Source organism: Theropithecus gelada, chromosome 14 (genome assembly GCF_003255815.1).
Source record: "Theropithecus gelada isolate Dixy chromosome 14, Tgel_1.0, whole genome shotgun sequence".
Lineage (NCBI taxonomy): Eukaryota > Metazoa > Chordata > Mammalia > Primates > Cercopithecidae > Theropithecus > Theropithecus gelada.
In genome coordinates, this window is record NC_037682.1 from 86,946,393 (window position 1) to 87,018,333 (window position 71,941).

Genomic DNA, 71,941 nt, shown 5'->3' on the forward strand with positions numbered 1-71,941 from the left:
TTGAATGGATAACATATTCTTCAATATATTTTCAAATAGTCTTGAAGTTTTCCTTTGTACAGCAGGTGTTTAATCTATCAGTAATTTACTTATCTAAGTAGTGTGAGGTAGAGCTCTATTATTCCCCCCAAAAAGGCCACTATCATTTCACCTATTGAATAATTAATTCCTCTTCACAGGATTGGTATGCCACTTTCATTATATACAGATTCCCACCTGCACAGTTGAGCCTTGAACAACATAGGTTTGAACTGCATGTGTCTACTCATACATGGATTTTTTTCAATAACTATATTGGTAAATATCTTGGACATTCAGAACAATTTGAAAAATCTGTGAGACAAATCTTGTGGTTTAGAAATATTGAAAAATGAAAGTAATTATGTATGTTATGAATGCATTAAATACATGTATATAACGTGTATGTTATCATTTATTACTGTAAAACATGCACAAATCTGTTTTTAAAAGTTAAAATTTATCAGAACTTACACACAGATCATACATGGTGCCAATTTCAGGTGAGACAAATGTAAACAAATGTAAAGATGTAGTATTAAATCGTAACTTCATAGAATTAACTGTAGCACCCCTTGTACTACTGTAAGAATTTTGTAGCCACATCCTGTCACTATCGAGGAGAGCTCCGGTGTTGCGCATATCCTCTTAAAACGCTGTGGAACGCTAATAATCTACACATGAGCAAATATACTCAGTCAATTGCAGGTTCCTGAGCATTTTTCATGTTTAGTACAATATCATAAAGTTTGAATAACACCGTGAAACCCATACGAAGTACCACTAGTGATCCTGGAAGTATTCCCAAGAGGCAGAGAAAAGTCATGACATTACAAAAAGTTGCATTGCTTGATGCATAGTGTAGACTGAGGTCTGCAGTGAGGTTACCAGCCATTTCAGACAGACTGTTCATCTTCTAAACAGATGAAGTAAATTGAAGGTATCCAGAAATACAGTACAGTACTTTAAATGCATTTTCTCTTCCTTATGATTTTCTTAAAAACACTTTCTTTTCTCTAGCTTACTTTATTGTAAAAATACAGTATATAATACATGTACCATACAAAATATGTGTTAATCAACTATTTATATTATCAGTAAGGCTTACAGTCAACAATAGGCTATTAGTAGTTAAGTTTTTAGGGAAGTCAAAAGTTACTCAAGGAGTTTCAACTACACAGAAATTCAATGTCCCTAACCCTCTCCTTGTACAAGGGTCAACTGCACGTGCCCATATGTCTGGCCTCTGTGTTCTGTACTTAGATGTATTGTTAATTTCAGCTCAACTATCACAGTTTGATAAGGGAGAAGTCATTTGTCCTTTTTTTAGGTATCATTTTGGAGATTCTTGTTTAAATCTCTGACTCTAACACTTGCTAGCTTTATCACCTTGAACAAACTGCTTAATGTCTCCATGACTGGGTTTTGTCATCTGAAAAACAGAGATAACATTTTTCTTATAGGTTATTATGAAGATTAAATGAGTTATTCTGTGCAGAGTAAATTGAACAGTGTTTGGCATTTTATAGTCACCGTGTATGTTAGCTATTTTAAATAACAGTTTTGTTATTAGAGATTAAGAGGGATTTCTGTTCATCAAAACATATGGAGAAGAAGAGAAAAGACCAACCAAGGAGTGTGAACAGATATTGTATTACTCATCTCTAATAAAGAGCTAATATCCAGTATACATAAAGCGCTAGAACAGAGACAGCAAACCTAGTAGAGAAATGGACAAATACATAATAGTCACTTCATGAGTGAGAATATCCCATTGGCCAATAAACATATGAAAAAAATGCTCACTCTCATTTGTAATCAGGAAAATGAAATCCTTCCTTCCTTCCTTCCTTATTTCCTTCCTTCCTTCCTTCTCTCCTTCTCTCTTTTTTCTTTCTTTCTTTCTTTCTCTCTTTCTCTCTTTTTCTCTCTCTGTCTCTCTCTCTCTCTTTTTCTTTCCCTTCCTTCCTTCCTTCTCTCCTTCTCTCTTTCTTTTTTCTTTCTCTCTCTCTCTCTCTTTCTTTCTTTCTCTTTCTCTTTCTTTTCCTTCCTTCCTTCTCTCCTTTTTTCTCTCTCTTTCTTTCCCTTTCCCTTTCCCTTTCCTTTCCTTTCTCTCTTTCTTTCTTTCTGGGTCTCAGCCCAGGCTGGGCTGCAGTATCAGGATCACAGCTCACTGTACCTCAACCTTCTGGATTCAGGTGATCCTCTCACCTCAGCCTCCCAAGTAGCTGGGACTACAGACGTGCACTACCACACCCAGCTGACTTTTCTATTTTATATAGAGATGAGGTTTTCCATGTTGCCTAGGTTGGTCTCCAACTACTGGGCTCAAGTAATCTGGCCATCATGACCTCCTGAAATGTTGGGATTACAGGTGTGAGCCACCATTTAAAAAAAAAAAGTTACAGGGTCTCACTCTGTCGTCCAGGCTGGAATTCAGGGGTATAATGATAGTAAATACAAATTTAATGAGACATCACCACAATCTCACCTGACTGGCTATAACTAAAAAGTCTGATATTTGCCAAAGATTTGCAAAAGTGAAGAGCAATGAGTACCCTCATACACGGCTAGCAAGTGTGTAAATTGGTAACAACTGTTGAAAAACAATTTGCCATTGTAAAGTTTGAATTCACATACAGTTGTCCCTTGATATTCTGGGGGGTGAAGGGGGTGAATTTTAGGTCCTCCTAAGTGTTCTCAGGATGTACAAGTCCCTTATATAAAATAACTTAGTATGTGCATGTAACCTATGCATGTCCTCCCATATACTTTAAATCATCTCTAGATTACTTATAATTCTTATTACAATGCAAATATTATGTAGTTGTTCACTGAAATGTTTTTTATTTGTTATTTTTATTGTTTTTTTCCTCATTTTCTGAATATTTTCAACCCACAGTTGGTTGAATTCACTGATGCTGAACATAGAGGTTACAGAGGGCTGACTGTATTGTACAACAAGGTATCCATTTATAGATAAGAGGACACATGAGCTCCAGTATACATGTCTAAGCATGTTCTGAGTAACACTGTTTTTAAAAGGCCCAAGTGAAAACAATCCAAATGCCCATCAACAGCAGAAACATTTATACCCTTGAACACATTACGGCAACGCAACAAGACCAAGTACAGTACACGGAACAATATAGATGAGGGAAATAACACATGAAAATACATTAAAATACAAAAAAGCATTATTCTATTTATATAAGTTTATATAACACTTTCAAAATGAGAAACATTTTAATTAATTTATTTAGAATTTTGCAGAGGAGTTTTGTCTCTTCTCCTCAATTTGTTAATTTATTTAATCATTTAGCTATAACATCATGAACTTATATTTATTTTATACTTTGGATTATAATTCAATTCTACTTCGGTTATTTTGTTGCTCAATGTCTTTGATATTTGGCCACCGGGAACTGTTTGCATTGGTTTCTGTGCCCCTCTAACATAATCCCATCAATGCTATTATTTGTTTTGTATTTACCACATCCTTATTTTCCAGATGGTTGGATCACAGGGGTGTTTCTTATGAATAGTTAAGCACTATTCCCCCAGTGCTGTTGTTGTGGTAGAGTTCCCAGAAGATGTGGTTGTTTAAAACTGTGCAGCACCTGCACCCTCTCTGTAATTCTCCTGCTCCAACCAGGTAAGATATGCCTGCTTTCCCTTTACCTTTTGCCATGATTGTAAGTTTCCTGAGGCCTGCCCTGAAGCAGAAGCTCCTGTGCTTCCTGTACAGCCTGCAGAACTGGGAGCCAATTAAACCTATTTTGTTTTTAAGTTATCCAGTCTCAGGTATTTCTTTATGTGAGCAATGTGAGAATGGACTATTACAGTCACCTTTCTCATCCAAAGAGAAAAACATGGAGAAATCTAAGGATATGGAAAACTTAAACTACATTAACAATAAGGAAGAATTGTTATGCCCGATGGTAGAAAATGCTCCCTCTCTTCAGGTGCCAAAGAATGAATCACAAAATATGACCATATATTAGGGTGAATAGAAAATATCAATATTTTCTTTAAAAAATAATTTTAAAATGAAGCATTCTGAATTATCATGCATTCAGACTAGAAATATTTTTAGAGTCAGAAAATGTACAGGTCCTTTTCCTAGTAGGTTAAACATTTTTTATTGAATGAACCTCAGATTTGAGGGAAATACAAACCAAAAAAGCCAAACTTCCATGAAACAGTAAATATCTATTACATGCATAATAAACTCTGGAGGAAGACAGCCTGATTTTGATTTCCAGCTTCTCTTACCAGCTTGTGTGACCCTGAAAATTACTTAACTTTATGACCGGTTTCCTCAATGTAAAATGGAGATATTATGTACCTCGTGTGTTTAGTTGACAGTTCTATGAGTTAATAAATGCAATTTGTGAATACCAATGCTTGGGACACAATAGCATTAGTGGAGTGTGTTTAGATCTAAAATTTAATAAAATACATAAAGGAATAGATGAGATTCATTTACAATAGTGCTGAGAAAAATTTGCAGCCTTAATTATTTTCTGCATCACATTCAAAGAATGAAATTAACTGGATTAAGCTTCTGATGTACAAGTTAGGAAGGGATAGTCTGAAAGTAGCAGGAAGGAATTGATATACGTATACACAGAAATTAATGAATTAGATTAACTGTAAAATAATATACTAAGTCAACAAAAAGCTCCAATGATATGAATTTTTTTGAAAAATTAACTTACTAAATAGAACATTTAAGACATACATTTCTATATATTACTAAATAGAACATTTAAGATATTTATGTTTCTGTGTATGAAATATGGAAAGATGGCAGAAGATCTACCTATTCAAAAATGACAAGGATTAGACAATTTCAAAGAGGAATTGTGTGACATCTCCAGTTTAAGCATACGTAGGCCTTTAAAATGAGAAAAATTTCATGTTTTAAAATAAGCACATTATTGATAGAAAATCCTGATGAACTGCATGCAGAATGAGAGGAAATGAGAGGAAATGATGGACAAAATGATGTTCATTTATGAACATCAATGTAAAAATTTTAACTTAAATATTAGCTAAGATAATCTAAGTACATTAGAAGAATAACATATGATGAGTACATGGGGTTTATTGCAGGAAGGTAAGGATTGCTTAAAATAAGAAAATCTAGGAATATAAATTATCCAGTAAATATATCCAGAAGAAAAGTTATATGATCACATTTATAAATGGTGATAGCCATTTGATAAAATTCAAATCAGTCTTGTTTTACACACACCCACAAGGAAGCAATGGATTCTTTCTTTTTTTTTTTTTTTTTGAGACGGAGTCTCTGTCAGTCGCCCAGGCTGGAGTGCAGTGGCCGGATCTCAGCTCACTGCAAGCTCCGCCTCCCGGGTTGACGCCATTCTCCTGCCTCAGCCTCCCGAGTAGCTGGAACTACAGGCACCCGCCACCTCGCCCGGCTATTTTTTTTTTTTTTTTTGTATTTTTTAGTAGAGACGGGGTTTCACCGTGTTAGCCAGGATGGTTAACACGGCCTCCCAAAGTGCTGGGATTACAGGCTTGAGCCACCACACCCGGCCGCAATGGATTCTTTCTTAAAATAAAATACAAGGCTGGGCATGGTGGCTCATGCCTGTAATCCTAGCACTTTGGGAGGCTCAGGCAAGTGGATCACCTGAGGTCAGGAGTTCAAGACGAGCCTGACCAACATGGCAAAACCCTATCTCTACTAAAAATACAAAAATTACCCAGGCATGGTGGCACATGCCTGTAATCCCAGGTACTCGAAAGGCTGAGGCAGAAGAATCGCTTGAACCTGGGAAGAGGAGGTTGCAGTGAACCCAGATCATGCCACTGCACTCCAACCTGGGTGACAGAGCAAGACACCAGCTCAAAATAAATAAATAAATAAATAAAATAAAATAAAAATAAATAAAAAAAAGACAAATATAATCTATCTAATAGTGAGATACTTTAACTCCAAGCCACCATTTTCATTCATGTGAGGTATCTGAGGCACTTCAGCCAATAATTTATGGAATTAGCCCAATTAACCACTGAAAATATTTTTAGAAGTATAATTAATGGAAGGGAAGGGACAAAATTTATTTTGTTGTGGTTACAGTTGATAAGGCTGAATGTGGGGAAAATTCAAGGAGGAGGCTAAACTTCTAAAATGGTTTCTTTATGGCCACCATGCTGGCTTCAACCACGGCTTCAACTTCTAGGAGGTCATGAATTTTGCTACCATTGATAGATCAGTTCAGACAAAGTGATGTCTCAGTGCAGTGGCAGGCAAGCCATTGTGGGCATCCTATAACCCAAGTGCTATGAGATGTAGAAATACAGGCAAGCTGGGGCATTTGCAGACCCCATGGAGTCCAGGGCACATGCCAGCCTGGAGAGGCCCACCTGGTGGAAGATCCAAGTGCCCAAGAGGACTACCCTAGCCTGAGACACCACCCAGATCACCAGGGCCGTGACCCATTTAGCCTATGGCCTCCTGCTGTGATACCCATTGCCTCGCCCTTGTGCCGGGTGTTCCCGTGGTCCATATAGCATGCAGTGATACTTCCCAGCCCAGGACTTTAGCCTGGACCCACTGCTCACCCTAGCTCCATCAACCCTGGTCTGAACCCCTCAACTGACAGATATGGTTGTCATTGCTGTCTGTAACTAGGGTCTAAAAAGTCAATACTCCAGGCTCTGTCCAGGGGGTGCCTCTTGATGGTCACAGTGCACATAGCTTCAGGCCCTACATATCAGGCCCTGAGCCTCAGCCCCTGCCCACAGATGGAGCATTGATGGACAGGCCTGCACTACTGAGCCCAGGATCCAGCATCCTGCCAAGGATTCCAGGAGCTGCTGAACCCTGCCCCTGAGCCCATGGTCAGCTTTTATATGTCGCTGTTTTGCTCGGTGATGGCTTCTTGATATTGCTCAAATTTACGTCTCACAACTTTGGGCAAATTTGCAGATTGTTACAGTTAAAGAGCCTCCTGGTGCTGAGCTAGCCCCTCTGGTGAGGATTCTGGGTGCTGCTGAGTCCAAGGTCGTTACCAAATTCACCATATATTTTTTATCCTCCCAGACCTTTCAATACCTTGACACTTCTACTTCTGCGTCACCAGCTGAGATTTCATCCATTGGACATGAGTGTCTCTGAGAACGAGGTCTTCCTGGGTTTGCTGGGAACTCATCTATCCCAGCGTCCCAATTGCTGGAACAACTATGGAGGCTGCTGCACTTCTAAAGAGTTCACAATGGGGTTCCCCTTCAATCTTCTTCCCTTATCTACCCCTGCTCTAACTCTCCCTTTCTAGCAAAACTAGCCTCTTTTTTTTTTTTTTTTGAGACGGAGTCTCGCTCTGTCACCCAGGCTGGACTGCAGTGGCCGGATCTCAGCTCACTGCAAGCTCCGCCTCCCGGGTTCACGCCATTCTCCTGCCTCAGCCTCCAGAGTAGCTGGGACTACAGGCGCCCGCCACCTCGCCCGGCTAGTTTTTTGTATTTTTTAGTAGAGACGGGGTTTCACCGGGTTAGCCAGGATGGTCTCGATCTCCTGACCTTGTGATCCGCCCGTCTCGGCCTCCCAAAGTGCTGGGATTACAGGCTTGAGCCACCGCGCCCGGCCAAAACTAGCCTCTTATGACCAATTAGGTCAATAGAGTTAGAGAAAAAGTATTATCTTTCTGAGTCATTGAGGTATTCAAAATGTGATGTCACCAGTATTTGTTCAAAAATAAATTAAAAGTTACCAAAATGTAAGATCTGACTTTCTTCCTAATATTGTAGTTTCAAACAACTTGGAAAGGAAGTTATTCTCCATGCATTTTTCTTCATAATTAGTTGAAAACTTTTAAGGCAAAATGTATTTTATGGGCTGGTTACATTGGGTGGTGATGCTGAGCTCAGCACATGGTTTTGGGGTTCTGGCTGTCTGGCCAAGTGGGAGTACTGGGTTGCAGTCATGCTTTGAGGCTGGCCTTAGGCTCAGCCTGGTTCTCAGCTAAATAGCAGGACCCAAATTGCTGGGAAAGATGAGCAGCCCTAGGCTGAAGGGGCCATCTGACTATCTTCTCTCCCAGGCTCCACTGCCTTTTCAAAGTTATTTGTATATTTCACACTGATAACTCATTCACTCAACCCAATATTGTCCCTAAATAAGTGAACAAGGTTTCAATCAGGAATGTGTGCTGTATAGAAACTAAGGAAGGATTGGACAACAAAGCAGAATGAGCTGGGACTGGCTGAGTGGCCAGTCTCAGAAGGATTCACTAAGCAGGAGACTTTGGGGACCCAATTATAAAACGGGGAGGTCTGGAGAAGAATTTCCTGCTTGCAGGGACCAGCAAGTACAATAGACCTAACATAGAACTTGGTGAGTTTGTGTTTCCAGGAATACAAAAGAAGCTTATTTGTGTTTGGGACATAGAGAGGAAGGGAGAGAGGCAGGGGGCAGAGCATGGAGGGCCTTGTGTCTCATGTCAGGTGCATTATGTGGTGTTCCTTCAACTTGAAATGAGAAGGCATTAAAACAGCAGTGGAAAAGATGTGAACGACACATTTAAGTAATCAGCTTAGTTGTTCTGTGGAGAATGTGTGAGTAGGAGAAGCAATTAGACTATTTATAATACAAGTGAGAGTGACAGTTGCTTACACTTAATTGTTAGTATTGCAAATGCACAGAAATGGAAAAATTCAGAATATATTTTTAACATTGAAAATGACAGTTTGGATGAAGAAGGAAACATTCAGAGAAGCAAACCACTGCCCACCTTAGTACCACCCTTCCTTAACTTCCCCACTCCCATCCAGAATTTCAGGAAGGCTGTACATTTTGAAGCATGAGTAATCAAAACTTGGTGCTTGTCTAAAGTTCTCAATAAAGAGCAGAAAATCTCTTATCATCCTGTCTCTCCTATTCATTCAGGCAACTTTGTCTTTCTTAACATAACAAGAAGTTTATTCTTTGGAAAATTCAAGCGGAGGGACAACATAGGGTCTCCAGGCATACAGGAGGATGGACTGAGATTCCTGGCTGAAAAGGTTTAAGCTAATAGTGACACGGTGGAACCAGAGATGAAAGCACACTGCATTAACTGGAATGGAGTAGCCCAGAGAACTGCTGATCTCTCAGTACATCCTGCATGACCAAGGAATGAAATTTTATGTGATAGATAAAAGCCTCATTGACCCTGGGGTGCAGTAAGCAGAGAGCCTTCAGCTGCAGAGAGCTGCCTCACCCAAAGCATGCCTCTTCCCAGTTTGGCCCACATTTCATGACTGCTCAGTGCTGGAGCATAAAGCTTGGCCATCTTTGCTCAACTTAGCACATCGCTGAAGGGCCATTTGTGCTCCAGATTTGCCAAGACTATCTTTGGCCCTAATCCTCAGCTCCAATTTTCCCTGTGCTCAAACATGCTTCCTTCCTCTCCTTTTCTCAGATATGAATCCCAAGCACACTTGTTAAAAAAGATCTTGGTGCCAAAGTCTGTTCCATAACGGACCTGACCTACAACTTTACTTCAGGTTTCATTGTGTTTCAAAAGCCTAATTTTCTTGAGAGAATAAAGAGTGATCACCCCTACTAAAATCATAGTTCTTTGCATGGTTATTTAGTGATGTGAGGAGATAGAAATGGCTACATAAGAATTTCAGCTTTTAATTTATGGAATTATTGTTGTGACCCCTGGTGAAAAACATGTCCCTTTGAACACCAGAAGTCACAAGGGCAAGAAGAAACATCTTGCCATTGGCATGATGGATCAATACCAGTTTTACTCCTGGATTAACTGTAACCATCTACTCTGCTCTGAGCAAAACAGTATCATGTTCGGAGCAACTGACTCTCACATACATTGCTTGTGGGAATGTAACAATGTACAGCCCCATTGAAAAACTGTTTGTCAATGTTCTGTAAACTTGACCACTCATCTATCCATAGCCATTCTCTTCCTAGGTATTTACCCAATCATTAAAAATCAGGAACTGTGAATAATCCACGTGTCTGAACAGAGGAGTGGAAAAGCTATAGCATATTAAATAGTATTCAGTTACAAAAAGCAATGATTTATTTTATATTCATTCAAAAAAATGGCCAAAATAAGTTGTGCTCATAGAACTTAGATCGTGGTTGTCTCTGGTGAGAGTGGGAATTAACTGGGAAGTTCTAGGCATGTGAAAATGTTGTGGGGCTATGGGAATGTTCTGCGTCTCATTTAGAGTGATGATTACATGGGTGTATATAATTGTTTAAACTGGAGGAATTGGCAGAGCAAGATAGTATAATAGAAAGCTCTAAATCAGATTTAGTCTGCCTTACATCAAATGGATCTAATAGATATTGACAGGACACTTCATCCACCAGTTGTAAAAAGTCGTAAAATACACATTCTTTTCCTCAGCACATGGATCATTCTCAAGAATAGACCATATGTTAGGTAACAAAATACATCTTTAAAAGTTCAAAAATTCAAATAATTCCAAGCATCTTCTCTGGACACAGTGGAACAAAACTAGAAATCAAAACAAAAGGAATTTTGGAAATTATGCAAACACATAGAAATTAACCAATATGTACCTGAATCTCCAGTAGGTCAATGAAGAAATTAAGAAGGAAATTGAAGAATTTCCTGAAACAAATCATAATGGAAACGCAATATATTAAAATCTATAGGATACGGTAAAAGCAGTACTAACATGGAAGTTTATAGCTATACGTCCCTACATCAAAAAAGAGGAAAAACTTCAAATAAACCACCTAATGGTGCCTCTTAAAGGAGTAGAAAGGTAAGAACAAAAATAATCCAAAATTAGTAGAAGAAAAGAAATAATAAAAACCACAGCAGAAATTAATGAAATCAAAATGCGGAAAACAATGCAAAAGATCACTGAAACAAAGAGTTGTTGTTTTGAAAAGTTAAACCAAATTGACAAACCTTTAGCCAATTAAGAAAAAGAGACAGAAGATCTAAATCAATAAAATCAGAAATGAAAAAGGAGGCATTGCAACAGATACTGCAGAAATTCAAAGTATCATTAGTGGCTACTGTGAGCAACTATATAGCAATAAGTTGAAAAACCTAGAAGAAATGCACAAGTTTCTAGACACATACAACCTATCAAGATAGAAGGAGGAAGAAATCCAAAACCTGAATAGACCAATAACAAATAATGAGATCCAAGCTGTAATAAAAAGTCTCCCAGTAAATTAAAGCTGAGGATCCAATGGCTTCACTGCTGAATTCCACCAAACATTTAAATAACTCATACCAGTCCTAGTCAAGCTATTCTGAAAAGCAGAGGAAGAGAAATTACTTACAAACTCATTTTTTTTTTTTTAGTATTTTTGACCTGCAGTTGGTTGAATTCACTGATGCTGAACCCAGAGGTTACAGAAGGCTGCCTGTATTCTATGATGAGGGATCCATTCACACATAAGAGGACACATGAGCTCCAGTATACATGGCCAAGTGTGTTCTGAGCAACACTGTAAGAGGCCAAAGTGGAAACAATCCAAATGCCCATCAACAGCAGAAACATTTATACTATTGGACACCTTACAGCAGGCAACAGGACCAAGTACAGCTACAAGGAACAACATAGATGAGGGAAATAAAACAAACAAAAAAACCCATTAAACTGCATAAAGCACAATTCTGTTTACATAAGGTTATATAACATTTTCAAAATGAGCAACATTTTAGTACATTTATTTAGAATTCTTCTGCAGAAGGGTTTTGTCTCTTCTCTCCAATTTGTTAAATTTACTCATTTATTCATAACAGCATGAACTTGCAGGTATTTATTTTATTCTGTGGATTATAATTCAATAATACTTTAGTTACTCTGTGGCTCAACTTGTTTAAAATTTGGCCGTTGGGAGCTGTTTTCATTGGTTCTTGTGCTCTTCTAATATAACCCCATAAACGTTCTAACATGACCTCATCAATACTTTTGTTTGTTTTGTGTTTACCACATTCTTATTTTCCAACACTCCAAGATGCTATAGGCTCTTTCTGTATTTCCTGCATAGGTCTAGAAACTTTATTTCTTCATAAGTATTGCCACATCTTTATTTTTTCTTTAACATTATCAGGTTGCAGTTTTATTAATCATCTTTAGTCTAGATTGCCTTCTGTTTATTTATAATTCTATCATTGTTTTAATGTTTCATGTTCTGTTCGTTTTTATTTACTAATTGCTGAATTTCAACATAAATATTTATAGATTTTTAGAAAATATAGATATTAATTCTCAAATAAATATAGTCAGATTCAGTTTTTAAATTGTTGACCTTTAATTTTATTTCAACGAGGTCAAGCTTATGCTCAATTTATTAACTTATGGAATTGTAATTGATATTTATTTGTAGCTGCACTGGGAAATTTTTGTAAATGTGTTCTACCTATTGAAAAGCATTTTCCATTTGATTTTTGGTAGTTGCAGGTTATAATGATAACGGTTAAGTTTGTTTTGCAAATTCTATAGCTTTTTTTTTTTTTCCTTTTTTTGACGGAGTCTCGCTGTCGACCTCGCAGCCTCCCGAGTAGCTGAGATTACAGGCGTCCTCAACCATAGCCGGCTAATTTTTTATATTTTTAGTAGAGACGGGGTTTCACCATATTGGCCAGGCTGGTCTTGAACTCCCGACCCCAGGTGATCCACCCGCCTTGGCCTCCCAAAGTGCTGGGATTACAGGAGTAAGCCACCGCGCCCAGCCAAATTATGCAGCATTCCTAATTTTGTTCTCTGCACTATTGGTTTCGGTCAAAATGCTGTTACGTAAAAAAAAAAAAAAAAAAAAAAAAAAAAAAAAAAAACCAAATCATGATCTCCTATCATGATTGCAGACTTTTCAGTTTTACCATCTAAGTCTGAGTCTTGGCTCTCTATGTGTCAGTGCCATGTGGTTAGGTGCATAAAGTTCATTACTGCAATATTGAAATATTTTCCTATGAAATTTCATTAACCAGGATCCTATCAATACACTGGATATTAATATTGCTCCCCTAGATTTCTTTTGTTTAATATTTGTCTGTATTGCCTGTTCCCATAAATTGACTTTTAATCACTTAGCGTTGTTCTAAGATTGATTAAAATGTAGAATAAAAGGGAAGGTTATGGGAGGGTGGGACGTCTAATCTAAGCCCAGCCCAGTGATTACATTAGCTGGGCGCTGATTAGGTTAGGATGTTGCCCAGGGATAAAGCCAGGATCTTTGGGAACTGGCTTCATTTGGAGTTCAGCTACCAAGAGGAAACCTTCCTCTGGGTCCTGGAGTATTTGGCCTGAAATTGTCAATTTGGGAGTTGCTGCTCCAGGGGGCTCCGTGCGGAGCTCGGCCGCCAGCCTCTCCGCCCAGCCTTTCCCGGCGTCCCCACGCGGGGCGCAGCCGCGGGAAAGGAACGCAGGTCACACCGTCAGCGCCCAGAGCAGCGCCAGTTTCCGGGCCCGGCCTGCTCTGGGAGCCATGAGTTGCAGCCGCCCCCCTCCCGACGTGGATGGCATGATCACCCTCAAGGTGGACAACCTGACCTACCGGACCTCTCCCGACAGCCTGAGGCGCGTGTTCGAGAAGTACGGGCGCGTGGGCGACGTGTATATCCCGCGGGAGCACCACACCAAGGCGCCCCGGGGCTTCGCCTTCGTCCGCTTTCATGACCGGCGCGACGCGGAAGACGCCGAGGACGCCATGGACGGGGCGGAGCTGGATGGACGCGAGCTGCGGGTGCAGATGGCGCGCTATGGCCGCCGGGACTTGCCCCGCAGCCGCCAGGAAGAGCCGCGCGGCAGGTCCGGAGGCGGCCGCTACGGACTGCGGAGCCGCAGCCCCAGGCGGCGACACCGCAGCCGATCCCGGGGTCCCAGCTGCTCTAGGTCCCGCAGCAGATCTCACTATGGGGGGTCTCGCTATAGCCGGTCTCCCTACAGCCGATCTCCCTTCAGGAGATCTCGCTACAGCCGATCTCCCTACAGACGATCTCATTGCAGAGGATCTCGCTACAGTCAATCTTACAGCCGGCATCACTACAGCCGATCTCCCTACAGGGAATCTCGCTACAGGAGGTCTCCCTACATCCGGTCTTCCCGCAACAGGTCTCTCTACAACCGCTCTCACTCGAAGTCTGGGTCTGGCTCTCGCTCTCCATCAACCTCCAAATCCAGCTCTGCGCGAAGATCCAAGTCCTCCTCCATCTCCAGATCTTGCTCAAGGTCCAGGTCTAGATCTACGTCCCGGAGTACTACCCCCATATCCAAGAGGAAATCCAAGTCCAGGTCGTGATCCAAGAGTCCTCCCAGGTCTCCTGAAGGGGAAAAAGGACAAGTGTCCTCCAAGGAAAATGATCATCAGCTAACGCGTGATGGACGACTTGGGGAAAAGGACTCCATACTCAGTCCATGGAAGCAGAATCCCTGGAAGAAGTGACTGCCTAATGAAACGGTTGTGTGACATTTGTCTACCTTTTTACCAGTTTGAAGTGTTGCATCAGATGGCAAGATTCATTTCATGTGCCATTGTGTTGTTATTCAAATTTTCTTGTAATTTAGTGAGGTAAACTACTTTAGATTGGATTTGGATGTTTGAGGGGAAATTTTATATTTGTCTTTTTTTGGGTTTTTTTGAGATGGAGTCTAGCTCTGCTGCCCACGCTGAAGTGCAGTGGCGCCATCTGCATCTTCCACCTCCTGGGTTCAAGCCATTCTCAGGCCTCAGCCTCTGCAGTAGCTGGGATTATAGGCACCAGGCACCACAGAGGGCTAATTTTTGTATTTTTAGTAGAGACGGGGTTTCGCCATGTTGGCCAGCCTGCCCTCGAACTCCTGGGCTCAAGTGATCTGCTCACCTTGGCCTCCTAAAGTTCTGGGATTACAGGTGTGAGCCCCTTTGCCCAGCGTATATTTGATTCTATAGTGCTGATATTTTTGGTTTGAAACGAACAGGTTGGTAACCTAATTTGTGGCCCCCTGTCTCTTAAGAAATGTGTGCAGCCATTACACACAGCCCAACGCTGTCACGACATTGCCTCAAAACTGCCTTCATTCCTTAAAGTTAAAAACTTACAAAAGGCGGTATAAATGTGTATGTGTAATGTTATTACCTTTAAATCTAACTGGTAATATGACCCAAATTTGTATAAAGATTTTTCAGGTGAAAAGACTGGGTTTTGAGCAAACACAATTCTAGTATCTTCTGTGTTTTTGTGCACCAGGCCTGGCTGCCTAGCAGTTGAATGATGCTGGTTAGCTGTTAAGGTGGCCTGTTGCAGTGCAGAGTGCTGAGCTGCTTCCTGTTTTCTTCTGTTTCCTCCTGAAAAAAGAAGCCCTGTCCGGAAGACTGTTCAGTTTATTAAAATGCCTGTCAACTGCCCTTCTAGTCACCCAGGCCTGGAAGAGAAATAATAGAGCATGCAGCGAGCACATCTAGCTGATGATAATCACACCTCTTCCCCCTCTCTATTCTGTTAAATGGCAAATCTGATCATGTCAACATACATGAACTTAAAATATGGGGAATGTTATGGAAGAAATGGCTTGTAACTTTGTAGGTACTTATAACATGGTGTATGTTTTTTTATTATGAATATTTCTTACTATTACCATGTCTCTATCATTGAATTAAAATGTTTTGTTGGTGTTACCTTTTCTCAAAATAAAATTAGAAATATTTTATAGAAAGTTGGTTGTTTTATTTTGCTGTTGGACTACTTTCTGCTATTTGTACCTTTGGGAAAATTATTTTACCAAGTTTCTCATAGGATTCAATTATAATTTTAAAAAAACTCTACAAGGTTTAGCTGTGTGCTTTATTATTTTATCACAATGTAGTTTCTTTGTACACTCTTTGTTTCCTCTTCCTACCTGTGCTTTTTAACTTCCAAAGTCTTTTCAAAGAATCAGATTTTGAATTTTGTTATTACCTCTACTGGGTGTAATATTTTCTTTTGTAATTGTTTCTGCTTATACCTTTATTTTCTTTCCTTTTTTATTTTGATTCATCCTGTTTACTGAGTTGAGTGCTAAATTCAATCATTTTTGAACTTGCTGATTTTTTTCTTTCAGTTCAATTCGATACTCCTCTTTATATATGTTGTGATTTGACCTTAAATCCTGATATTAACACACCATACCAATCTGCCGTAATCAATCCATCCTGGGTGATAGAACTGATGGCCTCTGTACAGTTAAAGTTGTGGTTGAAGCCTGTGTGGCATCACTAAGTTACTAAGGTAGCTTAAAGCTCAGCATTTTGTTTGTCACACATTTGTCTTCAAATACTCTGAAATATACTGGATTCAACCACACCAGAAGTTTGAAGATTTGGAAAGAAAATACTGGAAGAACCTCAGCCTCCTAGTTGATGAAAACAGTAAACAATGTAATCCTGGACACGTAGGAACAATTTAGGAGTTTCTGGAGCAGGAATGTGAGGCTGTCATTGAAGAGAGTGTCAACACACCCTACCTATACTTTGGCATGTGGATGACCACCTTTCCATAGGACACGGACCTTTACAACATCAACTACCATCACTTCAGGGAGCCCCTGTCTTGGTACACAGTGCCCCAAAACCATAGTCAGCACCTGGAATGCTCAGCCGGGGAGCTTTTCCAGGTAGTTCTCAGGGTTATGAGGCCTTCTTGTGGCACAAGATGGCCCTCATCTTGCCCACAGTGCTCATGCAGAATGGGGTTCCCTTCAATAGCATGACTCAGGAGGCTGGAGAGTTCATGGTGACATTTCCCTATGACTACCACACAGGCTTCAATTCTCACAGAGACCATCCATTTCACCACCTAGGATGGGTAGATTATGGCAATATGGCATCTCAGTGTAGCTGTGGGGAGGGCAGGGTGGCCTTTTCCATGGATGCCTTCACACACATCATTAAACCTGATCATTATGACCTGTGGAAAAGCTAGCAAGATGGGGCCATTGTGGATCAAAGGGAGCCCAAGGTGCTGGCCAGCCAGGAGCTCATTACCTGGCAGGAGGACATTGCACCTGGCCTGAAGCTCCTCTGGACCCGGCCTCTTCTAGGCCTGTGGTCCTGGATAGTGGGACCTACCATTGAACCCACATGTACCAGTTGCAGTTTCCCTGGTGCCCCATGGCAGCCCAGGAAATTGATGCCCATCCAAGGGTCATTGACCCCAGAGGCTCCCAAGAACACACCATGGCCCACCATCTATCTCGGGTCTGTTTGCGCTGGTTCTCTGCCTGTCAACTGGCAGAGGTGGTCATGGGGGTCCTTTTCAGGAACTAAGAGCTCAGGAGGGGATCCTCTAGTCTCCCACCAAGTGGCACAGCACACAGAGCTCTCAATCCTGGGGTCTTTGCCCCTACTTAGGATGGAACTTTGATAGACAAGCCTGTATCTCTCAGGCCTGCATCTCAGCAGCCCATCAAGGCTACCACGTGCTGCAGTGCCCCCATCTTCAACCTTTGGAGACAACTTGGATCTGATGCTTCGATGTGTGCTGGCCCGTATCTGACATCCCCAGACAGCAAGACACTGAACCACCCTGTGTTCCACTGATTCCTCCCAACATCATAATGATGCTGAGAAGATTCTCCAGAGATGCTGCTGGAGAGTGCAAGGCCTCTTGAACCTGGCTGAGGTTGTAGCAATGGACCACTCTTATACCTCTGGGGTCTTGGCCCCAACCGATGTTGTCAGAATATGCTGGGCCCTGACTCCTGTCCTGGGGTTAAAGCCAGACAGTGCTGCACCTCTGAATTTGGAGCTATGTGCCTCTGATACATTATCTTAATCCTTTGAACCCATGGCTACTGAATATATTGCCAAATGTGGCTGTCCCTCTGACCATAACCTAACCCGAGTAGCCAAAGAAGGCTCCACTCAAGCACAATTCGAGCCTGGGACTGTCTCAGTCTCTTTTACTTTGAAAAACTAATATATACCCAAGGCTACCAGAGGCTGTTTCCTGTTTATTAAATTAATTTTTCCTAGTGTGTATCTACCAAGTAAAGAAAGGAATATCGGCCGGGTGCGGTGGCTCACGCCTGTAATCCCAGCACTTTGGGAGGCCGAGATGGGCGGATCACGAGGTCAGGAGATCGAGACCTTCCTTGCTAACATGGTGAAACCCCATCTCTACTAAAAATACAAAAAATTAGCCCGGTGGCGGGCGCCTGTAGTCCCAGCTACACTGGAGGCTGAGGCAGGAGAATGGCATGAACCCAGGAGGCGGAGCTTGCAGTGAGCTGAGATCCGGCCACTGCACTCCAGCCTGGGTAAAAGAGCGAGACTCTGTCTCAAGAAAAAAAAAACAAAAAAGAAAGAAAGGAATATCCTGAAAACATGTTTTAAAATCACTACTATAAAAGAGATAAACCTAAAACTAAGTGATTCAGAATGCCTGAAAAATAAAAGAATGGGCAAAACTAGATCAAGGAAAATGCAAGCAAAAGAAAAGAGGGGTGGTAGATCTTAATATAAAACAAAGAAATTTTAGGTACTTCATACAAGTGCAATGATATAATATCTGTCTTTTTATTTCTAGTTATTTCACTTAGCATGATGTCCTCAAGGTTCATCCATGTTGCATCATGTGTCAGAATTTCCTTCCTTTTCAAGGTTGAATAATATTGCATCATATGTATACACCACGTTTTGCTCATTCCAATCACCCATGGATGGACCATTGGGTTGTTTCCTCCTTTTGGCTGTGTGCATGGTGCTGTTGAGAACACTGGTATAAAAGTATCTGTGTGAGTCCCTGGTAAAACCATTTTAATCATCTTTTAGAAGTTCCATATTCTTCCTTGGGCATCATTAATATGCCTTTGCATCTGACTTGACTGGAGATCTGATATATATCTGTAGTAAATTAGTTTTTAATATCATCTTAGTTTGAAAAATTGTAATTAAATTAAATTTAAACTAAAAATGTTAGATTAAAAATTAATTGTGTCACTTCTCATGAATTTGAGGAAACTTCTGACAGCAACATACCTTGTTCTCCTCTACCAAATATGTGCACACCAACATTTATTACTATGTGGGAGAATTCATGGATCTCTCAGTTCTATCCTAGGTCCCAGGTTTAGGAGTCTAGAGTTCCTTTCAATATCCCCTTATCATGGATGTCTCCGTGGCTCTGAAACAGCATTTTCATTCTTCAAATAGTCAGTTAGAGCCTGGGGAAAGGTGTGTTCTACAATCTTCTCATCCCTGCTGGTGGTAACTCACTATGGATACTATGTGGCTCTGTGGGAAGCTGGGCATGGTGACCAGGTGACTGTGTGGAGCCAGGAAGCTCTTGCAAAGCTCACAGCCAGCACTGTACATGCACTGAAGCTCGCGGGATCCCTTTACCTGGCACAGGACAGGCAGTGCAAAGCTTGTGTGCTTCTCTCAGAGTGAGCGTGGGTGGGTAGTGGGCACTGCTTCTAGCGGGCTTCCTTCTTCCTGGCCTTCTGCTTTCAGAGGCTGCCAAAGTCCTGACCGCATCCATGTAGGGTGAGCGCTTGCCCAGAGAATCCAGAGGTGGGTGTCCCAGGCCCCTGTGCCAGGCTCAGGCAGTGCTTGGGAGAGGGTTATCCAGGGAGCTTTCCGTGCTGGGCTTGTGTTTCTAGGGGGAAAACAGGAGGGGTGGGCATGGGCTGCAGGGTCCAGAGAGGATTGTGTCACAGAGGTGGGGAAGAAAGTTCTGGTAAAATCTCATTTCCCTCCTCTTTTCCTCCTCTGGGCAAGCTCCATGAGGACATGGTGCAGGCTTAGGGCCAGAAGGTTGAGATCCAGCCTAGAGCCCATGTAAGTTTGATTAAGGAAAAAATCATAGTTGGTAAGAAACAAGTTGGAGTAGTGTTTGAAAAAAACAGAGAATTTAAGTCACTTTATTGTGTTGAAGACAGAAAAAAAATGGACACATATACAGATATAGAAAACAAACAAGCTTAACAAGGTACAGTGTATGCACCTGGTAATAGAGAATACTCACCTTTTTCAAGTACTAATGAATGATTCACAAAATTGGACAATATATTACAGTGAAAACAAAACATCGATAACTTATCAAAAGAAAAAGAAAAAATCAATACCATGCAACAAAACTAGAAATTTGTTTTAAAAATAGAAAATATAGAGATGCTTTTTTCTGAAAGGTGAACATTCTTTATCGGGCAAGCTTTATGTAAGACAAAAACACAAGCCAAAACAGCCAAATTCCACTGGCTTTTCAAAGCTGTGGTTTATTTGACATTGTTAATTCACTGGCTCAGTCCAATAAACAAGTCCCCACTAAGTGAGCAAGACAGTTTTTATCAGCAATGTGTGCTGTGCAGAAACTAAAGCAGGATTAGATAACAGAAGAATGCGCAGGGGCTGCCTGAGCTGCGGGTCCCGGATGGATTCACAGAGCAGGAGATCTTTTTGAGACCTAGTTGACCAAACGGAAAGTCCAGAGCAGAATTTTCCACTTGCAGGGAACAGCAAGTGCAATAGAGCTACCATGGAAATTAGTGATTTTCTTTTTCCAGGAATACAAAAGAAGCTTATTTGTGTCTCAGGCAGAGAGGGGAAGGGAGAGAGTCTGGGGACAGAACATGTAGAGCCTCACGTTTCAAGTTAAATGCATTATTTGGTGTTCCTTCAACTTGAGAAGGCATCAGAAGCTTAAAACAGCAATTGACAAGATGTGATTGATACATTTAAATAATCAGCTTAGTGGCTGTATGGAGAGTTTGCAACTAGGAGAAGCAGTTTGACCATTTATAATACAAGCGAAAGTGACAGTTGCTTAGGCTTAATTGTTAGTTTTGAAAATTACATAGCCAGCCTCATTAACATAGTGAAACTCAGTTTCGGCAGAAGAAAGTTTAAAAAAAATTACCTGCGTGGTGGCACATGTATTCCCAGCTGCTCAGGAGGCTGAGAGAGGAGGATCACCTGAGCCTGGGAAGTCAAAGTTGCAATCAGCCATGATTGCAGCACTGCAGTCTAGCCTGGGTGACAGAGCCAGACTCTGTCTTTAAAACCAACAACAAAAAAGCAGTGCACAAAACTGGACGGAACATATTTTGGAAATTGAAAATTATAGTTTTCTTTTTTTTTTTTTTGAGACGGAGTCTCGCTCTGTCGCCCAGGCTGGAGTGCAGTGGCCGGATCTCAGCTCACTGCAAGCTCCGCCTCCCGGGTTCACGCCATTCTCCGGCCTCAGCCTCCCGAGTAGCTGGGACTACAGGCGCCCGCCACCTCGCCCGGCTAGTTTTTTGTATTTCTTAATAGAGACGGGGTTTCACCGTGTTAGCCAGGATGGTCTCGATTTCCTGACCTCGTGATCCGCCCGTCTCGGCCTCCCAAAGTGCTGGGATTACAGGCTTGAGCCACCGCGCCCGGCCGAAAATTATAGTTTTCATACAGAAAGAAACATTCTGAGAAGAAAGCCACCTTGCTCATTAAGTACTATCCTTCATAGGACCCTTCCTTTCTTCTCCTATCACCATTTCAGTAGGAAATTTTAAAGTAGAAATAATCAGAAATTGGTTCTTCTCTAAAGTTTTCAATAAACAGCAGAAAAACCCATATCTTCCTGCCTCTTCCATTCATTCAGGCAACTTTGTCTTTCCTAATATAACAAGAGAAGGAAGTTTATTCTTTGGAAAATTCAACCTGAGAGATAACTCAGAGACTCCAGGCACAGAGGAGGATGGAGTGAGATGCCTGGCTGAAATGAGGTTAAAGCTAACATGACATGGTGGAATCACAAGATGAGAGCATGCTGCATTCACAGGACGGGAGCAGCCCTAGAGAGCTGCTGGACCCACAGCACGTCTTGCATGACCAAGGAATAAACTTTTATGTGGTAGGTAAAAGCTTCATTGTGTCTGGACTGCAGTCGGCAGATGGCCTTCAGGGGCAGAGAGCCACCTCACCGAAGGCCATGCCTCTTCCCAGTTTGGCTGACATCCCATGACTTCTCAGTGCCGGAGGATAAAGCTTGGCCACCTCTGCTCAACCCAGGACCACCCTGCAAAGTCATTTGAGCTCCAGGGCTTCCTGCAGGATTGGCTGCCTATCTTTGGCCCTAACCCACAGATCAACATTTCCCTGTGCTCACACCTGCTTCCTATTCCTCCCTTTCTCAGATATGGATCCCAAGGACCCTCCTTAAGAAAGACCTTGGTGCTGAAGTCTTAGAGTCTGCTCTGTAGTAAACCTGACCTGCAACTGTACTTTAGGTTTCTTTGTGTGTTTAAAAGGCATATTTCCTTGAGAGAATAAAGATCAGTTACCACCCTGCTGAAATTATATTCCTTCTTTGCATGGTTGTTCAGTGATGTGAGGAGATTGAAGTGGCCACATGGGAATCTCAGCTTCCTATTTATGGCCTTATTGTTGTGACTCCATTGAAAATATGTTCCTGCTGGGCGCGGTGGCTCAAGCCTGTAATCCCAGCACTTTGGGAGGCCGAGACGGGCGAATCACGAGGTCAGGAGATCAAGACCATCCTGGCTAACACAGTGAAACCCCGTCTCTACTAAAAAATACAAAAAAACTAGCTGGGCGATGTGGTGGGCGCCTGTAGTCCCAGCTACTCGGGAGGCTGAGGCAGGAGAATGGCGTAAACCCGGGAGGCAGAGCTTGCAGTGAGCTGAGATCCGGCCACTGCACTCCAGCCTGGGCGACAGAGTGAGACTCCGTCTCAAAAAAAAAAAAAAAAAAAAAGAAAATATGTTCCTTTGAACACCAGAGGTCATGAGGACAAAAAGGAAACATCTTACATTTGGCATGATGAATGAGTCCCTGTTCTATGCCTGGATTTACTGGAACCATGCACTCCGTCTCTTGAGAGGAACAGTCCCACGTCCAGAGCAATGGGCTCTTACATGCATTGCCAGTGGGAATATGACATCATACAGCCCCTTTGAAAAACTGTGTCAGTTGGCTGGGCGTGGTGGCTCATGCCTGTAATCCCAGCACTTTGGGAGGCCAAGGTGGGCGGATCACGAGGTCAGGAGATTGAGACCATCCTGGCTAACATGGTGAAATCCCGTCTCTATTAAAAAATACAAAAAAAATTAGCCGGGCATGGTGGCGGGTGCCTGTAGTCCCAGCTACTTGGGAGGCTAAGGCAGGAGAATGGTATGAACCCGGGAGGTGGAGCTTGCAGTGAGCTGAGATCACGCCATTGCACTGCAGCCTGGGCGACAGAGCAAGACTCCGTCTCAAAAAAAATTAAATAAATAAATAAATAAAAGAAAAAAGAAAAAAAAGCTGTGTCAGTCTTCAATAAACTTGCACACTCATCTGTCTCTGGCAATTCTCCTTCCAGGTATCTGCCCAACTGTTAAGAATAAAGAACTGTGAACAATCCATATATCTCCGAAAAGATGAGTAGAAAAACTATAGTGTATTAAAATATTATTCATCGATTAAAAGGAGTGAACTGCTGGTGCATGCCACAGGATAGATGATCTCACAAACATCCCGTATAGGAAAAGTAGCAAAATCCAAGTGAATACATATTATGTGATGCCATTCCTATTCATTCTCAAATCAGTCCATACTCCCCTGTCATCATAGAACTTAGAAAGTGGTTGCCTCTGGTGGGGAGTGGGGATTGAGTGGAAAGCTCCTGTCCTGAGAGAATGCTATGGGGCTGTGCTAATGTTCTACATCTTTTATGTGTTGATTACATAGGTGTATATAATTTTTAAAACTCACTAAAGTGGAGACCTAAGATCTATCTGTTTTATTGCCTATATCTCAAACTGGAGAAAAGCAAATAGGAGACAAGACGAGGGCAGCTAGAAAAGTAAGAACCATCTTACTAAATTCTAGAAAGCTCAATCTTGGGTTAACATGCCATGCAAGTAGTTGTTTACTCTATTTTTTGTTGTTTTTATTGTACTGTTATTTTTCACTGTTTCTTTCTTTTTGTGAATGCATTTGATCCTTGGTTGGTTGAATCCACTGCTGCTGAACTCAGAGGATATGGAGGCCTGACTGCCTTCTATGACAAAGATATCTGTTCATAGACAGGAGTACATGTGAGCTCCAAGCGCTATCCATGTCCAAGCATTTTCAGAGCAACATTTTTTGTAAGAGGTCAGAAGTAGAAAGGAACCAAATGCCCATTAAAAACAAAAACATTTATACCATTGAATGAATTACAGCAGGGAAACGAGACATAGTACAGCTGCACAGAAGAACATAGATGAGGGAATGCCACACAAAAAAATACATGAAAATACATAAAGCACAATTCTATTTATATTTATATAGGGTCATAGCATTTTCAAAATAGACAATATTTTAATTAATTTAATTTATTTAGAATTCTTATGAAAGAGAGCTTTGTCACTTCTCAGCTATTTGTTTATTTAATCTTTATATCAGTATGAACTTGTAGATATTTATTTCATATTTTAGATTATAATTCAATGTACATATTTTCTTGCTCAATTTTTTTGAGATTTGGCCATTGAGAATTGTTTTCCTTCTGTCCCACTGGAAGTAACCGCATTTTTCATTGTGTGTATTTACGGAGTTTTTATTTTCCATGACTACAAATGCTTTGGGCTCTTTCGGTATATTACTTGCCCAGGTCTAGAAAGTGTTTTTTATCAATACTTCCACTTATGTATTTTTTCTTTAAAACGATCAGATTTTAGTTTTATTAATCATCTTTATTTTAGTATACATTTTCCCTTTTATTTTTCTATCATTATTTTTATCTTTCATTTTCTGTTGCACAATTTTCTTTTGTTTCGTTTTGTTTTTACTCACTGCTTGAGTTCAATGTGAAGATCAATAGGATTTTAGAAATGTGCATATTAATTTTCAAATAAATATGGTTGGATTCAGATTTTGTATTGTTGACTTTCAATTTCATTTCATTTTGGCCAGTATATTCATTTAATGTAATTTTTATTTGATATTTACTTTGTAGTCCTATATTGGTAAATTTATCTATTATAAATGTTACCTATGTACCAAAAAGCATTTTACATTTGCTTTTTAATTGTTACAGTCTCCGTCCTCAAAGTTCTTAACCTTGTACATATTACTAAACATTATTAATTTTCTACTCTGCTTTATTGGTTTCTGAAAGCATAATGTTAAACACACACACACACACACACACACACACACAAAACTCCCATCACGACTGCAGATTTTACTGTTTGACCTTACAACAACTCTCAGTCTTAGCTTCAGTGTGTCACTGTTGTGTGGTTAGGTGCATAAAGTTCATCCTTGTAATATTTTCCTATGAATTTTTTTCATTAACTATAAAATGTCCCTCTTGGATCTTATATATACATTGGATATTAATATTGCTACCCTCGGTATCTTTTAGTATTTATTTAGATTGCCTGTTCCCATAACTTGACTTTTAATCACTTAGCATTGTTCTAGGATTTAAATGTAAAATAAAAGGGAGGGGCCCGGATGGGTGGGATGCCTAATCTGGACCCAGCCCGGTGATTACATTAGCTGGGCACTGATTGGGTTAGGATGCCGCCCAGGTATAAAGCCAGGGTCTTTGCAACCTGGGGCTTCATTTGGAGTTCAGCTACCAAGAGGAGACCTTCTCTCTGGGTCCTGGAGTATTTTCGTCAGGAATTGTGAGTTTTTGGTGGAAGGTAGGTCATTTTATTTCTCTGTTGGAGCACTTTTTGATATTTGTCCTACTGAGAAAATTATTCTCACCCAAGTTGTTCATAAGATTCAGTTAAAATTTTTAAAACATCTCAGCAAGATTTTTAGCTATGCCCCCTAAGTTATCTCAATGTGTTTCATTTGTATTTCCTTTTCTATTCATGCCTATGGCTTTTCACTTCTCACCATCTTTTTGAAAAGTCAAGTTTTAGTTTTTTGTCATCATTCCCATTGAAGGTTCTGTTTCCTTTTGCAATGATTTCTGCTTGTGTCTTTATTTTCATTGTTTCCTTTGATGTTAATGCATCCAGTTTCTTGAGTGGCTTGCTTAATTCATTCCTTTGCAAACTTGATCATTTTCACTCTTAGTTTGATTAGATGCTCCTCTTTCTCTGTTTTATTATTTGACCTTATATCCTGATGTTAACACACCATACCCTTTAGGTTAGCTTAATACTGGCTGAGTATTTCTTTTGTCTGGTTATACATGTATTTTCAAATATTCTGTATTTTGTGTTGTTGTTGTTTAGGTTTATTGATTTAATTTCCTAGAAGAGATGCCCAGGTGCAGCGGAGTTACCAGCTACTGGGGCACCAAAGCCTGAGAATCAAGAGAAGCCTCACAGTGACACCCCCAACTGAGGAAACTCACAGAGCTGCAGGTGGAGCTGGGACTCCAGCTGGGGCACCTGCCCCACTGGGACATATTCTATTTTCTTTGGACAAAAAAATACTGACTCCTGGGAAAAATACGGACTCCTGAGTCCTCCTGGGAAGTCAGAAAGCCTGTGAAAGATCTCACTTGTTCGAAAGTTCAAGTGTGAATTACTCCCTCACAGATAAACCAAAGTATTTTGAATAACAAAGGGGAGAAAAGAAATTACTCCCCAGAACTCTCAGGCATCTAGAGGACACCTAAGAACTTGGGAGTCAGCTACTTCTTGTGTGCAGCCATGAAGTCTGCGCACTCCGATCCCCAGAACACAAGTCATACCATCATGACTTTTTACCCGACCATGGAAGAATTTGCAGATTTCAACAAATATGTTGCTTACATGGAGTCCCAAGGCGCACACCGAGCTGGCCTTGCCAAGGTAATTCCACCCAAGGAATGGAAAGCCAGAAAGACTTACGATGATATCAAAGACATCTTAGTAGCCACTCCCCTCCAGCAGGTGACCTCTGGACAGGCAGGGGTGTTTACTCAATACCATAAAAAGAAGAAAGCCATGACTGTGGGGAAGTATCGCCACTTGGCAAACAGTAAAAAACATCAGACTCCACCACACCGGAATTTTGCAGATTTGGAGCGACAATACTGGAAGAGCCACCCCGGTAATCCACCAATTTATGGTGCTGATATCAGCGGCTCCTTATTTGAAGAAAGCACTAAACGATGGAACCTAGGACACCTGGGAACAATTCTGGACCTGCTGGAGCAGGAATGTGGGGTTGTCATCGAGGGTGTCAACACACCCTACCTGTACTTTGGCATGTGGAAGACCACGTTCGCTTGGCACACGGAGGACATGGATCTTTACAGCATCAACTACCTGCACTTTGGGGAGCCCAAAACTTGGTACGTGGTGCCCCCAGAACATGGTCAGCGCCTGGAACGCCTGGCCAGGGAGCTCTTCCCAGGCATTTCCCGGGGCTGTGAGGGCTTCCTGCGGCACAAGGTGGCCCTCATCTCGCCGACAGTTCTCAAAAAGAACGGGATCCCTTTCAATCGCATGACTCAAGAGGCTGGGGAGTTCATGGTGACCTTTCCCTATGGCTACCATGCTGGCTTCAACCATGGCTTCAACTGCGCAGAGGCCATCAACTTTGCCACTCCACGATGGATTGATTATGGCAAAGTGGCTTCACAGTGTAGCTGTGGGGAGGCGAGGGTGACCTTTTCCATGGACGCCTTCGTGCGCATCCTGCAACCAGAGAGCTATGAGCTCTGGAAACACAAGCAAGACTTGACCGTTGTGGATCACACAGAGCCCAGGGTTGCAGAAAACCAAGAGGTGAGCACCTGGAGGGAGGACATAGCACTTAGGAGAGCTGCTCTGGGCCTGAGGCATCTCCGGAACCACATAACCAGCTGTCCCATACAGACTGTGGCCCCAGGGCTCTGTTACAAGCCAAAGGGCCATGGCACCGATGCTGTGCCTGGATCTGCATTCCAAACCCTGGAGACATCAGCCCGGATTCTTCCCCCTTCCACTGGAAGGCGGGGTCGTGGTCGCCGTCCTCGAGAACTGGGGACTGAGGCGACAACTGTTCCATCTGCAGCTAAGAGGCGCCTCTCAGTGGGGACAGGGAGCAGAGCTCCAGGCCGCAAACCTCAGCTCCAGTTCGCCGATGAAACTTTGACAGACAAACCCGCACCTTTGAGCAGTGGCCTTCCGCATTTTGCCAAGGCTTCTGGCTGCTGTTGTGCCCCTGATCTTCAACCCCTGGGGCCCCCACTGGATCCTGATGAACCCATGCACCCTGGCCCCTGCCTACTGTCCCTCGACAGCACTGCTACTAGTCTTCCTGATGTTGTCACCATGACTCCTTCCAATGTCATTGTGCCTTTGATTACGTTGTCCAGGGACACCGGTGGGGACTGGAAATCCCCGGAGAACCTGGCCAAGGTTGCAGCAATGGACCACTCTTATGCCTCTAGGGTTCTGACCCCAACTGAGTTTTCCTGGGCCCCTGAGTCATCTGCTGGGGCTAAAGACAGGCAGAGATACGATGCTAAATCTGGGGATATTTTCCTCCAATGCATGATCAATCCTCTGGACCCATGGCTATTGAATATGGTGCCAAATGTCAAGTGATATCTACTTCTTATCCCAATCCCAGGAATCAGAGAAGATTCCTGCCAAGCACAATTCTGGCCTGGGCCTCTCCACAGTGAAGATTCTTTACCTCCAATAACTGACAAATTTCCAAGGCCCCAGATTCCATCTCCAACTGTGACAACCAGGGCTCTCAGAGACCACTGAACTCCCCACCCCAAAGGTTGCCATAGGATGTTGTAATATCCCTCAGGGACTCTCTGTCTACTCCTAATCATTGTGCCTGTGGCTTTCACCATGGCCCAGATGCCACGGACAGCACTTGCTGCTGTTGTCCCCTCAGGATACCTCCCTTACAGTGCTATGGGTCCAGATCCCACTGCAATTTGGACTCACATTGGATGATGCTGAGAATCTCACTGAGTCCCTCATTTTTACCTTCCGTCTGGTCCTCTATTTCTCTGGCCCTGGCTTCCACTGGACATTGCTACAGCCCCAGTGAGGTTCGGGGCTTCTCACAGTCCTTCAACTGCAACATGTTCTCCACCCCAGGCCACCATCCACTGTTCATGCACAAACTAGACCTGTAGACCAACTGAGTCTGCTATCCATTCATGGCCCCAGAGATATTTTGTAATGTTATTGATGTTTATTAAATTTGCTATCTCTACTGTACATCTGCAAAGTAAAGAAAAAAATCCTTAATACATGTTTTTAAAATTAGAATTATATAAAAGATGTATCAAAAAAAGTGATGAAGAAAAGTGATTGAGATAAAGGAATGGCAAAGGTATACCTAGGAAAGAACAAACATAAAAGTAGAGTCACAGATCTTAGTATCAGTCTAAGTTGAATGAAGACCCAAGGTACATAGAAGGTCTCTCTTCAATGTAAAAGGCTAAATTTCAGAATGAAATTGCAGCAGTCATGAGTATTGAAGTAAGTTTGATAAAGTATGACTTATAGCATATAAAACGGAAAGAGACTCATTAAACACAGGCACATTGAAGTCATGGACATGGTGTAAATCTCATGTGGAACTGTAATCCCCAATGTTGGATTTAGGGTCTGGCAGGAGGTGATTGGATCATGGGGGCGGTTTCTCGTGAACTGTTTTGCACCATCACCCTGGTGTTGTTCTCCCATTAGAATTCTCACAAGATCTCATTGTTTAAAAGTCTATAGCATGGCTGGGTGTGGTGGCTTATGCCTGTAATCCCAGCACTTTGGGAGGCTGAGGCAGGCAGATCACCTGAGGTCAGGAGTTTTATACTGGCCTGGCCAACATGGTGAAAACCCATTTCTACTAAAAATACAAAAATTAGCTGGGCGTGGTGGTGGGCACCTGTAATCCCAGCTACTTGGGATGGTGAGGTGGAAGAATCACTTGGACCTGGAAGGTGGAGGTTGCAGTGAGCCGAGATCATGCCACTGCACTCCAGCCTGGGTGACACAGTGAGACTCCACCTCAAGATAAATAAATAAATAAATAATAAATATATAAATAAATAAATAAATAAATAAATAAATAAATGTGTGTAGCACCTCCCCACCATCTTTCTTCTTTGTGATCCAGCCATTAAGATGTGCCTGCTTGTCCTTCACCTTCTGCCATGATTGCAAATTTCCTGAGGCCTCTCCAGAAGCAGAAGCTTCTATGCTTTCTGTATAGCCTTCAGAACCATGACTCAAATAAAACTCCGTTCTACATAAATTACCCAGTCTCAAGTATTTTTCTTATAGCAACGAGAGAATGAACTACTACAGCAAGTTGGTACCAGGAATAGGTCATTGTTACAAAGATTTCTGAAAATGTAGAAGTGGCTTTGGAATTGGGTAATCAGCAGAGGTTGGAAGAGTGTGGAGGGCCCAGAAGACTATAGGGGGTTGAGGGAAAGTTTGGAACTTCCTAGACACTTGTTATATTGTTGTTACAAAAATGCTGATAGTGATATGGAAAATGAATTCGAGTGTGAGTAGGTCTCAGATTGAGAAGAAGAATTTATTGAGAACTGGAGCAAAGTTTACTTCTGTTATGTGTTAGCCAAGAGGTTGGCTGCACTGTGCCCCTTTCTAGGGACTTGTGGAACTTTGAACTTGAGAGTGATGATTTAGGGTAACTGGCAGAAGAAATTTTTAAGCAGCAAAGAGTTTAAGATCTGGCCTGTCTTCTTATAACAGCCTAGGCTCACATTCATGAACAAAGAAATGACCTGAAAGTGGAACTTATATCCAGTTCCAGTGAAGCAGAGTACAAAAGGGAAGCAAAATGTAAAAGTTTAAGAAATTTGCAGCCTGGCCATGTAGCAGAAGAGAAAAGCACACTTTTAGGGGAGGAATTCAAGCTGACTGCAGAAATTTACATCACTAAAAGGAAGGCAAGTACTAGTAGCCAAAATATTAAGAAAAACATCTTGAAGGCATATGAGAGACCTTCCTGGCAATGCTTCCCATCAGAGGCCTGGAGGTCTGGGAGGACAGAACAGTTTTGTGAACCATGCTTAGAGCCCTGCTGTCCTGTACAGTCTGTGGACACTGCTGCCTGCATACCAGTTGCTCCAGCTCTCGCTGTGGCTCATGGGGCCCAGGAAGAGTTCAGACCATTGCTTCAGAGTGTGCAAGCCATAAGCCTTGGAGGCTTCCACATGGTGTTAAGTCCAAGGGTGCACAGAATGCTAGAACTGAGGGTTGAGAATTTCTGATTAGATTTCAGAGGATGTATGGAAAAGCCTGCATGTCCAGGCAGAAGTCTGCTGCAGGGGAAAGGGTCTCACAGAGAACCTCCACTATAGCAGTACAGAGCAGAAATGTGAGGTTGGAACCCCCATGCAGAGTCCCCACTGCGTACTGCCTAGCAGAGTTGTGAGAAAAGGATCACTTTCCTCCAGATCCCTGAATGGTAGACCAACCAGCAGTTTCCACCCTGCTTCTGGAAAAGCTGCAGGCACTTAACACAAGCCCATGAGAGCAGCTGCAGGGGCTGAACCCTGCAAAGACACAGGAGCACAGCTACACAAGTCCTTGGGAGTACACATCATGCACTATTGTGCTCTGGATATGAGACATGGAGTCAAAGGAGTCTATTTTGGAAGTATAAGATTTTATGTCTGCCCTGCTAGGTTTCAGACTTGCTTGGGGTCTCTAGCTTCTTTCTTTTGGCCAATTTCTCCCTTTTGGAACAGGAGTCTTTACCCAATGCCTGTACCCCCACTCTATCTTGGAAGTAACTAACTTGTTTTTTATTTTACATGCTTATAGTCAGAAGGGATTTGCCTTGTCTCAGATGAGACTTTGGACTTTGGACATTTCAGTTAATGGTGAAATGAGTTAAGACTTTGGGGAACATTTGAGAAGGCATGATTATACAGTGCAATGTGAGAAGGGCATGAGATTTAGGAGGGGGCCAGGGAAGGATTTATATGGTTTGGATCTATGTCCCCACTCAAATCTCATGTAGAATTGAAATCCTCAGTTTTGGAGGTGCGGTGTGGTGGGAGGTGATTGGCTCATGGTGGTGGTTTCTCATGAATGGTTTAGCACCATCCCCCTAGTGCTGTTCTTGTAATAGAGTTCTCACAAGATCTGGTTGTTTAAAAGTGTGTAGTGCTTCCCCCCTCTCTCTCTTCCTCCTGCTCTCACCATGAAAGATGTGCCTACTTCCTCTTTGCCTTACATCATGATTGTAGGTTTCCTGAGGCCTCCCCCAAACCAGACACCTCTATGCTTCCTGTACAGCCCGCAGACCTGTGAGCCAATTAAACCTCTTTTCCTTATAAATTACCTGGGTATATTCTTTATAGCAAAGTGAGAATGAACTAATATAGTCACCTTATTAATCCAAGCCAGAACAAACAGAGAAAGCTAAGGATATGAAAAACTTAGACAACATCAACAATAAGGTAGAATTGACAAACCAGATAATAGAAAATACTTCCTCTCTTCAGGTGCTATTGACAGCTGTTGTGAAACCTCTGGTTCTTGTCTTCTTAGTTTAAAATAATTTAAACAAGAGACATACAGCAAAATAAGTATAGCATAGAGTAATTTATTGTGAAAGAAAAATAATATTTTGAAAGTTAGGTGCAGAATAGACTGTACACACTAAGAGGGGAGGAATTCAGGATGGACTGCTTGTTAGGGTGAGACAGCATTGATCATTGCTGGAGAAACCCCCATTATGGGAGTTTTACATGGTTATTCATAAGGAGGTGGTAACAGGTGTTACTAGTACACAGGTTCTGATGGTCTTCTGTACATGTACAGTAGCTGTACATGCTTATTCATACATCCCATGTCTCGTTAGTATCTTAAATCTCCCCATGGGTGTGTTTTTTACTTGTAATGAACAAAAGATCACTTTGAGGACAGGTAAAATCAAAATGTGCATGCTCTCTAGAAGGGAAAGTCCCTACTAAAGATAGCTTTGCTTGAGTGAGCTCAGTTACAATATGAATGCTAAGGCTTATTGTATTGGCTGTATGGTCACCACAGTCACTGCATCCCAAGTATATTTCATGTCCTTGACAACCTATCCTGCCAAGGAATCAATCACAAAATTTGACAGCATATCAGTGTGAATAGAAAATATCAATATCTTCTTTAAACAAAATGAAAAAAATTCAAACATTCTGAATTATCATGCAATAACACTTGAAATATTTTTGAAAGTCAGAAAATGTACAGGTCCTTTTCCTGGCAGGTTAAATTTTTTTATTGAATGGATTTCATATTTGAGGAAGCACAAACCATAAAAGCCAAATTTCCACAAAACAATAAATATCTATTAAGAATATGAACTGTAGAGCAAGACAGCCTGATTTTGAATTCCAGGTTCTCTTACCAGCTTGTGTGACCTTGAAAATAACTTAACTTTATGACTCAGTTTCCTCAATGTAAAATGGAGATAGCACTTACCTCATGTGTTTAGTTGACAGTTCTATGAGTGAATATATGTAAGTTGCTAATACCAATGCCTGGAATACAATAGGCATTTACTGGAGTGTTTTTAAATTTAAAACTTAATAACATACAAAAAGGAATATATGAGATTCATTTAGAATAGTGCTGAGGAAAATCTGCAGCCTTTATTTTCTTCATCACATTCAAATAATAAAATTAACTGGATTAAGCTTCTGATTTACAAGTTAGGAAAAGATCAATTATATGAAAGTAGCAACAAGGAATTGATACAGATATACACAGAAAATGAGTCGGAATAACTGTAAAATAATAAATCAACATAAAGCTCCAATGATGTGGATTTTTTTAGAAAAATTATCTTACTACATATAAAGTTTAAGAAATAAATTCCTGTGTATGAAATACAGAAAGATGGCGGAAGACCTGACTCTTCAAAAATGACAAGGATTAGATAATTTCACAGAGGAATTGTGTGAAATTTTTATTTCAAGTATGCATAGGCCTTTAAAATGAGAAAAAATTCAAGTTTAAAAATAAGCACATCATTGACAGAAAATCCTAATGAATTGCAGAATGAGAGAAAATGATGGACAAAACTTATTGATGAGCACCAATGTAAAAATTTTAACTTAAATATTAGCTAAGAGAATCTAAGTACATTAAAAGAATGACATACAAAGACTACATGGGGTTTATTGCAGGAAGGCAGTGATGGTTTAAACAAGGAAATCTAGGAATATAACTTATCCCGTAAATGCAACCAGAAGAAAAGTTATATGATCATGTTTATAGATGTTGATAGCATTTGATATAATTCAACAGTCTTGTTTTACACACACCCACAAGGAAGCAATGAATCCTTCCTTAAAATAAAATTCAAAAATTCTCTATCTACTAGTTAGCTATTTTAGACCCAAGCCAGCATTTTCCTTAATGTGAGGTATTTGAAGCATTTCAGTCAATAATTTATGGAATTAGTGCTGTTAACCACTGCAAAAATTTTTAGAGCTATGATTGATGGAAGGGAAGAGACAAAATTTATTTTGTTGCAGTTGTAGTTGAAAAGGCTGAAGGCAGGGAAAACTCAAGGAGGGGGCTAAATATCTGAATGGCTTCCCTATGGCCACCATGCTGACTTTACCTATGGCTTCAATTTCAGGGAGGCCATGAATTTTGCCACCATGTGATAAGCAAAGTGGCCTCTCAGTGCAGTGGTGAGGAAGTCATTGTGACCTTTTCCCTGTACACTGTCATGGGCATCCTGTAACCCAAGTGCTATGAGCTGTGGAAATCTAGACAAGAGGGATTAGTTGCAGACCCCATGGAATCCAGGGCACAGGCCAGCCTGGAGATGCCCAGCTCGTGGAAGATCCAAGTGCCTGAGAGGGCTCTCTGGACTGAGGCACCACCCGTGTCACCACGGCCATGACCCACTCGGCCTAAGACCTCCACCTGTGGTGCCTGTTGCCTCACATTTCTGTGCCCGGTGTTCCTGTGGCCAATTTAGCCTGCAGTGATGCTTCCTACCCCAGGACCTTAGCTTGGACCTACTGCCCACCCTGGCTTTGTCAACCTTGGTCTGAACCTTTCAACTGGTAGATGTGGTTGTGGTCCTTATCCTTTGTAACTGGTGGTTCAGAAGTCAATCCTCCAGGCTCCTTCTGGCCAGAAGGTACCTTTTGGTGGTCACAGACTGCACACCTCCAGGCACTGAACCTAAGCCCCTGCCCACAGATGCAGCTTTGATGGATAGGCCTGTACCACCGAGCCCAGGATCCAGCATCCTGCCAAGGATTCTGGGTGCTGCTGGGGCCCCGCCCCGTGCCCATGGTCAGCTTTTATACCCCACTGCTCTGCTCTGTGGGGGCTTCTTGAGATTGGTCATATTTACAACTCAGAATTTTTGGCAAATTTTCAGGCCACTAAAACTGCAGTGCCTCCCAGTGCTTAGTTCCTGTGGTGAGGCCCCTGGGCACTGCTGAGTCCAAGGTGATTACCAAATTCACCATATTTTGTTCATCCTCTCAGATGTTATAATATCTTGACACTTCTACTTCTGCGTCACCAGTTGAGATTTTATCCACTGGACATGAGTATCTCTCAGAACGAGGTCTTCCTGGGTTTGCCAAGAGCTCATCTATCCCAGTGTCCCAAACTCTGGACCAACTATAGAGGCTGCTGAACTTCTGAAGAATTTGGAGTGTGGTTACCCTTCAATGGTCTTCTTCCCTTCTCTCTCCCTCCCTCCCTCCCTCAACTCTCCCCTTCTTGCAAAACTAGCCTTTTATAGCCAATTAGGTCAATAGAGTCAGAAAAAAAAGCATCATATTTCTAAGTCATTGAGATATTTAAAATGTGACATCGCCAGTATTTGTTCACAAATATATTAAAGGTCACCAACAAGTAAAATCGGACTTTCTTTCTAATATTGTAATTTCAAAAACATTGCAGGAAGAGGTTATTCTCCATGCATTTTTCTTTGCAGTTATTTGAGAACATTCCAGGCAACACTTATTAATATTTTATGGACTGGTTACATTTTGTGGTGGTGAGTGAGCTCAGCATATGGTTATGAGGTTCTGGCTGTCTGGCTGTGTGGGAGCACTGGATTGCAGTTATGCTTTGAGGATAGCTTGGTAGGACCAGCCTGGCACTCAGCCAAATAGCAGGACCCAAGTTGCTGGGAAAGATGAACAGCCCTAGGATAAAAGGGCCATCATCTGACTCTCTTCTCTCCCAGGCTCCACTGCCTGGGAGAGAACATAAAGCTGTGTGCATACTTCACACTGGTAATTCATTGACTCAGCCTAATAAATAAACCCCCAAGTAAGTGAACAAGACAGTTTCAGTCAGGAACGTGTGTTTGTGTAGGAACTAAAGCAGGATTGGACAACAGGGCAGAATGGGCAGAGGCTGGCTGAGCTGCTGGTCCAGGAAGGCTTCAGAGAACAGGAGACCTTTTGGGGCCCCAACAGAGAAAAATAAGAAGGTCCAGAGTGGGATTTTCCACCTGCAGGGAACTGTAAGTGCAATAGGCCTAATATAGAACTTGATGAGTTGTTTTACCAGTGATACGATAGAGGCTTATTTATATCTGGGGCACACAGAAGAAGAGGCAGAGATCAGACCACTTAGGCCCTGTGACTCATGTTAATTGCATTATTGGGTATTCTATCAACTTGAATTGAGAAGGCACTGGAGGTGTAAAACAGCAGTGAAGATGTGATTTATACGTTTAAACAATCAGCTTAGTTGCTCTGTGGAGAATGTACCAGAAGGAGAAAGAGTTAGACCATCTACAATACAAGTGAGAGCGACAGTTGCTTAGACTCAATTGTTCATATTGAAAATGCACAGAAGTGGACAAATTCAAAACTTATTTTGGAAATTGAAAGTGATAGTTTTGGATGTAGAAGGAAACATTCAGAGAAGCAAGCCACCCCTCCCCTTAGTACTACTCTTGCTTAACTGCCCTTACAGAATGTTATTAAGGCTCCAAAGTTGAGGCTTCAGGCAATTTGAGAGCCAAAGTAATAAACAATTGGTGCTTGCCTGAACTTTTCAATAAAGAACAGAAAAACCCAAATTTTCTTGCCTATCTCACTCATTCACACAACTTTGTCATTCCTAATGCAATAAGAGATGGAAGTTTATTCTTTATAAAATTCAAGCTGAGAGGCTGAACACAGAGTCTGTAGGCACACAGGAAGACGGAGTGAGTTGCCTGGCTGAAAAGGGGCTAAAGCTAATACTGAGATGGTGGAACCACAAGATGAAAGCATACTGGATTCATTGGAAGGGAGAAGCCCTAGAGAACTGCTGGACCTACAGTACATCTTGCATGACCAAATCAATTTTTATGTGATAGGAAAAAGTCTCATTGGCCCTGGAATGCAGGAGGCAGACAGCCTTCAGCTGCTGAGAGCTGCCTTACCCAGGGCCATGTCTCCTCTGAGTGTAGCCCATATCCGATGACTGCTCAGTGCTGGAGCATAATGCTTGGCCATCTCTGCTGAACTCAGGACAATCCTGAGGGCCATCTGAGCTCCAGAGTCCCTGCAGGATCAGCTGACTATCTTTGGGCATAAACCACAGATCAACTTTTCTCTGTGCTCAAACCTTCTTCCTATCCTTCCCTTACTCAGATATAGATCCCAAAGGCACTCTAAAGATCTTGGTGCTGAAGTCTTGGAGTCTGCTCCGTAGTGGACCTGAACTGCAATTGTACTTTAGGTTTCTTTGTGTTTCAAAGGCATAATTTCCTTGAGAGAATAAAGATTGGTCCCCCTGCTGAGAAATTATAATCCTTCTTTGCATGGTTATTTAGGGATGTGAGGAGCTAGAAATGGCCATGAGACAGAATCTCAACTTCCAATGTATGGAACTATTGTTGTGACAGCCATTGAAAACATGCCACTTTGAATACCAGAAGTCACAAGGACAAGAAGCAAACATCTTACTTTTGGCATGATGGATCAGTCCCAGTTTTACACCTGGATTTACTAGAACCATGCACTCTGGCTCTAAAAGAAACAATCCCATTTCCAGAGCAACCGACTCTCACATGCATTGCTACTGGGAATGTACCATCATACAGCCCCTTTGAAAAACCGTTTGTCAATGTTCTATAAACTTAAGCACCCATCCATCTATAGCAGTTCTCCTCCTAAATACCTACACATTTTATAAGAATCACGAACTGTGGATAATTCACACATCTCTGAATATATAAGTAGAAAAATTCATAGCTTATTAAAACTTGTAGCTTATTTAATATTATTCAGCAACAAAATGGAATGTATTGCTGGTACATGCAACAGGAATAGCTGGATCTTACAAACATCAGATTTGGAAACTATAAAATAGGAAAACCTATTGTATATTTTTATTCATATTCATTGCAAACATAGACCAAAGTAAGCTGTGGTCATCGAGTTTAGAACATGATTGCCTCTGGTGGGAAGCAGGGTCCTGGCGTGAGAGAATGTGATGGGGCCGTGGGAATGTTCTACATCTCCTTTTGGGTGATGATTACATGGGTGTATGTGATTGTTAAAACTCACTGACATGGAGCCCTATGGTGTATGCATTTTTATTGCACGTATTTTAAACTGGAGAAAACTGAAACAGAAAACTGAACAGGAGACAAGATAGGAGCAGCTGGAAAAGTGGGAACCATCTTAAGAAACAGTGGAAAGCTGAATGCTAGGTTGGTAGGGAGAAAACCTGGAGGGTAATGGAATCCCCAGTGCAGAACCAAAAGGAATCAAGATTTTGTGACACCAGGTACCTCCAGAGTTGGGAGTAAAAGTAAGGCTAAACACATAGATTTTGATAAAAATCTGTTGGAGAAGTTACTTTAGTTCCTTGGGTCAGCTCCATTAAGTTAGCATCTGGATGACTACTTCTGCCAATTACATCCACTCATCTTTCAGTGGAAAATGAGACTTTCTTGCTCCTATATTCCAGGTGAGAATTGGAGGTTGCTAAAATTAGGTGATGAGGTTGGATTGTGGATATGAAAGTGCAGGAAAGAAAGGAATTCTGACAATTTGTGGACACGGTAGCTTGGCTCACATTCCACCTTGGAATGTGAGAACTGAATTTCTGCTTATTATCTTCAGCAGCATCACAATCTTATCCTAGGCAGATAGATGCCCTGGAATAGCTATCATTAAAAAAAAATATTGGAGAGTAACAGAAAAGAAACATAAGCACACAAATAATTTGTAGAAAAGATTGCTCCTATTGTCCTACTGTTTCTATTCAGCTACTTTCATAAATATTTTGCATTCTCTTGCCAAATAAGGACAAGCAATAGTACAGCTAAACTTGTTTCTAAATTAGTCTTCTGGAAAGTTCAGGGAGTTAGGGGTGGCTGTGGAGGGCTTCTTCGAGCAATTGCAATTAGAATTCTATATTACTTCATTTGACACTCTCAATTTGGGTCACTCTTCTTTGTAAAAATTGCCCATATCCAGCTGTTTGCCCATGTCCAATAATAAGCTTTTGCTGTTCTGTACTGTATTTTGGAAAATCAAGGAACATTGATAATGAAAATTATCTAAGAGCAAGTGTAGAGCCATCTTTGTCCTCTCCCATGACCTCTGTTCCTTCATTTCTGAAGGCTTCTCTTCATTTCTGAGAAATAACAATTATGAGTTCGATGCATATTCTCCATGTTTATAGTCAGAAGTCTACACAGCCAAGATGATATGTCAGGTTTGGTTTTATCAACTTCTCTTCCTCCTCCTACCTATTTAAAAACTCAACATTAAAAGGCATAGACAGATTGTTACATATATAGATCCTAATGACTCCAATAGAGTCAATAGATCTGTATAATTTTTTATTTTATTCATTCCCCTACTGATGGACATGTAGATGATTTCCACATCTTTGTTATGTATAAATAACACTTTCTTGAACAGCTGTGTGCATAGAACTAGAGTTCCTTGGTTATACTGATATTTGTTTTCAATTATTCTAAGAATAGCTAAGTCAGTCTACAATTTCTATCTCCATTAGCAGTGGGACAGTTCTGGTTTCCCCATATCTTGGCCCATTTTTACATTGTCAGATCATTTCACTTTTTCTAATTTAAATTGAGAAAAATGTCTCATTGCATTTTCTCAATTACTAGTGATCTTGTACATCCCCTCATATTTATTGGCCATCTGGATTTCCTTTTTTTATGAGTTGCCTTTTCTAAGGCTTCGATCCCTTCTTTTGGGTTAACTCATTGTTTGTATTGATCTATAGAAGTTTTCAGGATACTTACTCATTGTCTATTTTACATATGACAAAACTGTTCTTCTATCCTGTATCTTGTCTCAATGTTTTATGTCCTCATTACACTGGAATGAGTTAAATATGTCAGAAATTTTCATCGTTGTTTCTGCTTTTGGCTCTTCTTTCTTTAAGATACTTTTCCCACCTTGAATTCATAAACACATTCTTCAGTATATTCTCAAATAGCCCTAAAGTTCTCTTTTATACAGTCTTTAATTCATCACTAATTTACTCTTCTAAGTAGTGTAAGGTAGAGCTCTATTTTAATTTTTCCCCCCAATATAAATATCCCTTATTGAATTATCAATTACTTTTCATGGGATTGGTAAGCCACCTTTATTATATACAGACTCCCACATATACAGTTGAGCCTTGAACAAATGAAGTGCATGGGTCCACTTATACAGGGATTTTTTTTTCACAACTGTATTGGTAAATTTTTGGAGATTTAGAACAATTTGAAAAAACTCCTGGATGCATCTTGTACTCTAGAAATATTGCAAAATATAAGAAAAAATGAGGTATGTCATGAATGCATAAAATATTTATAGATATTAGTGTATTTTAACATTTACTACCATAAAATATGTACAATTCTGTTACAAAAAGTTAAAATTTATCCGAATTTACACACACACACAGACCATATATAATGCCATTTTAAGTTGAGATAAATGTAAACAAATGTGAAGATACAGTATTAAATCATAACTGCATAAAATTAACTATAATAATATTGTATTATTGTAATAATTTTGTAGCCTGTTCCTTTTGCCATTGCGGTGAGCTCGTGTTGTGAGTATCCTCTTAAAATGCTGCAGGACGCTAATCATCTCTGCCTGAGCAATTTTGTTTTCTCTAGTAAATTGTCTATCACAGTAAAAAGTGATCTCTTGAGTATCATGTTTAGGACAATATCCTAAAGCTTGAATAATACTATGGGGCCCATACGAAGTGCCACTAGTGATGCTGGAAATGTTCCTAAGAAGCAGAGAAAAGTCATGACAGTATAAGAAAATGTGGAATTGCTTGATGTGTAGTGTACATTGAGGTCTGCAGTGAGGTTATCAGCCATTTCAGACAGGCTATTCATCTTGTTAAGGTATCCATAAATACAGTACAGTACGGTAAATACATTTTCTCCTCATGATTTTCTTAAAAACATTTTCTTTAATTTTCTTTACTGTAAGAATACAGTATTTAGTACATGTCACATATAAAATCTGTGTTAATCAGCCATTCATGATATCTGTAAGACTTCCAGTCAACAGTAGGCTCTTAGTAGTTCAGTTTTTGGAGGAGTCAAAAGTATTTGAGGAGTTTCAACTGCACAGGGGTTCAGCACCCTGAACTCCCTCATTGTTCCAGGGTCAACTGTACATGTATCTGTGTCTGGACTCAGTATTCTGTGCTTAGAGGTACTGTTGATATCAGCTCAAATATTACAGTTTGATAAGGGAGAAGTCTTTTTTTGTTTTAAGGCATCATTTTGGGGGTTGTCATTTAAATACTTGACTCTAACAGTGCTAGACTCTAACAGTGCTAGCTCTACCACCGTGAACAAGTGACTTACTGTCTCCATGACTCAGTTCTGTCATCTGAAAATTAGAGGTAAGATTTTTCTTACAGGTCATAAGAATTAAATGATTTATTGTATGAAGAGTAAATTGAACAGTGTTTGCCATGTATAGTCACCATGTAGGTTAGTTATTTTATTTTATTTTATTTTATTTTTGAGACGGAGTCTCGCGCTGTGTCACCCAGGCTGGAGTGCAGTGGCGCGATCTCGGCTCACTGCAAGCTCCGCCTCCCAGGTTCACGCCATTCTCCTGCCTCAGCCTCCGAGTAGCTGGGACTACAGGCGCCCGCCACCACGCCCGGCTAGTTTTTTGTATTTTTAGTAGAGACGGGGTTTCACCATGTTAGCCAGGATGGTCTCGATCTCCTGACCTCGTGATCCTCCCGCCTCGGCCTCCCAAAGTGCTGGGATTACAGGCTTGAGCCACCGCGCCCGGCCAGGTTAGTTATTTTAAATAATATTTTACTATTAGAAATAAAGAGGGATTTCTGTTCATCAAAAGATATGAAAAAAAGAGACAAATGACACACCAAGGAGTGTGAACCAATACTGTATTACTCATATCCAGCAAAGAGCTGATATCCATTACATATAAAGAGCCAGTGCAGAGAACGTTAACCCAATAGAAAAATGGACAAAATACATAATAGGCAGCTCATGAGTGAGAATATCCAAATGGCCAACGAACATGAAAAAATTACTCTCATTTGTAATTAGGGAAATAATTTCTTTTTTTTTTTTTAAGTTTTAAGTGACAAAGTCTCACTGTGTCACCCCAGGCTGTTGTGCCGGGAAGCAATCATAGGTAAAACAAATCTTAATGCCCTCACCTAACCCGCTAAAACTAAAAAGTCTGATATTCACCAAAGGTTTGCAAAAGTGAAGAGCACTGAGCACCCTCATATACAGCTATCCTGTGTGTAAATTGATAAAAACTGTTGAAAAACAATCAGGCATAATAAAGTTTGAATTCACATACAGTTGTCTTTTGATATTCTGCAGGCAGAGGGGGTCTGGTCCTTAGTAACCCCTGAGGATTCTGAGAAATGGCTTGGTACGCACATGTAACCTATACATATCTTCCAATATACTTTAAGTCATCTCTAGATTACTTACATTATGATGAAAATGCTATGTAAATAATTGTTTACTGTATTATGTTTTATTTATTTTTATTGTTTTTTTTCCTGAATAATTTCTACCCACAGTTGGCTGAATTCACTGATGCTGAAGCCAGAGGTTAGAGTAGGCTGCCTGTATTCTATGACAAGGTATCCATTCATACGTAAAAGGACACATGAGTTCCAGTATACATGTCCAAGCCTGTTCTGAGCAACACTGTAAGAGGCCCAAAGTGGAAACAACCCAAGTGCCCATGAACAGCAAAACATTTATACCATTGAATGCCTTATGGCAAGGCAAAAGGATCAAGTACAGCTAGATGGAACAATATAGATGAGGGAAATAAAACACAAAATATATTAAAATATAAAAAACACAATTCTATGTATATAAGGTTACATAACATTTTCAAAATCAGCAACATTTTAATTTAATTTATTTAGAATTCTCGTGCAGAGGACTTTTCTCTCTTCTCTCCAATGTGTTAATTTATTTAATCATTTATTTATGACAGCACAGATTCATATTTTGTATTTTGGAATATGATATAGTAGTATTTTAGTTTGTTCCTTAAATTGTTCAATATGTGGCCATTGGGAGCTGTTTTATTGGGTTTTGTACCACATTAAAATTACTCCATCAATGCTTTTGTTTGTTTTCTATTTATCACATCATTTTCCAGCACTCCAAGATGCTCTAGGCCCTTTCTGTATATTTCCTTTCCAGATCTAGAAACTGTATTTCTTCATCAGTATTGCTAAATTGTTTTTTTCTTTAAAAGTGTTAGATTTCAATTTTATTAATCCTCTTTTTAAAAAACATATCATCCCTTTTGTTTATTTGTAATTCTATTTTTATTTTAATGTTTTATTCTTTTGTTTTGGTTTTGCTTTACTAATTGCTTGACTTCAACATTAAAAAGTTTTAGAAATGTGGTTATTAATTTTCAAATAAATATGATTGGATTCAGGTTTTTTATTTTTAACTTTCAATATTATTTCACTGAGGTCCAGATGTACTCAATTTATTGACCTATGAAATTTTAATTGACATTTATTTTGTAGTCTTGTATTGGGAAATTCTTGTGTTTTCCACATGTTTTTGGTTGTTGCAGGTTATATGATCAAAATTGTCGTTTGTTGTGCAAATTATCATAGCATTACTAGTTTTGTTCTCTGCACTATTGATTTCTGAGAAAACGGTGTTACGGGGGAAAAAAACCTCCCATCATGAGTGCAGATTTTTCAGTTTTACCTTATAACTCTCAGTCTTGGCTTTCTATGTGTCACTGTTGTGTGTTTAGGTGCGTTAAGTTCATCACTGTCATGGTTTCCTAGTGAATTTTCTTTTCAATAACTATAAAATGTGCTTCTTTGATCCTATCAATACACTGGATATTAATATTGCTACCCTAGGTTTCTTTTGTTTAATATTTGTCTGGATTGCCTGTTCCCATAAACTGACCTTTAATCAGTTAGCTTTGTTCTTAAGATTGGTTTAAAATTAGAATAATAGGGAGGGGCATGGGAGGGTGGGACGTCTAATTTAAACCCAGCCCAGTGATTACACTAGCTGGGCGCTGGTTAGGATGTTGCCCAGGTATAAAGCCAGGATCTTTGGGACCTGGCTTCATTTGGAGTTCAGCTACTAAGAGGAAACCTTCCTCCTGGAGTATTCGGCCTGAAACTGGGAATTTGGAAGTTGCTGCTCCAGGGCGCTCCCTGCGGAGGTCGGCCGCCAGCCTCTCCGCCCGGCCTTTCCCGGCGTCCCCACGCGGGGCGCAGCCGCGAGAAAGGAACGCAGGTCACACCGTCAGCGCCCAGAGCAGCGCCAGTTTCCGGGCCCGGCCTGCTCTGGGAGCCATGAGCTGCGGCCGCCCCCCTCCCGACGTGGACGGCATGATCACCCTCAAGGTGGACAACCTGACCTACCGGACCTCTCCCGACAGTCTGAGGCGAGTGTTCGAGAAGTACGGGCGCGTGGGCGACGTGTACATCCCGCGGGAGCCCCACACCAAGGCGCCCCGGGGCTTCGCCTTCGTCCGCTTTCACGACCGGCGCGACGCTCAAGACGCCGAGGCCGCCATGGACGGGGCGGAGCTGGACGGACGCGAGCTGCGGGTGCAGGTGGCGCGCTATGGCCGCCGGGACCTGCCCCGCAGCCGCCAGAGAGAGCCACGCGGCAGGTCCGGAGGCGGCGGCTATGGACGGCGGAGCCGCAGCTACGGACGGCGGAGCCGCAGCCCCAGGCGGCGACACCGCAGCCGATCCCGGGGTCCCAGCTGCTCCAGGTCCCGCAGCCGATCTCGCTATAGGGGTTCTCGCTATAGCCGGTCTCCCTGTAGCCGATCTCCTTACAGCCGGGCGCACTGCAGCCGCTCTCCCTACAGCCGATCTCGCCACAGGGAATCTCGCTACAGCGGATCTCGCCACAGCTCATCTGGTTACAGTAACTCTCGCTACCGCCGCTCTCGCCACAGCCGATATCACAGCAGCCGGTCTCACTCAAAGTCTGGGTCCTCCACTAGCTCTCGCTCTGCATCAACCTCCAAATCGAGCTCTGCGCGACGATCCAAGTCCTCCTCGGTCTCCAGGTCTCGCTCACGGTCCAGGTCTTCATCTATGACCAGGAGTCCTCCCCGGGTATCCAAGAGGAAATCCAAGTCCAGGTCTCGATCCAAGAGGCCCCCCAAGTCTCCCGAAGAGGAAGGACAGACGTCCTCTTAAGAAAATGATGCATCAGGAAGCAACATGATGGAGGACTTGGGGAAAAGGATCACATACTCAGTCCATGGAAGCAACGTCCCTGGAAGAAGGGGCTGCCTATTGAAAAGGTTGTGTCACACTTTTCTACCTTTTTACCAGTTTGAAGCTTTGCATCAGGTGGCAAAATTCATTCTGTGCGCCGTTTTGTTGTTATTCACATTTTCTTGTAACTTAGGAGGTGAACGACCTAAGATTACATTATTGGGTTTGTATATTTGAGGCAAAAATTTATTTTTATTTCTATAGTGACGACTGTTTTGGTTTGAAATGAACAGATTGGTAACCTAATTTGTGGCCTCCTGACTTTTAAGGAAACGTGTGCAGCCATTACACACAGCCTAACGCTGTCAGGACATTGCTTCAACATTGCCTTCATTCCTTAAAGTTAAAAACCTACAAAAGGTGGTGTAAATTAATATGGATAATTTTATTTACCTCCAGGTCTAAAAGGTAGTATGACCCAAATTCGTATAAAGATTTTTCATGTGAAAGGACTGGGTTTTTAGCAAACACAAGTCTAATCTCTTTTGTGTTTTTGTGCACCAGGCCCGGCTGCGTAGCAGTTGAGTGATGCTGGTTAGCTATTAAGGTGGCCTGTTGCAGTGCAGAGTGCTGAGCTGCTTCCTGTTTTCTTCTGATTGCTCCTGGGGAAAACACGCCTTGTCCTGAAGAACAAATGGCTGTCCAGTTTATTAAAATGCCTGTCAACTGCACTTCCAGTCACCCAGGCCTTGCAGATAAATAATGGAGCATGCAGTGAGCACATCTAGCTGATGATAATCACACCTTTCCCCCCGTCTTTTCTGAAAAATTGTAACTCTGATCATATCAACATGTATGAACCTAAAATATGGAGAATGTTATGTAAGAAATGGTTTATAAGTTTGTTAAGTACTTAAAACGTGTATCTTTTTGATTATGAATTTTTTACGCTAACCATTGTTTCTGTAGTTAAAATTGTTTTCTTGGTGTTATCTTTTCTCAAAATTAGAAACTTTTGATGGAAAGTAGGTTGTTTTATTTTCTGTGTGACTTTTGGATATTTGTACTTTTGAGAAAATTGTTAGCACCAAGTGTTTCTCAAAATATAATTTTAAAAAAATCCTTAATAGGCTTTTAGCCATGTGCTTTATTGTTTTATCACAATGCAGTTTATTTGTAGTTTCTCTCTTTTCTCCTTATACCTATGGTTTTTTTACTTCTAAAATTATTTTCAAATAATCCATTTTTGGCTTTCATTATTATCTCTACTGGATGTTATGTGTTCTTTTGCAATTGTTTCTGCTTATACCTTTACTAGCAAAGGGAAAAATAACAATTTGATGTCTATGATCTAGTGACAATAGGATTATATTGGAGCCAGTTGAATAAATTTATTCTTTCAACCATATAGATCTTCATTAATATTTTTGACTGAATTATCAATTAAAAATATTCAATTTCCTTTGTGCAGAAACTGCTAAACCCAGGATTCGATTCTTGAATGAACTGGCAAGGTGGCGGTGATCTGTAGATATAAATCCCACATTTTGTTGTTACAACAGTTAGTAGTTAATATTGTTTTCATATATAGACTCCAGAATCTAAATTTTACCATAATGACATTTCTTCTGGTCATGACAAATGTGATATTTTACCAATATAAATCTACGTAGAATCCAGACACACACAGAGCAGTCCTGAGAAATAAAAAATCAGGATACCCATGGCATCGTAGTAGCCACTCGCGTCCAGCAGGTGGCGAAGGGAGGTGAGGTATATTTATTAAATGGGAAGGGGTGGGACGGGTACGGGGCAGCCCTAAGGGTAGGGGAGCATTGTCAATTTCTGGGGGTAGTGTGAGACCCGGGGGTAGTGTGAGACCCAGGCGTACCTGGAGTTTGAAGCTTTGAAGCAAAAATATCTGTAGAACATCTTAAACATGTGACCAAATATGATGTTAAAATCAGCGGCTTTTTTTATACGTTAAAAACTTTGAAACCTGGGGCCGGGCGTGGTGGCTCACGCCTGTAATCCCAGCACTTTGGGAGGCCAAGGCAGGTGGATCACCTGAGGTCAGGAGTTCAAGACCAGCCTGACCAACATGGTCAAACCCTGTCTCTACTAAAAATACAAAAATTATCCTGGCATGGTGGCACATGCCTGTAATCCCAGCTACCTGGAGGCTAAGACAGGAGAATCGCTTGAAACCGGGAGGCGGAGTTTGTGGTGAGCTGAGATCATGCCATTGCACTCCAGCCTGGGCAACAAGAGCGAAACTCCATCTCAAAAAAACAAACAAACAGAAAAACAACTTTGAAACCTAGGAAAAGTTTTGGAGCTGTTGGAGCAGAAATGTGTGGTTGTCATTGAAGGTGTGAACATACCCTACCTCTACCTCTACATGTGGAAGACCTGACACACACGGAGGACGTGAACCCATGCAGAAGAGCGATGTGACATGTTTTGCATTTTATTAGCACCGTGATCTAACCAACTGAGCTAACTGGCCACACCATTTTATCCTTTATAATGATTACTATGAGGGCTGAGTGCAGAATGGAGTGTATGTGGTCAAGAGTGGAAGCTGTGAGGCTATTGCAGTAATTCAGAAAGAAAGGTGATAATTGCTTAGACTTTGGCGGTGGTGTTGGAAATGGATATAAATAGACATATTCAGGAAATATATTGATCTTAGATCTAATAAGACACATAGTAGATTAGAAGTAGGGAAATTAATGAAAAAGCAGAATTAAGGATGACTTCTCACCGGCTTGAAATGCTAAATGGATGAGGGTGCTGTTTAGTGAGTTGAGGAAGACTGGGGGTGGTGATGGGTGTAGAAATTGAGAAAGGAAAATCAAGAATTTCTAGAACTTTCAGAGTAATGTTAAATACTTTCCTTGATAGTTGGTCAGTCATCATTTGTAAGTGCATTTCTAAAAATATTGCTTAATTTTGTTTTTGAGCTTTGTATAAATGGAATTTTGTGTGTACTGATTATTTTGCTCAATATTATGTCTTTAAGATTCTCTGTATTGTTGCATGTGGCTGAGTTTATTTTTGATGCTGTGTAGTGTTTTACTAATAAATAAATCATAATTCAGTTTTTATTGTTCCATTGATGGACATCTGGGTTGTTTCCCATTTTAGTTATTTTGAATAAGGAAGCAATGAATATTTTTATACATATAGCCTGATGTACATGTGTATATACATTTCAGTTATCAATCCCAAAAGTGCATTTGCTGGCTATAGGTCAAGTACATGTTCAATGTTGTTATATAATTTTTAACTATTTTCCAAAGTAATTCTACCAATATATACTATTATCATCAGTTGATGAGAATTCCAGTTGCTCCACATTCTCATTAACACTTGTTAATGTCAGGCCTTTTAATATTTGCAAATCTGATGGGTATATAGTGGTATTTCATTTGGTTTTAATTTTCTTTACCCTGATTACCAAAGAAGTTGTACCTTTTTTTGTTTGTTTTTTAGTCACTTGGATATCCTCCTTTATGAAGTGCCTTTTAAAGAATTTATCCACCTTCCTATTGGGTTATCTGTCTTTTCTTAACTATTTAAAAGGATTTTCTGTGTATCTGGATCTATTCTCCATAGTTTGCTGGTTCTCAACCAATTAAATCAGTATCTCTGGAAGTGGGACGTAGGCATCAACACTATATTTTTAAGTTCCCAAACTGGGCATGGTAGCGCATGCCTGTAGTCCTAGCTACTCAGGAGGCTGAGGTGAGAGGATCCCTGGAGTCCAGGAGTTTCAGGCTGCAGTGGGCTATGAGTTTTGGAGGGGAAAATATTCTAAACCATAACAAGGACCTATCATTACCATCTGAGACGGGAATGGAAAATTAATCTAATGACATTCAGATAAGAGCTTTATAAGGTACTAAAATTGTGTGTGTGTCTGTGTAAGTGTGTGAGTATGTGTGTGTGTTGACTTCTGTTTCCCTGCAGCAGTAAGGAGTGAAGCCTTTGTTCTCTCTTTGGGGTAGCAAGGAAGTAGGCAGGTAGGGAGATTTTAACTCCCTCTTCCACCAGGATGGAAATTAAAGAATAGGGTGGGTGAACATAGACGTGAAGAAGATGGGCCGAGTCCCAGCCGTGTACTACAGAGAAGAAAGGAGACTTGAGGAAGCCTGCTTGGGTCTAGAGGGGTCTGGGGGACTTAGTTACAACAAAGGCTCTGTGCTATTCCTCACTGGGTGCTAGAAAGGACGTTCAGAGAGGGATTTCTCTTTTCACAGTATAATCAGAACTATGGAGTGAGGTTCTGGATGTCAGGGAAAATGTCCCCTGTTAGGGTACTGTGTGGGAGAAGCTCCGCCCACCTCCTAATTGACCTCCTGATGTAAGATGGGCCTCAGGTTAGTGGGTTAGAGAATGTTTCTGGGGACTGGAGCCTTGCCATTGGCCAAAGAAAGCAATCAGTCCCTTAGGTGGTATTCAAAGGGTGGAGAAAACTCTGTTGTAACTGGAGTTACAGAAATCTTTTGCAATATCTGAGATAAAGCATTAAAAAGGTTTAAGTAACTGTAGTGGAGGGCCCTATGAAGAGTTCATACTGCTGAACTAGATTCTCAGATTGGCTGCCACAAAACAGAAACGTTGCAATGAAGCTAAAGGCCAGTCCTGAAAGCATGTGGCTTTCTACTCCGAGTTCTCCCACTGCTTTCCCCTCTGTTCCCCTGCATTTCTGCATCTTCCTGCCACTTCAGTCCTCCCATCAGTACATGAAGGGTCAAGAGGCCTGTGCCAAAGTGGTGACTGTGATGAACCAAGATAGATTTCCCTGGGCCCAGGCCACTCCTTATATTGGCACCCGGCTGTGCAGCAAGCTTCCCTGGCATGGCTCCAGGGCTGCCAAGGGTTTCCTTCCTCGCTATCAAAGAGAAGGTGACTCCCAGGAACGTGTGCCTCTGTTTGTCCATTACAAATGACCTTGCATCCTTGGTACGAGAAATTCTAGGAAGGCAATTACTCTGGATAGTAATAATGATTCTCTGTTAATCATTCCTTCCATCACCTCCTCCCTCACAGCCTCTTATTTTTCTTTTAGTGATGAAATAAATAAATGATGATGTGGTTTTATGTTTTCCCTCTAGTCACAAACTCAGCCCATCCATTCTTGTGCTGTGTATCATGCATACAAAGTTGATTCTGAAGCGTGATGTGTTTAGTAAAGCAAACCTTTCCCTTAGTCACCACTTCTACCTTTCCAGCAGTTAATTACAGAGGAAAACTGGATGTAGAGCCAGCTGAACAGCATTTGAACCTGGCCTTGCCACTTTGTGGTCATGTGACTTTCAGCAAAAAATCATTGATTTTCTCCGAGCCGAAATTACAGGGCAGGATTTTTGTGAAGATATTGTGCGATGTAAATGTGATAGGCATGTAGGAGGTGCTCGATAGATTCGAGCAACAATTTGGTGCATCTCTGCATTCTCCCTACCTCTAGGATAAGCCCAAGGGCAAGGACCTACTCTCATATCCTTTATTTCTGCGATGCTCAGTTATACCACTGTCCTCACCACCACTCCCACAGCCCTACTCATTACTTTTTAAATTAATGAATTTTATTTTTTAGAATAGTTAATGGCAAAACTGAGAAGAAGTTAGAGTTCTTCTATAGACCCTGTCCCCACACATGCATAGCCTCCCTCAGCAACATCTTCCACCAGAGTGGTGCATTTGTTATAACTGATGAACCAATTGATGAACACACCATTATCACCCAAAGCTCATAGTTTATATTAGGATTCAGTCTTGGTGTTGCACTTTCTTTGAGTCTGGACGAATGACTCCCAGTGATAAGTATCCACCCTTATGGTACCATTCAGAGTAGTTTCACTGCCCTAAAACCTTTCAGATGGGCTTTTTTTTCACTTAGTAATATACATTTAAATTTCCTCAATGTCTTGTGGCTTGAAAGCTCCTTTCTTTTTATTGCCAAATAATATTCCATTGTCTGAATGTATCACAGTTCATTTATTTATTCATGTATTGAAGGACATCTTGGAGGCGTCCAAGTTTTGCAGTTATGAATAAAAATGCTGTAAACTTTTATGTGCAGGCTTTTGTGTGGGAGAAAATATTCAGCTCATGTGGGTAAATACCAAAGAGCTCATTTGTGGGATTATACAGTAAGAGTATGTTCAGTTTTGTAAGAAACTGCCAAACTATCTCCTACCTATTACTTTCACTAGTAGGAAACCTTTTTTTCTCATGATCTACCCACGTATTTGTACAAAAGTTCACACATACTTATTTGCAGATTCCTCTCCTTGTTGTATTTGGCCTTGTTGCAACGTTGCCAGGGCAAGGTCAAGATTTCAAAAACAATCAGGAGCCGGAAGAACCAACCTTTCTTCAGAACTCCTACACTAGCTTATTGAGCAATCTTTCAGTAAATCATCTCTTTCCTCTGGCTGTCCACTTCCTTATTTGGGCAAAGGGAGCTCTTAGCTATTTGCACCTGTGCTAGAGTTGGCACACAACAAGTTCAGACCAAAGCAAACACAATTTGCGCTAAATAAATGTTGGCTATTATTACTATTATTATAAGCCCACATTTGTAAGATGTGCATTAGAAACTATACTTGAATGCACACTTGCAGAGGTTGGTGTTCAGGTCTTGACTCTAAGATTTATTTTAAAATTTTAACTGTAGGTTTTGACTACCTGGTCACACTAAATTATTCATAAAGATTAACCATTACGCTGACTATTTTGTGTATGTGTAAGAAGTCCTTTCCAGATATTTAGAAATAACTTCACCCTCACATTTATTTCACTGAGCTGTGACCATATAGAAATTAGAAGTTGGGGTTTTGTTCAATGTTTTAATTACCTATCATTGCTTTAAGTAGAAAACCACAAACAGTTGCTAGGAATTGGCTGCAGAGATAAGTGGGAAGGAAACCCATCTGAATTAAACAGAACCAGGCTAAGGAACAGCCCCTCACTCCAGCTGCCCTGCGGATCCCACTCTGCTCACCAGCCTCTCAAAATGAAGTTTCTAACATTCTCTTGTTGCTCCTCAATGCCACTGATCTGTAGCAACTGTCGGGGTAACACCGGGGGACCTTCTCACTAATCTGCAGCGAGTGCTGGATGTTATGGAGATAAGCAGTTTCAGGTAGACAAAGGAGGGCAAGACCTGAGCACTGTAGGGAAAGGGCGTCATTGTTAGAGGTGCCACCTTACAAAAATGTAATATTTGTACTACTGGTATCCTGGCATTCAGTTTCCTTGTGTTCTAATAGTTCAGGGCCCTCCACCCAAAAAAGCACCACACCCAGGCCTGTAGATCTCTGAGAGCATCTTTTCCTGTTCTCACCACAATCTTTTATTTATTTATTTAATTTTGAGATGGAGTCTCGCTGTGTCACCCAGGCTGGAGTGCAACGGCACAATTTCTGCTGACTGCAACCCTCGCCTCCTGGGTTCAAGAGATTCTCCTGCCTCAGCCTCCTGAGTAGCTGGGATTATAGGTGCATGCCACCACACCCGGCTAATTTTTGTATTTTTAGTACAGGGGGGGGGTTTCACCATGTTGGTCAGGCTGGTCTCGAACTCCTGACCTCGTGATCTGCCTGCCTCAGCCTCCCAAAGTGCTGGGAGTACAGGTGTGAGCCATTGCGCCCGGCCAAAATCTTTTAATTTTTTTGACCCATCCCTCAGAGCCTCTTCTTAAAAGATTCAGATTGTGTCTGTCTGTGTATTTCAGGGCCCATTTATTCATTTACTCATTCAATAAATGTTTACTGAGCGCCTACTGTTCCAGGTTCTGTTCTTGGAATTGAGGACACAAGAGTGAAAAAGACAAAGAAGTTTCAACTCTCTTGGAGCATCTATTCTCATTATCAAGAGTGATATAAAATAACATGTCAAGTAATTGTAAGGACTATGAGGAAAAATAAAACAGAGTAAGGGGTTAGAGAGCAACCGGCTGCTTTATCTGATAGAATGGCTGGCGAAATCTCTAGGGGATGTTGTCCTTGAGCCTGTGACCATGGGAATGGGGCATCATTGTGGGCAGAGGACAAGTGAAAATGCCCTGAGATAGGAACATGTGCTCAGAGATTAGCAAAGGGGCTGGCATGTAGGAATGCGGGAGTAGGAGCCAAGGCAGGGATCTGAATGGGGGGATGAAGCAAGCATAAATGTCTTAACTCAGTTAATGCATACTCCTCTGGAGACCCCTGAGCAGTTGGAGTGGTTGATGTTTCAGGTAAGCAGGGGGTGAGGAACTTGGGGACCACAGAGCTTTTGAAAGCGCTCATAATTCACAACCAACCCTGTGAATGGCTCTGTCTTTCCTACCAGATACAAATCTTATGAGAGAAGGAATTATACTTTTTGGTTCCCTGCTATGTCAGCTAACATGACATGTATCTGACTCCTACTAGGCACTTCATACTACTGTCGAATTGGACTGGACTCTAGCAGTCACAGCAGATCCCTGGCATTCACTAAGCTAACAACAGTCACTTCAGCTGCTTATGAGCAACCTCAAATCAGAGGCTGCAGTAGGAATTTCCTGGAAAAACAGCTACTAGGTGGGAGATCAGGTACGAGAGTCGAACAAGCAATAGATTTGGAGTATTAAGGCTATGCACTGGAAAACCCTGGCTCCAGATAAGGATAATATTTAGAAAAGTGCTAGGATTAGGAATTTGCAAAGATCTCAGGATCCATTCCTTGTGAATATCGAGTGTCTACTGAATAAGTTTCTCCCACCTGAGAAACTCCTTAGGAACCAAGTGGCCTTACCTTGCCTCTCATGATGATGTCACCTTAACTATACTTACACATGGCCATCTAAAATTGTAAGTACTTTACTTTACCTATAGTTTCATATTGTTGATTAGATCAGATTAATACAACTGACTGTTGTCTTTCTCTTTTTCCATGCCGTGAGAAGTCAATGAATATTGTTGATTAAATGAATAAATGACCTAAAACATCAGTAAAAGTGAAAAAAAGGGCTAGCATAAGAAATAGCTAAAATACATACTTCCCTCTTATAGCATTATTACTTTCACATTATCTTTTAAAATAAGATAACCAGTACTAAGCAGGGGTTGAAATAACTTGAAGAGCCAGAGAATAAATCCTTTCTCATATTTGAATAAAAGATTTTCATTCATTCATCTATCCATTCATTCATTCATTCAACAAATATTGTTAATTAAGTACTCTCTCCATGGTAGGCACTGTACTAGATGCTAAGGATGGAACATAAGATGGAGATTATAGTCAGCTTGGATGGAGACACAGACAAGCAGGCACTCTCACCATGCTATAGCTTCTTCTAAGAAACCATAGCAATATCCAGGCTCTCCTCCATGCTGCTAGTTTCAGAACCCCTGGAGAAATGTGTCTTTTGCTGGGAGCAGTCAGCCTCAAGTTCAGTGCCAAAGCTACATGGGCTCTCAGAGCTGCTTCAGTCCATTCCTGGTCTCACTGCAGCCCTTTTGATCACTTTCTCCCAATCATGCTTGACAAATGGACACAGATCACCGTTCTTGGTAGCAACGGCTGCCTTAGGTACCTATATTCCTTTCTTGCCAGTTCTGCCAGGCACAGGATGAGCCTGTAGAGGTATGGGGGCTGATTTTGGTCACCCCATTGGCTGCCTCACTCTAGGAACTGGGTGTGACTTACTGTCAACCCTCTCCTTTCCTCTGTCCATGCCATTGACATTACTTGGCTCCTTTAGGGAGCAAGGTCATTTAAATACCATTTGCTATATTCCATTCTCTCTTCCCACTATCCAGCACCCTGCCGTATACTGAATGTGTCCCACCAAAATTCATATGTTGACACCCTAATCCCCAAGTGATGGCATTTGCAGGTGGGGTCTTTGGGAGGTTTTTAGGTCATGAGGGTGAAGCCTTTATGAGTGAGATTAATGCCCTTAAAAGAAGAGATACAAGAGAGATTTCACTCTCTGTCACGTGAGGACATAGCAAAAAGGTGGCTGTCTGTAAACTAGGAAGAGGGCCTTCATCAAGAGACCGACCATGCTGACACCTTCATCTCAGACTTCCCAGCTTTAGCACTGTGAGAAAAGAGTGCTTGTTACTTAAGCCCCCTAGTCTAAGGGAATTTGTTATTGAGGCCAGAGCTAAGACAGCCCCCAAGGAATGCTCTAGGGGAGTGGGAAAAAGGAATAAAGAAAGAAATTATGAGTATCCATAATGTGCCAGGAACTGTGTCTACCACTTTCTATACCTCATTCATTTCCTCTCCCAATAGCTCAGTCTGTGGAGTTTTGAACCCTAGCTCCACTATTGATTAGCATGACTGTGGGCAAGTGACTCACAACTCCAAGGCCCAAGTACCTGGAGAGAAAGAGCAGCAGGCTCATTGCTAGTATATACCCTGTGTCTAAACCCAGCTCTGCGCTTGTAAACTGGTTGCTTTGGCAAGCAGCTTCATCTCTGTGTATTTCAGCTCCTTCTTCCCTAAAATGGAATGATAACAGCCGCACCCAGGACAATAGGGTTGTTGTGAAGTCTAAAAAGCTAATATAAACAAGATACTTTGAGTAGTAAAGAACCCAAGGCAAGAATGAGCAATTATTTCACATCTTGTTGTTGAATATTTTTAAAAAGTGTAACTTGAGCATAGTGTTTGGCAGGAAGAAACACACATCAAAATCTTGCTATTGTTGATGTTATTATTATTATCATTTTATTATTTTAATAGTAATATCATTACTTTTATTGCTATTGCTATTGTTACTTTCAGGCTTGGAGGTGATAGAACCGCTATCTTCTCTACGGAAGTACTTGAAGAGAGAATGACAAAGCACAAGTCCTCCAGCTCCTTGTCACCTAAGTATGGGCTGGGATCCTGCAGCATGGGCATCACTTGCAAGCTTGTTAGAAGTGCAGAAGCTCAGACTCCAGCCCTGACCTATGACTCAGATCTGCATTTGTAACTAATCCTCCCAGGTAAATCAAGGACAAGTTTATGGTTGAGAAGCACTGCTCTGGCTCATTGGTTCTCAGCCTTGGCTTCCCATTAGAATCGTATTTGAAACATACTAATGCCTGGGCCCCCATCCCCTTGCTCCCCAAGAAATTCTGTTTTAATTGGCAGGAGTACAATGGTTTAAAAGCTCCCTGAGTGACATTAACATGCACTGAAGGTTGAGAACCACCCATCTAGCATTTGGTCCATGGGGAGTTTGGCTGCAGGCGTAGATGGGAGTCTAGTTTCTTCAGCAACTGCCAGTGAGAGTTCTGGTTTGTTTTCCTTCTTTTCAGGCCCTAAAGGAAGTGGAAGTACAAAGGGACATGAAGAGCGCACATTCTTCTCTCCCCGCACCCACCCTTCCCCCATCTTCATTCCAGCTAAGAGGACACGTGACAAGGCTGGGACAGGCTTGTTGACCAATGCTTCTGTTTCTCTGTGTTGCTCGTCACAGCATCCAAGCTGTACTGGCTGGTCGTGTCTCTCTCACTCAAGTCACTGTGCCAACTGGGCTTGGCTTTTCTGTGGTGGAAGCTTGTTTTTCCTCGAAATGAGGTCCTTCTTGCTTTTCTGTTTTTGCCCACTGCTCACAGCACCCAGAAGTTGCTTGGTTGGAGAAAACGCGACCAGAGAGCTCCTCTCAACCTCTCAAGTGAGACTCTTGACCCCTGGTGGAAAATTCAAAATCCCAGCAAGCTCTGGCAAGTTATCTAAGTGAGTGTTGCTGTCAGGACAATGGCTCGTGCCTCATGATAAGGCCAAGGAATTGGGCAGTGGAGGTGACTGTTGTTGTGTGGGGATGAGGGCCATGTGGCTGTCATTTTTTGAATATTCAAGAGAAGCTTGGAACTTGGAATTTTATTTTAAAATCTTCAGGTTTTTCAATGTTGGCAGCTGATTCAAAAGACTTAGAAACCCTCCTGGCCAAATTGACCTGTTGGCCCACTGACCTCTGAAACATGCCCTGTTTTCTAAATGACCCATCTGGGTTGGGAAGTTGCCCCAAGCCATGGAGACTAACTTAAATAATCTCACTCTACTTCTGGCACCGGTAGAAAAGGTAAAACATCTGGGGTCTTCTGAGTCATGTGTCCAAAGGTTTTTAATTCAGGTGACTTGTTCTGGGCTTGTTAGTCAGGCAGATCCTCTGCCAAAGAAATGCCCTCCTATGCCCAGGCCCATGAGTGGCTGTTTCTTTTCTTTTTTTAATTTTTTTATTTTTTTATTTTTTGAGACGGAGTCTCGCTCTGTCGCCCGGGCTGGAGTGCAGTGGCCGGATCTCAGCTCACTGCAAGCTCCGCCTCCCGGGTTCAGGCCATTCTCCGGCCTCAGCCTCCCGAGTAGCTGGGACTACAGGCGCCCGCCACCTCGCCCGGCTAGTTTTTTTTTGTATTTCTTAATAGAGACGGGGTTTCACCATGTTAGCCAGGATGGTCTCGATCTCCTGACCTCGTGATCCGCCCGTCTCGGCCTCCCAAAGTGCTGGGATTACAGGCTTGAGCCACCGCGCCCGGCCATGAGTGGCTGTTTCTAATGGCACTATCCAAGTCATCTGTGTGTTCTGGGGTCACAGTGGACCTCTATGTCTGACCTGGGGTCAAATATTGTAGGAGTTGTGCAGAGTATGTCATATTGCCCTGGGAGAGCTGAACAGATGGGAAGAAAGAAAGCCTTACACTCTTCAGTTTTTTCCCTCCCCTCCTGTCCTCCCTTCCCTAAATAATAGACAGCCAAGCATTTGACAGAGCTCCTTGTTCAATGCTGCATGTCTCTGCTAGTGATCAAATGTTTCTCCCTCAATATTCTCTTTATACAAGATGATGTGACTTGAGTTTGTTGCTAATATTAGATTTGCAACAGATGCCCTCATTGTTGGGTCCTGGGTACATGCAGAGCAGATTAATAATCCAAAGACAAAGGCCTCAAACGCCCAGTGACTTTAACAGCAAAACTTGCTGCAAGGGACAAGGGCTCACTCTGCACTGGGCAAGGTGAGGGGGACGGGCCTGCGAAAGACCCAGAAACTGAGTCCACCATCTAGATGCCATTGGAAATGTAGGCGGAGCTCTTGGTGGGAGGTGGAAGGAAGCACCAGGAAGACGCATCTTCAAGGGGTCATAAGCAATAATATTCAGGTCTATGGTGAAAATGACAAGTCATCTAGTCATCCCTGGTGGTCAAAATTTGGACCCAGGGGAACCAGGTAGCAAGCCTAAGAATTCAATAGATATGTCAATGGACATGGCCAATGTCATGGTTCCTTCTGCTCCTTTTCATTTTTCTTAATAAAGCCTTTTTAGACAAATCGCGAACCTCCATGGTTACAAACCAAGAACCTCCTGGGTCTAAGCATGAACCACTTGGGATTTTCTGCTTCCCTCCTGCTTCATCTTCAGAATGCTCTCATCTCACTTCTACAAGGGAGGTGTTTCTTAATATCTACCAATGTGCTTTTTTTTTCTAATTTTATTTAGTTGCCTGAACCTTATGGAAGTTAACATTGCACACCATGAAAGATGATGTGTCTATCTCTCTTTGTTGCCTCCTACACATAGGCATTTTCTTAAGGAGTGTTCCTCTGCCCACAATGATCCCACTGCTATTGCATTGGAAAACTGCCTGAGACTTAATCAAAGTCAATGGATCAAGGGTATTTTGGTCTTAGGGGGGTGTACTGGAAAGGTTCTGTATTTTAAAGGTCCTATCTTGATTTGGAATTGAATCATCAGGTTGAATCCTGAACCTAACCAGTTTATAAACCGAACTTGCTCTTTCTGAAATTATAAACCAGAGTCCCAAAATACTTGTCTTGTAAGTTCCAGATTTTCTTAATTCTATGTTTTCTCTAAGTGAAACTCTATCCATCTACTTATAGAGATGAAAGAAAGGACTAGCATTTATTGAGTTTTGGTATAGGTTAGATGCTTCATATTGGTTATCTCATTTAATTCTCATGTCAATAACACAAAATAGGTATTATTATTCCCATTTTACAGATGAGGAATTTGAGGCTCAGAGAGCTCAAATAGCTTGTAAGTGGCCAAGCTCAAATTTAAAACAAAACCTCCTGATGCCAAGACCTATGGTTTTTCCATTTGTGTTGCGGGAAGTCAGGGACCCTGAACAGAGGGACCGGCTGAAGCCATGGCACAAGAACATAAATTGTGAAGATTTCATGGACATTTATTAGTTCCCCAAATTAATACTTTTATAATTTCTTACGCCTGACTTTACTGCAATCTCTGAACACAAATTGTGAAGATTTCGTGGACACTTATCACTTCCCCAATCAATACCCTTGTAATTTCCTATGCCTGTCTTTAATCTCTTAATCCCATCATCTTCGTAAGCTGGGGAGGATGTATGTCACCTCAGGACCCTGTGATGATTGCATTAACTGCACAAATTGTTTGTAGAGCATGTGTGTTTGAACAATATGAAATCTGGGCACCTTGAAAAAAGAACAGGATATCAGCAATGTTCAGGGAACAAGAGAGATAACCTTAAACTCAGACTGCCGGTGAGCCGGATGGAACAGAGCCATATTTCTCTTCTTTCAAAAGCAAATAGGAGAAATATCGCTGAATTCTTTTTCTCAGCAAGGAACATCCCTGAGAAAGAGAATGCACCCCTGAGGGTAGGCCTATGAACGGACCCCGTGGGAGTGGCCGTCTTTTATGGTCAAAGCTGAAGGGATGAAATAAACTCCCGTCTCCTGTAGCACTCCCAGGCTTATTAGGATGAGGAAATTCCTGCCTAATAAATTTTGGTCAGACAGGTTGTCTGCTCTCAAACCCTGTCTTCTGATAAGATGTTATCAATGACAATACGTGCCAACTTCATTAGAAATTTTAATTTCACCCCATCCTGTGGTCCTGTGATCTTGCCCTGCCTCCATTTGCTTTGTGATATTTTATTACCTTGTGAAGTATGTGATCTCTATGACCCACACCCTATTCGTGCACTCCCTCCCCTTTTGAAAATTGCTAATAAAAACTTGCTAGTTTTACGACTCAGGGAGCATCACCGAACCTGCCGACATGTGATGTCTCCCCTGGACACCCAGCTTTAAAATTTATCTCTCTTGTACTCTTTCCCTTTATTTCTCAGACCATCTGACGCTTAGGGAAATAGAAAAGAACCCACATTGAATATTGGGGATGGGGTTTCCCCGATACATTTGTCTGTCTTTTTCTTTGGGAGTCTTTTATAATTCCCTGATGCTGTTACATGTTGACTAAGACAGACACATACAGACTTAGAGTTGGGACTAAATGTTTTCCCTAATTTTTTTCCTACCAATTAAAATAAACAGCAGCTGATTTAACTCATAATTAAAATGAAATGGTTACTTAGGCAGATGTATTTCTGAAATAAACGTGTAAAGTTCTGTGTTGAAAATAGAGATGACCTGGTGGTAAGCAGAGATTGTGGGTTCCAGGATGGCTGAGACCATGTTGTATATCCTCTGTGGCCTCAGCAGTCTGCACTGAGCCTGGCCTGTGGGGTCCACTCACTATTTACTGAATGAAGGAATAAGTTTCTCCTCTATCCACATCCATATTGATGTGAAGTCTGATATTAGTTTTTTCTATATAATGTGGTAAAAGACCCAAAACATAAAACTAATCATCCTAACCATTTTTTAAGTGTTAAGTATATTCACATTGTTGTGAAAAAGATCTCAAGAACTTTTTCATCTTGCAAATTTCAATTTCTATACCCATTAAACAACTGCTATTATTTTTAAACATCCACATTTAGCTTTACTAGAAAGAAGACAGCTCTGCCCACATTTCAGGTAAACATGACTCAACCTCCTGCTGCTTATGCATCAGCAACTCCCTTGACTCAGTAAAACACTGTTTGTTGCCCACACATGGGTTCAGCCAGGCAGGCTGTCTTTGATTTGGTCATTATTAGAAAAATAAACCAGGCATTCTAACCCCAATAGGAACTACTCCTCAGCTTCCTCACCTTTCCTCGTAACCTAAACTGGATTAGCTTCCTCATTTGCCAATTCCTTCTACGTGCTAGAGAGACAAGAGAGGAGAGCCAAACAAGTAGCTTTAGGGGCCTAAAAATTAATTGTTATTCTAGTTTGTGAACCATGTTTCCACATATCTCATAATTAAGTATGATTTTCCACCATTCCCATTGTCTTTCCAGAGCTTCTCTTCCTAAATTATACTTCTCTGCAACATAACACACAGTACTTCCCTTATCAGAGAGCATTTCTCACGCTGTATTGTAATTGCTTGTCTGTCTGTCCTCCCTACCATACTTCAAGTTCTGTGATGCCAAGGTCTGTGTCAGTCTTGCAGTGGAGTGAAGATGGGTCTAGCATGAACTCAATGTTACAGAACTCACCAGCTGCATGAAGATTCCTCTGCTTTGCTCTGCCCTAGTCTAAGGCAAAGCCACTTGACAATAATTAGTTAGCTTGTGTTTGCTCTTCTGGTTGCCCACATGGCACTGAGAGGTGCTGGCATGAGTGCCAGGAGAGCAGGAACTAGGCTAAACTTTGCTTCTCCTAAACACCCAGCATCGCCATTGCTGGCTCATGGTAGATGTTCAAAAAACATTCTGAGGATGAATGAATGAATTAGAGCAATGAAAACCCAAATGAAGTTTCATAAAGGTTTTATTCTTTCACTCATCTACTCACTCACTGTATTAGATGCTTACTCTATAGTAGGCACTATGTTCATGACTAAGGGGAAAGGTAGCAGTTATGAAATGGGGTTACTGGCTTAATAGGCATAATTAGAAGGGGCTCTTAACCTCATAGAGGGGAGGAGGGAGTGAAGTTGAGGACATGCTTGTCAGGAAGGTGAGTGATTGAGGAAGTGATGGTTAGCTAGATTGTTGGGATAAAAAAAAAAAAGCTAAGCTAGATGAAATGAGTAAAGGGATGAGAATAGGTGGTGAGAATTCCAGGACAAGGGAATTAGTTTATGATGCAAATTTTCAAAGACTAGAGAGAGCATCAGGCTGAGTTCAGTGGCTCATATCTCTAATCCCAGCATTTTGGAAGGCCAAGGCAGGTGGATCACTTGAGCTCAGGAGTTCCAGACCAGCCTGGGCAATATAGCAAAACCCTGTCTTTACAAACAATATAAAAATCAGCTGATGTGGTGGCTACACTTGTAGCTGCAGCTACTAAGGAGGGTGAAGTGAGGGGATCGATTGAACCTATGAGGTTGAGGCTGCAATGAGCTGTGATTGCACCATTGCACTCCAGCCTGGGTGAGAGAGAGACCCTGTCTCAAAAACAAAACAAAAGAGAGAACATTGTGCATTCATGGAAACACAAGAAGCTGAGCATGTGGGCAAGGTGGGAGTGGAGAAAGATGAGGCCTGGGAGGGAAAGGCCAGGTCTCTGGGGTCATGGAAGTCAGCTAGTATGTCTGGCTGCATCCCAAGGCAAATGGAGAGTGATTAAAATGCTGTTAGGGTAGGGTGACATCATCAGATTTATGTTAGGAAGTCATCCTAGCTGGAGAGTGGATTAGAAGGGATGATGGAATAAAAACTGGGCATGACAAATGAGGATGGCTTGGTCAAAGGTGTGACGGTAGGGATGCAATTATCATCAGAGCAGTGAGGCAGGGGAAAGAAGTGTCTAGTTGGGCTCATATTTTTAAATAACTTTGGACAGAACCAACCAAACCACAGAAGCGCATGTCAAATGTTTTATTCCACATCAGCCATTACTTTTCATCCTCAAGCCTTTGCTGAAGGCTATGGAACGTTGTTAGCTTTGGCTGGGTCTGAGTGCAGAGACCTAAGAGGATCTGGTTTGAAACCTCTTTTCCTTTGAGAAGAGAGTCAGTGACCAAATGTAGAGACAGCAGTGAATTATTGATGGACCTACAAGTTTTACACATACAGATGTTGCTTAAGACAGTTTTCCCCTAGAATCAGCAGTTAGCAAATGTGTTAATTAGATCAAGTCACCCCTCCCTACCTTGTAGTTTGTTCCAGAATCTTGGGGTAAGAACATTTGTAATTTGCAAAAGTAATATTTTATCTGTGGAAGACAAGCACACGGAAGAAAAATCTATTGTCTTGTACTATAAACTGAAGAATATAAAGTAAACGAAATCATCCTGGCTGTGGGATGTACAAACGTTCAGTGTTATAACGTGTGTCAGTCACTGACAGAGGGCTGGGGGAAAAACTAGACTCTGCCACGGGGACTGAGTGGCGGAGATATTTATGCTTATCAAAGGTGGAGGGCAGGGATCAAGAAATTTTGAGAAAGTGAATTAAAGTCTATACATACTTTAGTCATAAAGGCCAACAATGTATTATACTTTCTGCATTGGTAAAATACAACATAATCATACTTGGCATCTAATCACTCCAGATTTTGTGGTAGCCACTGGGATCCACCAACCACCTTTGTCCCTAGGAGTACATGATTTAATAAAGAAGACAGATACAGGGATCATTAACACTCTACCATGATAAGTATCATAACAGATACATATTTAAAGAACTCAGAGAAGAGAGGGATTGATTTCTAGTTGTTCAACTGTGTTTATATATCTTTATGATTGACATCATAAGTCAACACTGGGGAACCCTATACTCAACCTTATAAAATAATGTAAATATTTTTAAAATCCTATAAAACCTATAATCCTCCCAGCATCATCCCTGTGGGAGGACTTGATTGAAGCCTACAAGGATGAGATGACTGAGATACTAGTACCAGATGATCAGAGTCATCATCCAGATCCAAGGGGACTTCAAGTCTAGCCTCTTCTGTGACATTACACTAAATGTGTCCCCTCCTTTTTTTAAAAACTAAGATACAAACTTTGGTTTCATTTCTGGGACCAAACATAGTCAACATTTTCGGCTTTAAAACCAGTAAGAAATTTGTTCTTAAGTTCCAATGTATAATCTCTTGAATAGCTTCCTTCTTTATGGCCTCATTTTACAGATGTGCTGTGAGTTAAGAGAAAAGGCCAGGCTTGGGAATCAGAGACCTGTTTCAAATCTGCCTCAGGACTCACTGGCTGTGCCAGCTTAGGCAAGCAGCAACAGGCTCTGTCCTCAGTCCCTGTAGTGGCACACTGGAGAAACAGATGACATCGTAAGATGAGTACAGGCCTTGGCCCTGGGTAGCTGCCCTGACCCTATCTCTGCTGCCACCATCCTACCATCCTAGTCCAAGCTACCATCTCTCGTCTGGATTGTGGCAATTGTGGGGTGTTTTTCTTTTTCTTTTTTTTTTTTTGAGCCAGAGTCTGGCTCTGTTGTTCAGGCTGGAGTGCCGCGGTGTGATCTCAGCTCACTGCAACCTCCGCCTCCCGGGTTCAAGCTATTCTCCTGACTCCGCCACCCGAGCAGCTGGGATTACAGGGGCCTGCCACTACACCCAGCTAATTTTTTGTGTTTTTAGTAGAGAAAGGTTTCACCATGTTGGGCAGGCTGGTCTCGAACTCCCGATCTCAGGTGATTCGCCTGCCTCAGCCTCCCAAAGTGCTGGGGTTACAGGTGTGAGCCACCCATTTATTCTGGGCCACTTCAATCTACCAGTCTCACCCTGAGAGCGAAAAGGATAGAGTCACCACCTTTAAAAGATGAAAATCCTCAACATGATTTATAATATTTTTCTGCAAACTGCAGGTCATGAACCATTAGTGGCTCATAGAAACAATTTAGTGGGTCAATACCAGCACTTTTTTAAACCAGTGAAGTAGAACAGAAATACGAAATTGTAATGCCAATCATAAGCATAAGAATTATTTCATGAAACTTTTCTCATTATGGGCCTTCTCAAAAAGTGTTTGAAGGCCTCTGGCCTGTAATACCCTGAGTAATATGACCCTTGCCTCCTCCTTTAGCTCCACTTCCCATCATCCCCACGCAGTTCTCTGCTCTTTACCCACACTAGCTTTCCTTAAATTCCTCCAACACATCATGTTCCTTTCTGTGGGAGACCACTTAGCACATGGTTTTCCTCCTTGCCTAATGTCATCCTTCAGGTCTCAGCTCGGATGCCATTTCTTCAGGCAAACCTTCCCGGATTACATCCTGAACCCCTGTAGCTGTCAGGGTCTCACAGATCTGCGTTCAGTTTTTAGTTATCCCTTTAATAGCATGTTTCCTCGGTGAGTGACAAGCTTTCCCACTAGGCTGTCTTTGTGACCGCAGGGGCCCTGTTCTTGTTTACCCCTGTGGTAATCTAGTGCCTATCTCAGGCTGGCACCTAGGCATTCAGAGGGATAAATGAAGGAAAGAATTGGCCAACCTGTTGACCAGTGACGTTGGCTGGCCTCCTTCCTTGCTTGGTATCGGTTTTGTTTCTAACCCTTGCACCGAGAAAACCACACAGGGTTGTACTGTCTGCCCAGTTTAGGAACTTCCTTTAACAGTATTTCTTTACTCTCTGAGTTTCTGGTGAGCTCAAAAACAAAACAAAATACTGCAAGAAAATTGTATGCGTGTGCTGGCCGTTGAGCACTTCGGTGGAGAGTGGGAGAAGGATCTTCATAAGATTTCAGAGGGGAACTCTGCCCATCCACTCCAAAACAGCCGCAGCTCCGTGAGCATCTCACGCCACCCCTCTGCATCCCCAGGGCTGCCGTGGGGCGCGCGCGATCAGCAAGCTTATTGGCGCCCAGTCCATGCGACTATCTCTTCCCAGTCCCTGGACTAGGCCTGCCCCACTCGGATTCTCCACTCTTGGCAGCGCGCGTCCCCGCGGACTGCTGAGACCAGGCGGCGCGGCGGCAGGTGACCCGCTTCTCCAGTCCCGGGCGCAGCCCAGGGGACATTGTAAGCAACGCGGAGCCCGGCCCTGGGCCTCTGCAGCCATCTTCAGGGAGGGAGGCGCGGCCTCCGGACGCTGATCCGCCCCCGCCGCCCGGGTTGCCCCGCCCGGCTCCGCAGAGCGCCGCGCCTGGGTTCCGACTTCCCTTCCCTACCCTGCTAGGCTGCGTCGCGCGCTCACCGCCCAGCCCGCAGAGCTCGCGCCGCGGCAGCCCAGCCGCTCGGCCCCGCTGCGCTCGCAGAGGCCGCCATGGGCACCGCGCGCTGGTTCGCGCTGGGCAGCCTCCTCGCCCTGGCTAGGCTGCTGGAAGGCCGGCTCGTGGGCGAGGAGGAAGCCGGCTTTGGCGAATGTGACAAGTTCTTCTACGCCGGGACCCCGCCTGCGGGGCTGGCGACCGAGTCCCACGTGAAGATCTGTCAGCGCGCGGAGGGCGCTGAGCGCTTCGCCACCCTCTACAGCACTCGGGACCGCATCCCCGTGTACTCCGCGTTCCGCGCCCCGCGCCCTGCGCCCGGCGGCGCCGAGCAGCGATGGTTGGTGGAGCCGCAGGTAAGCGAAGTGGTTTCCGAGCTGGGGACCTTGCCGCTGGACTTGCCCCCAGGGGCGCTTTGCAGCTACCGCGAGGGGCCGGGCCGGGAACAGCAATCCCTACGCCTTCGATGCCTTGGGCCAAGAAACCCGGGTTCCAGATCCACCCCGTTGCGTCCCCGGAGTTTAGCCTGCCTCGCCCTCTGTCGAGGCTACAATAAGAGCCTGACGATCTGCGAGCCTTCACTTCACTTCATGAGTTGCAGGGGCGGGAGGTCCCCTGTGGGAGGAGGTTCTCCCTACATTTCTGAGCAGACAGCCGCAGTGTTTCATTCCTGAGTAGTGAAGAGCGTGAGACAGAGACCCTGGAGACCGTTCAGATTCGCAGAAAGCCTACGCTGGGCGCTCACAGGCCTTCGTGCAAGTTACTGCCATAGCACTCATTTGGAGGTGGGTAGGTGGGCATTTTCATCCCCATTTTACAGAAGAGGAGATTAACCCAGGGGGTCGAAGAGACTTGCGGAAGACCACCCAGTTAATAAGATGGGACAGGTCTTTTGTCTAGAAATTCGCTGTCTTTTCTACTAAGTAAAGCTTCTCTACTGCAGAGCTCATCCTAGCCTGAAAATCCTTCCTCTACACACGGCATTGAGTAAATTCGATCTGCGGTTGTGTTGAATTAGAACAATAAAATAAAGATACAGATTTTTAGAAACGCAATGGGATAGTTACAAATGATAGGGAAACAATGACTACCTCCAACTGATGGAAAGATAAGCCAGTTTTTCCTGACTCTTCATATGTATATTATCATACCACTAGGAAATCATGATACCTCTCATGGTGTTCTGTCCCATCTGGTAAAGATGAACAAACACTTGAGAAGCCCTCAGAGTCTTCCGAACCTGCTTTCTTGCTCTTAACACATCCTGACTTACCTCTGCTCAGTTGATCTCCTCTCTAGAACACCCTGCCAGGCTCCCCTTTCCCTCTCACCAGCCTCCCACCCCTGTCCAGGCTGCTGGGGGAGGAGCTGACCCAACGGCTCTCCCTTTCCTGAGGACCACAGCTGCCCAGGACCACACCAGTGGACAGGAGGCTGGCTTTCAGGTGCTTTATTCAGAGCCTGTGGATTGTAATCTCATTGAGATATTTCTAGCTCTGAGGTCTTGGCCAGGTCTCAAACAGTCTGCACCTAGTTTTCTTATCTTCCTCACATCCTTCCACTTAAACCTCAACTGTTGATAACACCTGTTGAGATCAGGTATGTGAAAAAGACGTTGTCAATTGCACACACAAGATCCATTTAAATCCAAAATTAGTTTTCCTCCAGCTGTACCCCTAGAGCTCACAGGGTGTTGCCCACCTCTTGTCTTGCACTGTGATTGTGTGCCTGTGAAGAGAACAAATGACCTAGTCCTTTCCCCTTGATCTCATGGATAGCTTGGGGAGACAGAACATACGTCTGAGGAAATCATGGGAATGCATGCTAAACAAATTTCAGTTACATTCAGAACACATTTAGTGATCTCCTGCTGTGTGCCAGACATTTGGGATACTAAGAGATCTGAGTGCCGTTCTAGAACAAAGGTTACCTGATCTGCAGGTGGAGTTTTCTGGGTGGAGAGGCGGTGTAGCATTTGATTAGAGCCATGCTATGTGGGTTCAAATCCTAGTTGCTCCGCTGACTAGCTATGAACTTGGGCAGGTTAAATTGGAGATAATAGCATAGGGTGGTGTGAGATTTAATGAGTTACTATATACAAAGTTCTCAGGTGTGTGACACATGAGTACTAGCTGTTGCTATGACACGGGCCAAAAAACCATAATTTAATAAAGGTGAACAAAGTTCTATTAGATTTAATCTGTCTTTGAGGTGATGGAAGCAAGCCTTAGGGTCAGGATGACATTTGTGCTTTGTGTGGAAAGATAAGGCAGAGTTTAGAAGGGAGGCAAAGAAGAGGACATTTCAAGCAGAGGGAACAGACATCATGAGTGAGAAAGGCATGGCAGATTCAGGGATTTGTGCATGAAGAAGTTGGAACAGGTGAACTAATACAAATAGATTAATGTACTCAGTTGCTCAGAATAAAAGGGAATCACGGAAGGGAGGGATCAGGTGGGGAGGAGCCGTCAAGGAAGGCTTAGGGAGGCAGAGCCATTTATGCAACTAGGGAAGGAGTGAGTCATAAAGGAGCATAGTTTGCCAGAAAGAAGTAAAGGGAACCAGGTGACATGGAGACCGTGGGTGGGATAATGAGGAAGGGGACTGTGGAGATTAAAGAAGATGGGAAGGGAGGGCGGAAATAGTTACAAATGGCAGCTTGAGAGGTAAGATGTACAGTAGTTCTGAAAAGTACAAGGGGCCTGAGCTCTTACTGTGCTGAGAGGTCAGAATGGTCACTGTGGCAGAGCACTGCAGGATGCTTTTCCCTGCAAGGTGGATGGCCTCCCACACCCACCCACTCAACCCCGCGTCAAATCAGCCAGGATCCAGAGAATATTGGGAGAGACGGAGGGAGGAGGAGGTGCGACGTACAGCTGGGCCTGCAGTGCACTGCAGCAAACCTGCCCCCCTGCTGCCTACTCCCTGAGGCCTTGCCTCCTTGCCAAGATCCCCACTGCAGAAAGATGCTCAGGGCTCAATGTGTACCGTTGGCTGCTTCCAAGCACTTTCTAATGCTGAATCTCCTTGTGCCCACATCACCTTTTTGTGAGGTCAGTGTTGCCAAGAGGCCCTGCACACGGGAGGAAGAGGCAGGAGACCAAAGGAACTCAGTGCTTGCCTCCAGTGATGAGTCAGGCAGGGCAGCAGTGACACTGAGTTCCCAAAGCCCAGTTCAGTAGCTTTTGAGGCCACACTGCAGTTTCTCTCTGAAAACAATCTCCTAAGTCAAAGATCATAGAAACTTAGTCACTCTGGTGCTTAAAATCTGTAAAGTGTTGCCTGCCCAACCCCTACAGGACAAAGTTCACACTGCAGAATGCAGTTTATAGGCCCTCCATAGCCTAGCTCCTGTCTCCTGCTCCAGTCTGGTTTCTCACCATGCCCCACCCTCATATTTTATGTTCTAGCATTATCCAGCTGCCTGGAGTTCCTCTCATAAACCAGACTGTTTGTGATGTCTGTTTCTTAGCTCATGCTAATTCCCTTTGCCCAAATTCTCTTTCTACACGGACCCCATCTTATCCTTCACTTCCTGCTCTTACTCCATCCTTTTAAGACTCTGCTGAGGTGTCACCTCCTACAGAAAGAATTCCCCACCTAAATTGTATCCACCTCCCGAGTTAGGTCCTCCCCTTCAGTGCTCTTATAATTTTTCTATTTTCATACCTACCATATTGTTTTATAATTATCTGCTTATGTATCTGTCTCCCCAACTTGAGCCCTTGAGGAATGATGACTGCATCTTACTCATTATTTTCCTAGTGCCCAGCTTATAGAAAGCACGTGATAAGTGTTGAATCAAATACTTTGATGTTGGGAGGATCAATCAGGCAGCAGCAGGTGAGATGTTCTGCTTGAGTTTTCTCCGTGGGGCGCTTCCTGTTTCAGAAGCTTGCCCCGTGGCTGTCCAGCAACTGCTGTTACGAACGTGGTCCCTGTGCAGCGCTGGCACCCTGCTCTGAAGCCACTCCATCAATCTTAGCTTTGGCCTTTGAAACGATCCCAAATGATTTTGATCTCTGCTCTGCCTAGAGGAGATGATATGGAGGGGTTCTAGTCAAGACTCCAGAAACCTGAGAACTGGATTCTGGTTTAGTGCAGGAAGCCTCAAACCTTTTAGTTTGTCGACTCCTTTCCACTTAATGCAAAAATTTTTAGCTAAGATACCAATGATGCCTTTCTAAAGTGCATTGCTGATTTATGCCAGAAGCCAACATATAAAGCTTTATTATTTTATAAACGTGGAAGTAACTGACTATATAAGGTTTCAAAGTGCATTGCTGATTTATGCCAGAAGCCAACATATAAAGCTCTGTCATTTTATAAACATGGAAGAAACTGAATATATAAATTATATAATATTTATTATATATTTTACATATTAATTGTATAATATACATAATATAATATATAATTTATATATTCAGTAATAATAGTGTATATTTGTTCAATCTTACAAAAATACTCTGAGGTAGATATTATCTTCTTCATTGTAGAAATGAGGAAACTGGCTCAGAGAGGTTAACTGAGGTGTTTAAGGTCACACAGCTTATTTTTGAACTCATTACTGAGTACTCTTCTGATACACCATGGAGATTCTTTGATCTCACAATGGATCCACTGCATTAATGGTTTTAGGACTTTAATTCTCATCTTTTATGTGAGAATTCTAATTTCTACTCCACTTCTATTTTCTGACAGTCATAGGACAAGTGGGAGCACTTATTTGGCTGCATAAAGGTTGCTGAAGTGTCAGTGACTGTGGAATGAAGGGGATATTCTGGTTAACTACAAAAACATTTTTCTGGAGGGCACAGTGAGGTCATATTTCAGATCTTAGTAAATGCATATGAATGGTTGTCTCAAGTTAGAACCTTGATTAAGTCCTTGATTTTTAATTTCCATCCATGGCTTTTAAAACCTGAAATAGAAATATTGTTCAATTTGTTCCAACCTCAGCCTTCTTTTCATTGTGTCAGAGAACAGATACATAGATCATCATACAGCCCTCTTTTTTGGATCTGTTCATTGAAGGTCGTAACAGTGTTTACAGAGAGGTTGTAACAAATAAACAAGATAACATATGAGAGCATGTGGCATGGTACCTGGAATATGGTAAACTCTTAGTAAATATTAATATGTATATAAGGTATTACTTCAGTAGGTGCTGGGTGTGCGCACGCACACACACACACACACACAAATGGAATGTTGGATTAGACAGGTGACACCTATAGTTCTACAAATCTCTCCTAAATGTAAAATAGCTATACATGTATCTTCTCAAATGCTCGGTATATGTCCCACATTCATATAGTAGATGCTTCATAAATGCATGATGAGAGATGAAGTGTGTGGAAGATTGAATG

At 42.2% G+C, this 71,941-nt stretch overlaps 4 protein-coding genes across 9 annotated transcripts in view; all 4 read left to right on the top strand.

Moving 5' to 3' along the window:
- Nucleotides 1–13,136: 13,136 nt before the first annotated feature.
- Nucleotides 13,137–14,740, top strand: LOC112606576 (serine/arginine-rich splicing factor 8-like). 3 transcript variants are annotated; one of them, XM_025357207.1, is made up of 2 exons: nucleotides 13,137–14,076; nucleotides 14,107–14,740. In XM_025357207.1, the coding sequence occupies exons 1-2, from the start codon at nucleotides 13,481–13,483 to the stop codon at nucleotides 14,291–14,293; spliced, it is 783 nt and encodes a 260-aa protein (XP_025212992.1). In that variant the 5' UTR covers nucleotides 13,137–13,480; the 3' UTR covers nucleotides 14,294–14,740. The 3 variants fall into 3 exon arrangements, with proteins under 3 accessions (XP_025212992.1, XP_025212993.1, XP_025212991.1); XM_025357208.1 differs by having other exon boundaries at nucleotides 13,137–13,914; XM_025357206.1 differs by having other exon boundaries at nucleotides 13,137–14,740.
- An 11,855-nt stretch (nucleotides 14,741–26,595) lies between these two features.
- On the top strand, nucleotides 26,596–36,327 carry LOC112605949 (lysine-specific demethylase 4E-like). Its single transcript, XM_025355825.1, is given in 5 exon segments — nucleotides 26,596–28,457; nucleotides 34,982–35,115; nucleotides 35,118–35,172; nucleotides 36,083–36,131; nucleotides 36,214–36,327. Coding segments are annotated over 5 exon segments (2,214 nt in total).
- Nucleotides 36,328–44,238: 7,911 nt separating this feature from the next.
- On the top strand, nucleotides 44,239–47,874 carry SRSF8 (serine and arginine rich splicing factor 8). Of its 4 annotated transcripts, none has more exons than XM_025357587.1 (2): nucleotides 44,239–46,050; nucleotides 46,147–47,874. In XM_025357587.1, the coding sequence occupies exon 1, from the start codon at nucleotides 44,698–44,700 to the stop codon at nucleotides 45,559–45,561; it is 864 nt and encodes a 287-aa protein (XP_025213372.1). In that variant the 5' UTR covers nucleotides 44,239–44,697; the 3' UTR covers nucleotides 45,562–46,050; nucleotides 46,147–47,874. The 4 variants fall into 4 exon arrangements, with proteins under 4 accessions (XP_025213372.1, XP_025213374.1, XP_025213375.1 ...); XM_025357589.1 differs by having other exon boundaries at nucleotides 44,239–45,668; nucleotides 45,912–47,874; XM_025357590.1 differs by having other exon boundaries at nucleotides 44,239–45,668.
- An 18,634-nt stretch (nucleotides 47,875–66,508) lies between these two features.
- ENDOD1 (endonuclease domain containing 1) overlaps nucleotides 66,509–71,941 on the top strand; it is a 47,577-nt gene continuing 42,144 nt past the window's right edge. Inside the window, exon 1 of the mRNA XM_025356895.1 lies at nucleotides 66,509–66,925. Coding sequence (XP_025212680.1) covers nucleotides 66,626–66,925 — 300 coding nt within the window. The 5' untranslated portion in view covers nucleotides 66,509–66,625. The remainder of the gene's footprint in view (nucleotides 66,926–71,941) is intronic.

Excerpts from the sequence above, each read along its gene's own strand:
- LOC112606576 (XM_025357206.1), top strand. The coding sequence starts at position 13,481 with ATGAGTTGCAGCCGCCCCCCTCCCGACGTGGATGGCATGATCACCCTC.
- SRSF8 (XM_025357587.1), top strand. The coding sequence starts at position 44,698 with ATGAGCTGCGGCCGCCCCCCTCCCGACGTGGACGGCATGATCACCCTC.